Source organism: Delphinus delphis, chromosome 12 (genome assembly GCF_949987515.2).
Source record: "Delphinus delphis chromosome 12, mDelDel1.2, whole genome shotgun sequence".
Classification (NCBI taxonomy): Eukaryota; Metazoa; Chordata; class Mammalia; order Artiodactyla; family Delphinidae; genus Delphinus; species Delphinus delphis.
Genome location: NC_082694.2, coordinates 33,374,028 through 33,446,116, shown reverse-complemented (window position 1 = coordinate 33,446,116; position 72,089 = coordinate 33,374,028). Strand labels below are relative to the sequence as shown.

Here is a 72,089-nt window from a genome sequence, read left to right as displayed (position 1 = left end):
ACCAAATATCCTTAGTATACTCCTGTTTTCAGCTGAAATTGTTCATAGTATCCCTTTTCACTATGAGAGGTGTCCTAGTTTGAGTGTTAAATTAAATGGTCCCTCTACATTTAGAAGGACATGTTCTGTGTGTAAGCAGAAACAGAGGCAAGTTGTGTCTCTGCCCTGACTACAGTGGGTCCAAGATGGCAGCAGCACAAAACCAGCCTCTACTCTGTTCTTCTCCACCTTCCTAGATCAAGTCTGCACAGCCATCTCTCCAGGGGCCCTACACTTTCATGTGCATGGGTAAAGGGGAAGAACGAAATTTTCCAAACACAATTTCAGTAGTAATTAGAATGTGTGGGTATGACCTTTGACGTCTGAGATTACCTTCACTGAATCCCACTACCTACTACTACATCATCCTACTACGTCATCCTACTACTACTTCCTCAACTTGAATGAGTGATTCCCCCCCACCCCACCTGACATCCTGTGGAGATCTAGTCCTAACAGTCACGAGCAACTTTCTCCATGTCACACTGGAAAAGCACAAGTTTTCCCTCCTACAAAACCCAGGGGATACCTGTAAAAGGGGAAGCCCCTCAAAAAGATCAAGATTATCTAATGCTTCTGAGATGTGAAGTCAACCATCCTCGTTTTTTTTTTTTTTTTTTTTTTTTGGCGGTACGCGGGCCTCTCACTGTTGTGGCCTCTCCCGTTGTGAAGCACAGGCTCCGGACGTGCAGGCCCAGCGGCCACGGCTCACAGGTCCAGCCGCTCCACAGCATGTGGGATCTTCATGGACCGGGGAACGAACCTGTGTCCCCTGCATCGGCAGACGGACTCTCAACCACTGCGCCACCAGGGAAGCCCAACCATGCTCATTTTCCAGTGGTATTCTTAGATTATTAAATATAACTCCAGAGAAGAGAAAAGATAAAGTAAAATTTGGAAAACTTTCCATGGAAACATTAAAAAAATATATTGTGGAGAACTAGACAAAAATAAAGGTGTCTTAATTGATTATTTGTAGATTAGCTGTTAACTATTCTTAAAGCATGTGTAAATTGAAGGCTTTCTTCTTGTGATTGTATCAAGTGAACCCTAAGCTTAAAAAGATATCAACACAAATAATCCACTTTTAAATCTTGAAAATTATACAATCTCTTTCTCTGTAAATGAACATTATATTAAGAAAAATTATTTATCATATTAATAGCAAATGTTTTCACAACTTTAAATATGTTCTGTGTAGTCTTAATTAACTTAAGATCTTCAAACACAGGCTAGTTCTTTTGATTTGAATGAAAGAAACAATTTACGGGCTATATAACAGTAATTTTTTTGGCCTTTACCACCAGGAAAACATCTGATTTTCTGGTCTTAAAATAAACTTATTACTGGTTTTCTTACAAGGGTCAAAAAAAAAAATCCAGAAAACATCAGCCTAAACAGAAAAACCATCTCTCCCGACATTGCCTGGAGCAGTAACACAAGTAGGCATGCGTGTGCACGCGCGTGTGTGTAGTATATGTGCGATGTTACTGCTTTTCCTGGAATGTTTTCTCATTCCTCTCTTGCTGATACAGTTTTAATTCTTAAATATTAATGCAGTCAAGGAACTAATCCCTATGGATTATACCTTAAACACAAGGGATGGCTCATAGTGATATTAAGTTGAAATCTACCACTTAGAGACTAAAGAATAATACTGTGGTCAAGTCTAACTACCATGGCATATTACATTTACTCTTTTCTGCTATTGATAGCTGCTTGTATTGGGCTGGATAGTAAAAGAAGGAAGTATTCTACATCCTTTTTATAATGTGGCCATGTCATTGATACCAATGTATAAAATAGATGTCACATACAAAAGAAAGAAAACCAATGTCTCTAAAAAAATCCCGAACAAAATATTAGCACATAGAATCTGTCAGCACATTCCAAGAACAGTACAAGGATATGACTGAGTGGGTTGGATTATTCTAGTACTGCAAGGATGGCTTAGTATGAGGAAACCTAACAATATAAATATAAAATTGAAACCAGAAAAACAAGAGACAAAACTCACATAGTCATTTTCTTAATTAGGCAACAAGCTTACTTGCTGTAAAAACACTCCAAGTAACAGTAGCTTAAACAAAATAAAATTTTACTTCTCTCTACTGAAATAGATTGAGTGTAAACAGTGCAGAAACGATATAGTGGCACCCTAGTGTTGAGAAGTTTATGGACCCCAATTTTGTAACTAAAATTAGAAATTTTATTAATAAACAAAGAAAGGGAGAATAGATATTGGAGGATATCAAGTAGTGTCCACCATAGTCATCTCCATTAATGATGATAATAAAACATTCTTTAAAATCCCAGAAATCCTTGATTTTTTAAAAAATGAGGTAAATAATAGGATAAATATAATAAAAACTATTAGCAGGATATGTAGCTCATTCTAAAGCCCTGAGACATATTCAGCAAAAAACACAAGATAGGATACCCACAATGACCACAGTTATTCAACAGTTCTCTTGCAGTTACTAGACATTACAAATAAAAATACATAAATGAGAGAAATCAAATTTGTAAAGAATGAAAAGAACTTACCAATTGTTTTGGTTATCTATTGATGTATACAACACACACCTAAAAATTATGGACTTAAAATAAAAACATTTATCATCTCTCATGACTATATGGGTTGATTAGGCAGCTTTTTACTCTCTAGAGTAATTAAAAGTCTATTTTAAATCACTTAGTTAACAATTCTAATAAGATTCTAATATTAAATAATCTTTAATTATTTGGAGAAACATTTTCAATATTGGGTAAACCTTATCTGTAGGTCTTTGGAGAATTTTGCTCACAAATTCCCTCTTTAACATGGTTACCTAAAGAAGAACAATATTTAGTTTGTCCTCTTTACCTAATTGATAGATATGTTTCAAACCCATGATTTCTGTGGTTAAGCTTTTAGATTGACTTTTTCAACTTGTTTCACAAAGTAGTATTATGACTCATGCATTTATAGTTCCAGACACAGTGCAGGAGTAGAAGCTTGATCAGGAGCCCAGCATCAGAGAAATGAAAGGTATATAGATGGATAACCAAGGTTGACATGGCAGGAAAAATTTATATGTTCTATATGTAAACATTCATTGGGAAATTTGTGGGCACATTTAAATATTTTCTGTATGTCATATGATACCATTTGAATTGATTATTTGTTGTTATTTTAAGCTTAACTCATCAATTTTAGAGCTTTTTCCAGACACATATTACTGTTCCTATGTTATATCCCATAACTTGCTTAAAGTATTTGGCTCTCTTTGATGTGGAATATACCCAACTTGGAATAAAAAATATGAGAGTTATGTGAGATCTCAATAGTACTTTCCTAAAGTAATCCACCCCTTTCATCAGCAGTATTCTGTCTTCTCTCAAATATAAATACTACATCCAACATTTTAAAAAGAGGCAAATGTGTTTGCAACATTATATAGTTGCCTAGTGTTGAAAGGAACTGTATTATTTCTTGCTATCTCACAAAACAAAGGACAGTAAGTCTACAATAATGATAAACAACATTTTAGGGGGATGGACAAGGGCCAACTCAAGAAAAAATTACTTTCCTGTCTGCCCCACATTTCTCCGTTTTGGAAATTGTCCCTCTTGTATGTCACATGATTCTGGTAGGGTTGTCAATAAGGGGCCACTTCCCTACCCCAAAGTTTGCATGTGACCAAGCAGGGATAACCAGAGCTCCTGTTCTGTGATTGAGATGGAAATTGTGTTGGGGGGGGGGGTCTCCTCCTAGAGGTTGAGATGAAAAGGCATGTAAAAGTAGAAATGTTAGGATCCATTTTTCTTACTATGTAGAGAGAGCTTGGCTGAAGGTGAAGTCAACAGATAGGAACACAGAGAGGAACACAGAGATAGAGATAGAGTGACAGACTGACCACAAGACATCATTTAAGCACTTGGATCAAGCTATACCTAAAGCATGAAAAGACTAAGAGAGTTTACATAATAGGGTAAAATGGTTAATTTCATTAAACTATTTTCAACTATTTTGGAAACAAACCTACTTGCAGAATACAGCTATAAACCTAAAATTTGAAAGACCACATATCAATAGTCCTTATACCGCTTTTTGTATGCCACATTCATTAGAATTAAATTTACGCACCTTATAAAAGCCTACTGTACTGTTTTCTTAGCATTACCATCCTTATAAAATGGTGTTTGTGCAGTTATTTGGATATTTTAAAATATTGTGCCCATATTTTACAAAATTGAGTGGAAAACTGAATGTGCCAATCTTAATAGGTTTAGATAATTCTAAAGTTTGGAAACAAAACCTCTTTTAAAGTTGATTGTTAAATTTTTAGGACTTCAGCTTTCACATGTATTTCTTAGATGATTTATGAGAAAAAAAAATTAAGGGACTAATCATAGGTGGTGTTAAAACAATGAATATAACCCAAACAAGATTATATATAACAAACAAATTACAAAAAAGACACATAAAAAAAATATTTCTAGGGCTTCCCTGGTGGCGCAGTGGTTGAGAGTCCACCTGCCGATGCAGGGGACGCGGGTTCGTGCCCCGGTCCAGGAAGATCCCACATGCCGCGGAGCAGCTAGGCCCGTGAGCCATGGCTGCTGAGCCTGTGCGTCCGGAGCCTGTGCTCCGCAACGGGAGACGCCACAACAGTGAGAGGCCCACGTACCACACAAAAAAAAAAAAAAAAAAAAAAATTTCTAACAGTTACCATACCCTGCTACAACTATCTTGACACTAAAAGAACTTTTTATTTACTCACTGAAAAAAGAAAAGAAGCCAAATTTGATAACATATTGGAGTAGTTGAGAGCAACAAAAACAAAAACCTCCACTGTGAGATAAATAAAAATCTACATATTGAAATGGACTGAATTTGTATAAAGAGGGAATTTATATTACATTGAAGTAAATCAGTGACTACTTTGCTCATAGCAAGAAATTGTAAAGTCAGCATAGATTTGAAAATGAGAGCATAACAAAATATTAATAAATTAAGCAATAATGAAATAAGTCATAATTTAATTTAAAATGTATTTTAAATGATTAGCAATGTCTATATAAACTATTTTTAGCTAAGTAAAAGACTGAAAATGTTTTAAAATTTTAAAGATTTTTTTATATACGTATTAATTAATATTATACAGGTACTTTATTCAACAGAAATAATCTGTTGGTAAAAGCCAATAATTCTATACAACAAAGCTTACAGGTTATTGGTACCTCAAATCATGGCAATAAATTATTTGGAAATTTCTAACATAAAGCAGGTGTCAGTAACCAGTCTTTTTGTGGGAATTTACATTTAAACAAAAGCTAAATTAGGAGGTGATTATTTTAACAAAAATGATCTTTACAAAAAAATAATCCATACAATTCCTATAAATTACAGTCATCCATTATGTACTAGTAATATTATTTGATATTAATTTATATAATCTTTCCAGGAACCATCTATTATATGAAGTTATATAATTAAAACCTTCTAATTAAAATTTTGGTATTGAATTGAAGCACTATAATTTTCAAAATATATTAGAAATAGTAACACATAAACATAAGGCCTCAAATGAACCTACTTCTTTTAGAATCATAGAACCTTGAGTGTATCTTAGATATCTAATATAAACTCTTTGTTTTCATAGTGAATAAACAGATGTCCACAGAAATTTATTTAGGCAATTAGGTAATGACAAGAATAGGAGAAGAACTTGGGTCTCCTAGCTAGTTTAGATGTTAAAATATGGATTTCTGTATCTAGATGTTTGGTGTAGTTTTGGGTCTTGTGAAATATGACACATTTATGCCCAGATTGAGAGCTTCTAATGAGCAAAATCTCTATACTATTGCTCTCTATTCAAAATAAATAAAATTGGCAGTTCTTCCTCTAATATAAAGAAAGTTTTTATCAAACAGATCCTCTCCTTACCCCCCATTAGGTAACAACTAAAAACTCTGGACAAAATTAAAAGTTCAACCACCTACAAGTTCTAAAGAGTTGAGTTGACAAAAGCAGAGAGATTTTAGAGGGAAACTAAGAATTGGAGGCAATAATCTTCAGAAGATGAATTTTCTCTATTTGAGACTTCACTCTGAGGTCAAACACAGTTGTGGCACAGTGAAAAGTGGCTAAAAAAGTCTGCTATTTTCCTGTAGAGAGGAACCAAGGGAAGGAGACAAGGTAAGCATAGGTGCCAGAAAGAGAATATCAGAAAGGAGGGAGCCAGATAGGGCAAATCCAAAATTCTGTGTATAAACTCTGCTCAAATCTCTGGCTGTCCCTGGAACCACACATGTGCTCAGCTGATTGGAAGGAGTGTAAATTGAGACAGACCTGAGCTGCAACCCACCACAGGCAAGGCAGAGGTTGCTGTCTGAGTCTAACCAAACTGGCTGCTAAAACAAAAACATCAAGACTATTCAGAGGAATATAACCAAATTCAGAGTCTCTGCAACATAACCAACACACTTTCTAGGATACAATCCAAAATTATTTGACATATGAAGAGCCAGGAAATGCATCTTAATCTCCAGAGAAAAGATAATCCACAGGGACCAATTGTAAGATGGTCAGTATGTTACCATAATCAAACAAGAGTTTTAAAGTGGCTATTAAAACCATGCTCAATGGGGCTTCCCTGGTGGTGCAGTGGCTTCCCTGGTGGCGCAGTGGTTGAGAGTCCACCTGCCAATGCAGGGGACACGGGTCCATACCCCGCTCCGGGAAGATCCCACATGCTGCGGAGCGGCTAGGCCCATGAGCCATGCATCTGGAGTCTGTGCTCCGCAATGGGAGAGGCCACAACTGTGAGGAGGCCCACGTACCGCAAAAAAAAAAAAACCATGCTCAAATATATAAATGAAAATGTGCTTGCAGTGAATAAAATGATAGGAAAATTAGCAAAGAAATTATTAAAAAAAAAGAAACAAATGGAAATTTTAGAACTAAAAAGTGCAATTTAAAAAATTTATATGATGGATTAAATAGCTACATGAAGATAACAGTAAAAATATTCAGTTAACTTGAAGAGAGATCAATAAAAAATATTCAATCTGAAGAAGAGAGAGGAAAAAAGGTGGAAATAAAGTATAGAGCCTCAAGTACTTGTAGTACAGTATCAAAAGGGTAAATGGAGTTCCAGAAGAAAAAGAGAGAAAGAGGATGAGGAAGAAAAAAATATAAAGAAGTAATGAGCGAAAATTTTCCAAATTTGCTGAAAGACAAAAATTTACTATCCAAGCACCTCAGTGAATCTGAAACAAGATAAATATGAGTAAAATCAAGCCTAGAGATATCATAGTCAAACTGCCAAAGATCAAATTCAAAACACCCCAAGTAAGAACACAAAGTTCTTAATGTTTGTTGATTTTAAAAATAAATAATGCTAAAATATAATTCTGAAAACATTTTGTTGTCTTGAGTTTTTATTACATATTTATGAACAATTTTAGGCAGTGATAGGAAACTTTATTGAAAAAAGTATGCCAATAGAATTGCTGTCAAAAACTGAGGAAAAAATTTTAGTCATGGGTTTACTAAAAGTAACATAATTTTTTTTTTTTTTTTGCGGTACGCGGGCCTCTCACTGTTGTGGCCTCTCCTGTTGCAGAGCACAGGCTCAGGACGCGCAGGCTCAGCGGCCATGGCTCACGGGCCCAGCCACTCTGCGGCATGTGGGATCTTCCCGGACCAGGGCACGAGCCCGTGTCCCCTGCATCGGCAGGCGGACTCTCAACCACTGCACCACCAGGGAAGCCCTAAAAGTAACATAATTATTTAAAATATAAAATCAAGAGTAAAAGTAAATCCATAAAATATTTTAGATAGCATTTTGGAACATGGAAGTTATATTTCAGGCTTTTGAATACAGCCAAATTATTTATATTATTTATTGCATATTTTAATCAAATATATTTAAAAATAGACTCTTGAGCAGGTGAAGATTTGAGAATATTATAGATGTATAAGCAATTTTTTAATTTCTTAACTCTAAATAGAAAAGAGGTTCAGACCAACAGCATGATCTAGTACAAAATTAAGTAGGATGATATTGGGAAGGTCTGGGTTCTAGTACTGATTCTAGCCTTGAATACAACCTTGACTGAGTCACTTAACCTCATTTGAGTCTCAATTTTCTCATATATAAGATGTGGATGTCACATTTTCCATTGTAAATAATAGAATAGTGGTTAAGACAGTGAACATTTGTGCCAGACTGGTTCCAATTCTGGCTCTCTCATGTGTAAGCTATGTGATCTTGAACTAGTTAACCACTTCATGTTTCCTTATGTTTATGTATTTCCTTATCTAAAAAATGTGACAATACCTTCTTCACTGAATTAAATGAAATAATACATGTAAAGTGCATATGCCAGTGCCCAATTAGTGTTAGCAATTAGCTGTTTTAAAAATTGACCCTGCAATGTGAGGTACAAATGAAAGTACTAATTAAGTGAATAATAAATATAATTCCCTTTGTGTATATCAGAACTCTGAGGCAGGAAAATACTAAGGGTGTGCCTAAGAAAACAGAATAAGTCAGTAATGGAAGCAGAAATAATAAAAAAAAAAAGATTTTGTTTCATGTATAGCTGACAATTCACAAAAATAAAATTTAAGACATTAAAAAATCAGTAAATATTTTATCTATTTAATTTTGATTTTAAAATACTTGGAAATAGTTAAGTAACTAGTCGATTGCTTCTACCTGAAATTTTTTTTCTCTACAAACATCTTGTTACAAATAAAAGTAAGCTATACTGCTGCAGCATTCCAACCCTCAAAAATGTATTTTTTTTCTATGCCACTGATAACACAAAAAGTGCAATGGCAGAACTAATTCAAAGATGTAATTATTAACATAAATCTTTTGTGTTTTTAAGTGCACTACCACACATTGTGGAAAAATATCATTGCCAATTGAAATTTAAAGCAGAGGATTAAGAGCTTGAATTATTTGAACAAGCTCATCAATAAAGGATATATTCACAAGTGCTGAAACTGTCTAGAGAGCCTAGAACTATGGTTCTCTTTCTGAACAAACCATTGCCAACTACTAGAAATGACATTTCAACAGTTTTGGTAATAATTACTGCTTAGAGATGTGGAGTTTCTCTTCCCAGGAGTTTAAAGCACTAGTGGCCCCAGGGCTTAAATTTCCTTCTGTGAGTATTGGGATATAGAGGCAATGATTTGCATGTCTCATTATCTTAAAGCTGTAAAATGCATATTAAAATGCATATTTTTCTCTAAATTTAATATACTTTACTCAAATACTTCACATATTTACTAGGTCCCTTATTTCCTTTCCCTGAATGTATTTTAAATACTGCTTAATGAAAACAAAAACAACTATAATGCTAGGGAGTCAGGCAAGTAATTAGGTGGTATTTTTAAGAGTAAGTTTTATTTTTAAATATTCTTAAATGTCTTGTCAAATGAAAACAGCCTATTTTAAACCTCATTTTAATTATTCCTCCCTTAGAATTTTTTATTCCTTGCATGTCTTTTGGGAGATAAAATTAACACTGAACCACAAAGAAATCTGAGGTAACTAAACAGTGTCAAGGAGTTTTGTCCATCTGTTTCACTCTGTCCGACAGAGAGTATTCCCAGACTTGGAGATGTAATAAATGGTCCAGGATACCTTTAGCACTTAAACAATGTTGTCTGTATTTGCATTTAGAATATACTACTAACTTTTTCATACCAAAGAAGGAAATGTTTTCTATTAAACATTTAAAATTTTCATCCTTTTATATAATAGTCTGGTTGTATTGAAAAAAAGTAGAAGGCCTGTCCACCACCATAAACAAATCACAGCAAAAGAATGGATAAATATTAAAAGAATAATAATGGTGACTGTGGAAAATATGAGGTAGAAAATAATTACTGTGGATGCAGCATGAGATCTGGAGTCAACCTGAACTGGTCTTAAAACTGAGTATAGCTCAGGAAGTAAAATTGAGTCCCTATTGTCTCATCTCTGACCTGGGAATAACGCCACCGTGCAGTTGTGACAATTAAATGACATTAAACTTGCAAAGCACATAGCAAAAGTATCTGAAAAATAGTAATTACTCAAATGTTCCCCACTCCTGCCGGTGTACTAAGTCTGCCTTCTGTACCTAGTACATTAATATTTATGATTGATGCTAGTTCCACCAGGTGTGCTCCATCTGGAAGGACTTAACATTGCAAGAGGGTTCAGGGAAGTAAAATAGATGCAAAAATGTTAGAAAATGGAACTATGTATGGGTAACAATTGTGGAGTAAGACTTCTTACTAGAGAAAGGATTAGAGGTAAGGATTTCTTCAATCATCAGGTAGTTATAAAGAGCATCTTCTTTGAAAGCTTCGTATTAGCTGTTAGGAACCTCCAGGATCTCTGAGCATTCCCTTTCTCTAAATGCAGATTGATGACAGTAGTGAGAAAAAGAAATAATCCTTCACTCACCATCAATCAGTTTGGTCCAAATATAAGCTACGTTATCAAGTAAAGAGTTCTAGAGTTCTGCCACTCGGGCTCTCATTATGTGACAAAGAATCACAGTTCAGATAAGCTGTTAATAGACAAAAAAATTTCTCCTCAAAAAGGAAGATTGCGTGGATGCTCTAAAGCAATAGACTCTGGGGCTGTACTCAAAAGAATGAACTGAGCACAACGTCTCTCATATTTGGAAACATGTAACATCAACAACAGAAAGAATAAAAAACATTAGATTTCATTACTGGTACTACCCAAGAGGAGAGGAAGAAAATAAGTATGTAGTTAGAATTTTGCATTTTGACTCATATTCCCATAGCTCACTTCTTAACTCTTCCTTTTTTTTTGTTCTTAAGTGTTCCTTTCCATTGCCAGATTTTCATCAATATTTAGGAACTACTGCAACTATTTCAATACTCCTTAGACAGTAATGCAAAAACCCAAAATTGGCCTGAGACGTTAAAAAACATAAAAATTGACCTAGCAGTTGCTGTTGCTGAAAACAATGCTTCTCAACCCCACAGTAGCCTCTCTAATGTGTTTGATATGTATACTTTAATGTTCTTTTAAATATATATTATGTGCATATATTTTTAATGTTTCCATAAAGTATAATATAATAGATATTTGTCTACTCCCCCCACCTCCTAGAACCATTAATCCTTAATCATATTGCCGAATGGAATTCTGGTCTGTTGCTTCTAATTTTGGGGCATGGTATACTCTGTAGCAGTGGTTCTCAAAATGTGGTCTTCACAGGAATAAAGACACAGACCTACTAGAGAATGGACTTGAGGATATGGGGAGGGGGAAGGGGAAGGTGTGACAAAGCGAGAGAGGCATGGACATATATACACTACCAAACGTAAGGTAGATAGCTAGTGGGAAGCAGCCGCATAGCACAGGGAGATCAGCTCGGTGCTTTGTGACCGCCTGGAGCTTTGGGATAGGGAGGGTGGGAGGGAGGGAGACGCAAGAGGGAAGAGATATGGGAACATACGTATATATATAACTGATTCATTTTGTTGTAAAGCAGAAACTAACACACCATTGTAAAGCAATTATACTCCAATAAAGATGTTAAAAAAAAAATGTGGTCTTCAGATCCCATGGAGTCCTCAAGAGATTTTTTTCAGAGTGTATGTGAAGTCAAAACTGTTTTCATAATAGTAGTAAGACATTATTTCCTTTTTCACTGTGTTTGTATTTACACTAGGGGTTTGAAAGCAAAGGTGGGTAAAACTACTAGCACTGTAGTAAATATCAAAAGAGGAGCCACAAAATGTACTAGTACTCATTGTATTTGTCACTGCCATACACCTGCAGTTAAAGACAAAACAAAAGGCATTTCACTTAATGCCTGCAATGAAGCAATAATTATCAATTTTATCAAATTTCAACTCTTGAGTGTATGCCTTTTTAACATTCTGGGAGACCAAATGGGAAGTATACAAGAAGCCTTGTGGCCACATACCCGTGTGTAATGTTGCCTCAATCAGTGGTACAAACTGGATGAGTTTATTTTTTACAGGGAATACCATTTTCACTTGGATGAATGACAAAGTATGGTTATTCAGATTTAGGTATTTAGCAGACACTGTCTCGAAAAAGAAAAAGGTAGCCTGCTACTTCAAGGAAAACAATGGACATTATTTTTGTTGTCAATGATAAAATTCAAGCTTTCAAACAAAATTTAGGATCTTGGAAAACTTGTTATCAGTCACCATGAGTTTGACAGCTTTTTGACATATGGAAGATACTTCCTGAGATTAGTGGCAATAGTACAGAAAGGTGGTTGTATATGACATGTCAGCATTTTGATGATCAGCATACCTCAGTGAACCAGTGTTTTCCAAGTGACCATTGTGTGATGATATACTACACATGTATAAAAGATCTCTTTAAAGTACAATATAGACCAATTGATTTTAATATACCAGAGTATAGAAAATTAATTGATTTGGCTTCAGATTCTACATCGCAACTAATTTTACTTATTTCCACTTTTTTATTGCAGTAAATTACACATAACTTAAAATCTATCGTCTTAACCATTTTAAGTGGTAAGTTCAGTGGTATAAAATGCATTCGTAATGCTGTGCAGCCAATTAAGGATATGCAGATTATGACCTGAATGAAGAAGACACAAGCCACCCACACAGGGTTGGCAGGCGGCTCACTCAGCATCCCAGCTCCCACTTTTGGGAAGTAAAAATCCCAGGGTCCTTTGACTGAAGGCTCAGTTTCAATACACTCACACAAAGGAAGTAAGGTCACAAGATTTATTACTTACAGATCCCAGAAAAAGGGCGGCAGGGTGCAAAGAGCCAGGGAAAGGGAAGTCCTCTGTCCCCGGTCACGAGTGGGCAGGAGATAAGAGAGCAGGGTAGCAAGCAACGTTACTATAAGGTGGTGGGGGTGGAGGTCACTAACTTTTTGCTGGATCAACTCTAAGTGGTTATTTTAAAAGGTGCCCAGGGGAAAGCAAACTGGGAACTTGTGGTAAGAATTCTAAGCTCAGGTCCTTATCTAAATATCCAGACTCTGGATGTGAGCAGAGTCGTCATACCGTTAAATGACCAGGCAACAACTCAAAATAGCTGTTTTCCCATCATAACTACCAGCCATCTCCAGAACTTTTATCATCTTGTAAAACTGCAACTCTAAACCCATTAAACAATAACTACCCATTCCTTCCTACTCCCAGTCCTTGACAACCACCATTCTACTTTCTGTCTCTATTGTTTTGTTAAAAATTGAAATATAGTTGACGGACCATTTTATGTTAGTTTCAGTTATGTTAGTTACATAATGATTTGACATCTGCATACATTATGATCACAATGATAAGTCTAGTAACCAGGTGTCCCCATACAAACTTACTACAATATTAGTGACCATATTCCTTATGCTGTGTATTACATCCCCGTGACTTATTTATTACATAACTGGAAATTTGTACCTCCTAATCCCCTTCACCTGTTTCACTCACCCCCTCACCCTTCTTTCTCCTGGCAAAGACCTGTTTGTTTTCTGTATCTATGTGCTGTTTTTGTTTGTTTTGGTTTTTATATTGGATGTGGAATCACACATGAGTGAAAAGTTCAATATATTTTTCTCTGTCTGACTTATTTTACTTAGCACAATATTCCACAGATCCATACATGTTGGCCCAAATGGCAAAATTTCATTTTTTGTGGGCTGACTAATATTACATCGTGTGTGTGTGTGCGTATATATATGTGTGTGTGTGTATACACATATATACACACAGTGGAATATATATATATATATATATATATATATATATATATAAATACTCTATATCTATAGAGATACCACATTGTCTTTACCTGTTCATGCATTGATGGGCAGTTAGGTTGCTCCCATATCTAGACTATTGTAAAAAAAATACTGCAGTGAACATTGGAGTGCCTATACTTTTTTGAATTAGTGTTTTCATTTTCTTCCAATAAACACCCAGGAGTGAAATTGCCAAATTGTGTGGTAGTTCTATTTTTCATTTTTTAGGGAATCTCCATACTGTTTTCCATAGTGGCTACACCAATTTACATTCCCACCCATAGTGCATGAGGGTTCCCTTTTCTCCACATCCTTGCCAATATTTGCTATTTGTGGTCTTTTTGATGTCTGCCATTCTGACAGGTGTGAGGTGGTTTTGTGGTTTTGTGGTTTTTGATTTTTTGTGGTTTTGATTTGCGCTTCTCTGATGATTAATGATGTTGAGCATCTTTTCATGTGTCCCTTGGCCATCTATATATCTTCTTTGGAAAAATGTCTACTCAGGTCCTCCACCCATTTTTAAAATCAGGTCCTTTGTTTTTTTGATGTTGAATGTATGAGTTCTTTATATATTTTGGATATTAATCCCTTATCAGATATATTGTTTACAAATATCTTCTCTACTTCAGTAGGCTGACTTTTCATTATGTTGATAGCTTCCTTCACTGTGCAAAAGCTTTTTAGTTTGATGTAGTCCCATTTGTTTACTTTGGTTTTGTTTCCTTTGTTTGCAGAGACATATCAAAAGAATATTGCTAAGACTAATGTCAAAGGGTGTACTGCCTATATTTTCTTTTAGGAGTTCTATTATTTCAGGCCTTACATTTAAGTCTTTAATCCATTTTGAGTTTATTTTTGTATACGGCGTGAGGAAGTAGTCCAGTTTGATTCTTTTGCATGTAGCTGTCCAGTTTTCCCAATACCATTTATTAAAGACATTGTCTTTTCCTCATTGTCTATTCTTACCTCCTTTGTTGTAGATTGACCATATAAGTGTGGGTTTATTTTGGGGTTCTCTGTTCTGTTCCAATGATCTTTGTGTCTGTTTCTGTGTCAGTATCACACTGTTTTGATTACTGTAGCTTTATCGTATAGTTTGCAATCAGGGCTGTCTCTATGATTTTAACTAATCTAAGTATTTCATATAAACGGAATCATACAGTATTTGTCTTTGTGTGACTTGTTTCACTTAGCATAACGATCTTCAGGATCATTCATGTTGAAGCATATGTCAGAATTTCCTTGCTTTTTGAGGCTGGATAATACTCCATTGTATGTATATAGCACATTTTGCTTATCCATTCACCCACTGATGGACACCTGGGTTACTTCCATGTTTTAGCTATTGTGAATAATACTGCTACGAACATGAGTGTACAAATACAACTAATTTTATTTTTAATAAACAGCTTTGAAGTATAATTGGCATACAGTAAATTGCACGTACTTAAATTGTATAATTTAATCAGTTTTGAAGTATAATACATATACAGTCATGACAAGGTCACCAAAATCAAATAGTAAACATATTCATCATCCCCCCAAATTCTCTCTGTAATCCCTTTCATCCATTCTTCTCTGATCTTCTCATCCGCAAGCAATTACTATCTGCTTTCTGCCACAATATGGTAGTTTTCTTTTACTAGAGTTTCATATAAATCATAAAACTGTTTTCTAAATGGTTTTTATCAGTTTACGTTGCCATCAGCAGCATATGAGAGTTCCAGTCTCTCCAGATGTTACCAATACTTGACATAGTCAGTGTTTTTAATTTTAATCGTTCTGATATGTGTATGGTGGTATCTCACTAGAGTTTTAATTTTTATTTCCCTAATGACTGTTGATGATGATTTTTTCATGTGCTTATATGCCATCTGTATATCTTGATGAATTAGCTGTTCAAATCTTTGCTCTCCCCTCCCTTTTTTATTGAGTAGTTTTTTTTAAGGTTGAGTTTTTAGAGTAATTTATATATTCTGGATACAAGTCCTTAATCAGTATGTGATTTGCAAAGACGTTTCTCCTAGTCTGTGGGTTGTCCTTTTTTTTCTTTTTTGATGGTACTTTTTGAAGCACAAAATTTTTAAATTTTGATGTAAATTATCAATTTTTTCTTTGTCATGTGATTTTTGTGCCATATCTAATAAACTATTACCTCAAGGTTTACTCCTATGTTTTCTTCTAAAAGTTTTATAGTTTTAGCTCTTACATTTAGGTCGGTGATCCATTCTGAGTAATTTTTTTATATGGTGTGAGGTAGTAGTCAAATTTAATTCTTTTGCATGTCAATATTCAGTTGTCCTAGCATCATTTGATTATCCTTTCCCCATTAAATAGTATTGGCCCCCTTAATGAAAATATTAAGTGTCTTTTGAAGAGCAGAAGTATCTTAATTTTGATAAATTCCTATTTATCAATTTGTTCTTTTATGGATTGTTTTTGGTGTCATATCTGACACAACTTTGGGTAATCCAAGGTCACACAGTTTCTTCTGTTTTCTTATAGGAGGTTTATAGTTCTAAGTTTTATATTTAGGTTTATGACACATTTTAAACTAATTTTTGTATAGCATGAGGTATGAATTGAAAGTGGGGTTTTTTGGGGCATGTGTTCAATTGTTACAGCATAGTTTATTGAAGATTATTCTGAGTTGCTTTTGTATCTTTATCAAAATTCAATTTTCCACATAAGTGTGAACCTACTTACAAACTATCTATTCTATTTTATTGGTCTATCTGTCTATCGTTAGGCCACTACCACACTGTCTTGATTTCTGTAGCTTTATTTACAAATCTTGAAATCAGGTAATGTGAGTGTTCCAATTTTATTCTTTTACAAGGTCACTTTTGGCAATTCTAGGTCCTTTGCATTTCCATATGAATTTTAAAGTCAGTTTCTACAAAAAAACTGGCTGTTGATATTATGATTGGGATTGTGTTGATATTATAATAGTATGATTGGGATTAATCTATAGCTTACTTTGGGGAGAACTGTCTTCTGAATCATGAATATGGTATATCTCTTCATTTATTTAGGTCTTTAATTTCTTTTAGCCATTTTTGTATAGTTTTCAGTGTACAGGTCTTTCATATCTTTTGTTAGATTTATCCCTAAGTACTTCAGATTTTTAAAAGCATTTGTGAATACTACTTTTAACTTTCAATTTCATTTGTTGCTAGTACATAGAAACGTAATTTACTTTTGCATATTGATGTTATATCCTGTAACTTTGGTAAACATTTCTAGCAGCATTTTTTTTCTGTAGATTACACTGACTTTCTGAGTAGATGATCATATTTTCTGCAAATAAAAAGTTATATATCTTCTTCTCAATCTTGGTGATTTTCATTTCTTTCATTTCTTAATAAGAACCTCCAGTACAACACTGAATAGACATGGTAAAAGGAGACATTTCTTATTCCCACTCTTAGCAGAAAAACATTCAGATTTTCACCATTATCATGTTACTTGTACTTTTTTGTAGCTGCCCTTAATCAGATTGAGTAAATTTCCTTCCAATCTATTCATCATATTATTTTTCTTTTACAGTTGTTAATATAATGAATTTCATTGTTTGCTTTCAAATGCTGAACCAACCCTGCATTCTTGGGGTAAATGCCATTTGGTCATGATGCATCATTCTTTTTACATAATGTTGGATTTGCTTTGCTAAAATTTTGTTTAGAATTTTTGTAATTTTGTTCATTAAATATATTGGTCTTTAGTTTTCTATTATTGTCTTCTTCAAGTTTCAATATTTGGATAATGCTCACCTCACAGAACGAGTTGGGAAACAGTCCATCCTCTTCAGTTCTCCGGAAAAGTTTGTGTAGAATTGGTATTACTTTTGTCCTGAATGTTTGGTAAAATATAGTAGTGAAGCCAACTGGCCTGGAGTTTTCTGAAAGAAAGAAACCTTTCTCTAAGGTTTTAAACTACAATATCAATTTAATAAATATAGAGCTGTTGGGTTATCTATTTCTTCTTAAATGAGCTTTGGTAATTTGTGACTTCTAAGGAATTTGTCCATTTCATCTATGCTGTCAAATCTATTGGCATAAAGTTGTTCATAATATTCCCTTATCATCCTTTTACTATCAGTAGAATCTGCAGTTACATCACCTCTCATTCCTGATATTGGTAATTTGTGTCCTCCCTCTTCTCTGATCAGTTTTACTAAAAATATATCAATTTTATTGATCTTCTCAAAGAACTGATTTTTTAATTTCATTTTTTCTAGTTGTTTTTTATATTTTATTGAATCTGCTTTGGTCTTTATTTCCTTTATTCTGCTTATTTTGGTTTTAATTTTTCTTTTTCTAGCCTCTTAGGCAGGAGGCTGAGGTCACTGATTTGAAACCTTTCTTGTTTTTTTAACATGTTTAGCATCCCCAAGTACTTCTTTAGCAGCATATCATATTGTTATGTTGTTTTCATTTTCATTCATTTCAGAATGTTTTATAATCCACCCCCCTTTTTTAAGTTATTGGGTGATTTAGAGACATGTTGTTTCCAAACATTTGAGGATTTTCTAGGGATCCTTTTGTAATTGACTTATTCTATTAATATCAGAGATACTAATACTTGGACTAGAATACTTTTAAACTGAGACTTATATGGTCCAGAATATGTCATATCCTGATACGTTGTGCATGTGTTCATGAGAATGTATATTCTACTGTTATTGGGTGTGGAGTGTTCCATAAACATTAATCAGGTCAACTTGGTTATAGTTTTGCTTAAGTCTATTCTATTCTTGCCCTTTTTTCTATTGATTCTATCAATTAATGAGGGGGTATTCAAATCTCAGACAGTAATTGTGGATTTATCCATTTCTCCTTGCAGTTCTATCAGTTTCTATTCCATGAGTTTTAAAGCTGTTACTAGGCCCATAAACATTTGGGATAGGTGTGTCCTCTTGATTGATCATTTTATTATTATGACATGACCTCCATCACTGGTAATGTTCTACACAGAGCTACATAGATTTCTTTTGACTAGTGTTAGCATAATAAAAATGTGCCATCTTTTTTACATTTAACCTATTTGTGTCTCTATATTTATTTAAATGTATTTCTTGTAGGGAGCATACAGTGTGTCTTTTTTTTTTAATCCAATCTGACCATCTCTGCCTTTTAATAAGAGTGTTAAGGAAATTTACATTTTACATGATTATTAATATGGTTAGATTTCAGTTTGTCAAAATGCTATTACATTATGCATTGTTCCATGTCTTTTCTACTTTTTCTGCCTTTAGTTGTTTTTTCTTTTTAACTATTCCATTATAATCTTCTGTGTTGACTTCACTTTGTTATTTTAATAATTGCTTTAACGTTTATAGTATACATCTTTAATTTATCACAGTTCACCTTCATGTGATACTATACCACTTCACGTACAGTATAAGAACTATACCACAGTATATAGGCAGTTGATGCTTTGCACATAATGCAGACCATAACAATGACTGTGAATGTTGAAACTCATGGAAAGCAATCTTAATAATCAATTGGAAAATTTACAATTGTCTCATGACCTTCAAAAATGTTTATAAAAAAACTAAAAGCTCTCAGTGTTAGTTGTAAATGTCTACAAAAATTTTAAAAAAAGAAAAAAATTTTTAGTATACTATAATTAAAAGCATAGAAAATGTGTTTGTTTTCTTCCTCTCACATAGGTTATGAGGATGTTTTCTACGCCTTGGTGAATTACTTTACTGCTTCTAAATTTGAATGATTAACTTCTGACGTTTTAAACTTTGTACTTTTAATGTTATAAAATGGCCCTGAGAGTTCCCATAATACAAAGTTGGGATTTTTTGGGTTTTTTTGCCAGCATCACTTCCTCAGGGACATCTTCATTCTTTTAATCATGTTAATTTAAGTTAAGCTTGCCTTCATTCTGTGTTTCTGGCTGCATATCTGGGAACTCCTGAAAGGTGGTAGTGCCAACATTCCCATGAACAGATATTTATTCTATAACTCAATTTACATTTGATTTGAATTTAACTTCCAATATTATTTTTTATTTGCTGCATTTTCATCTTTGTTGGTTAATTTCTTTCAATTATCTATTTTTGTAAAATGTCACATGGGCTATCACTAGGACACAAGGAGGCAAAACTACAAGCATTGCTGATCGCATACGAACCGAATCCCGTGTGTGGTGACAAATCACTAACAGATTTTGAAAGACAGGTCACACATCATGATCCACGTCTGTTATTTAAGTAGTGATATGTGGACTAAGCTAACTGTAAAGTTTGGACTTTTATGAAAGTATTCACAGCAAATATACTGTGTTCACGAAAATTTGAACTGTGTTGTTAGGGAATTGGTGTCATCTAATTGAACCCCATATGTGTCAAAAATGTGCAGAACTAGGGCTGCGTAATCTTTCTTTTATTTTCTCCTGGCCTTTATACTATTGTCATATTTTAATTTTTACACAATAAAAAACCCTCAACACTGTTATTTTTAAGTAATTATCTTTTAAAGAGATTTAAATAAATTTTAAAAATTCTTACATTAACCCATGTGTTTATCACTTCCAGTGTTCATCATTCCTTCATGTAAATCCACATTTTCATCTAATATCATTTTGTCTGCCTGAAAGACTTTAGTATTTCTTGTAGTGAATGCAGTGATGCATTCTTTCAGGCTTTTTATGTCTGAAAACTTAGTCTCATCTTTGCTTTTGAGAGACATTTTGCTAGTTATATAATTCTATATACACTTGAAAAAAATGTTAGTACTTTAAAGGTGTTTCTCCATTGTTCTCAGATTGTTTCTGATGAGAATTCTGATGTTATACTCATCTTTGGTCCTCTGCTCTTTTTCTTCCTTTAGCTGCTGTTATTTTACACTGGTTATGTAGTTTGGTATAGTTTTCTTCATATTTCTTGTGCTTGGGGTTCACTGAATTCTTAGATTTGTGGGTTAATAGTTTTCAAAAGGTTTGAAATTTTTTAGGCCATGATTTACTCTAATACTTTTTATACTCTCCACCCCTCCCTAATGCAGGGACTTTAATCAACCATATACCAGGCTACTTGAAGTTGTTCCACAATTCACTCATGTTTTTTTTTTTTTTCTTTCATTTTGGATAGTTCCTATTGATATGTCAAGTTCACTAATCTTTTCTTCTGCAATGTCTAATTTGCCATTCATCCCATCCAGTGTATTTTTCACCTTGGAAATTATAGTTTTCCTCTCTAGAAGTTTGATTTGGTCTTTTTAATACCCTCCAAAGTTTCTAAACTTTTTGTACATAACAATTTTAACTTTTTAATATTCTTACCTGCTAATTCTAACATCTGTATAAGACCTAGGCTAGTTTCAACTGATTATTCTCCTTCTAATGGGTTGTGTTTTCTTGCTTCTTTGCATGCCTACTGATCTTTAATAGATGACAGCCACTGTGAATTCTATCTCATAGATGTTGGACATTTTTGTATTTCTATAAAAGTATTGCTATAAATACTTTTGACCTTTGTTCTGGGACACAATTATTACTTGAGAATAGTTTGATCCTTTTGAATCTTAGTTTTATGATTTGTTGGGGTGGAGCCAGAGCAGTGCAGTCTAGGGCTAATTAGTCCATACTACTGAGGCAAGTACTACCCAGTAAACAGTGGCTGCTGAGAATAGGCATTGTTACTAGACCCACATGAGCCCTCTAACCCTTTCAGATGGCTCTTTCTCCAGCCTGCTTCCTCACATACACATGCTGATCTGGACTGCGTTTAATTCTCAAAGGGACCGTCTACAGATATCTGGAGTTCTGTGTTCTCTCCTCTCTGGTTCTCTGCCCTGTGACCTCCAGCTATCTTGGTTTTCCTGGACTCTTAGCTCCATTTCCTCAGCTCAAGGAGTCTACTTGGCTCTTCCTCCATTCTGCTTCCTTGCCTCATGACCTGGAAGTTCCCTCAAATCAGTAAGCTGGGAAAACTGTAGGGCTCCATTTGTTTGTTTGCCAATTTTCCTCACTGTCTGAGGCCTAGTGTCTACACTTTTCCGTGTAGTTTGTCTGTTTTTTATTTGGTTGTTTCAGCAGGAAGGAACATGCAGTCCTTATTTTCCATCATGGCTAGAAACAGAAATTACAGCTAACTTTTAAGAAACTACCACTTCTCAATTTTTTGTGTAATATCAAAAGAGAATATCTACAATGACATGAAAAGATTATTTCAGTGTTCCTTTGCCCAACTACGTATCTGTGTGACATGGGACTTTGTTCTTATACTTCAACCATAACAACATATTATAACAAATTAAATGCAGAATACCACTATTTTATATAGTGTGTATCTAACCAGAAACCTTAATTTTATTACCTGGATCAGAGTTTTACTAGAAGCTTGGAGTATGCCATAACATCTTGGCAATTAAGTTTTCCCCAGTAGATTTAAAACCAGAACACCCAGAAGGTACTAAAATAGTGAAGTAAAATGAAGACATTTAAAATAGCTATACATTTTATGAATTTCTCTATTCTTTTGTTTAATAGTTGTGTGACAAAAAAGAAGTGACCTCTGTGTATTCATATAATCAATACCCACCTACCCACTCTCATACACATAAAGTACTGGAGTCATCTGTAATAGCAATCAAGATTGGAAAAAAAATTCCCCTGTGCTATAAAATTAAGCTATAGAATTGTAGTGACTTTTTCGGCATACGTGCTTGAAATGCTACAATTCTTTCTATGCATAGAGATGATTTCCACAAACCACTGGTTTTTATGAATAGTTTCCATGAATGGCAGTGGTTAAGATCATAATATTTGGAATAACACTGCTTGAGTGCAAACTCCAGCTCCAACATCTTTCTAATTGTATGATCTTGAGAAAGTCACTTAATGTGCTTACTTCAGTTTCCCTATTTGTCAAACGGTGGTAAAAAGTGTTATTTACATGGTCTTTAGTTAAATGTGAATTTCTTAAAACTATGCATGGTAAATAAAACATTTAGCAACTGTTATGTAAGTTTAGTAATTATAATTTCTTCTCAATCCTGTTGGCTTTAGCCAATGGACTTTAAAAGTACACACACAGAAATCTACCCCTAATGTTCTCATTTATGAAGTCTAAGGGAAAGCATAAAGACATAAGTTTGTTGTTTTGTTCTTGAGTCCCACAACTGATTCTGATCACTACACCCCAGCAAGAAATGAAAACCATGCTCATACTCTACATAAATTATGACTTATAAGAATCAGTGTTAAATTGTTTCTAGAAACATTTTCCAACCCTAAAGTTCAGGGAATCAGAGTCAAAATGCTTCAAGTCAGGCAAGGCAGACTGCCACCAGAATCTATTTAAATTCATCTGACATTTAACAAGTAACCACTGAATATCAGCACTGGATAGACAGAGATGAGTAAGGTGCCTCTGTTCTCAGGAACTTAAAAATTAGTGATAATAGAGTATAATGATATAAGCCGTGTTTCCCAAGGTGTGGTACATGCATGCATACCACTGTCTGTAATAAGCAATCCAAGTTTTCCTGGGATCAGAATTGACTGTTTGCAGCAAGAAAGAGTAATGATAGGCTCTATTCTGTAGACTTTCCTGCAATAATGGCATTACTATCATCAGTTTATCTGTAGCCAACCTTTAGATTCATGAACAGCAGCAGAGCTTGAGATGGAATAGAACTGCCAGACCTACCAGCTGCTGTCCCTTCCCTGTGTGAAAACAGATTCCCTAGAGATTGAAAACAGCCAAGCTAGACAAACTATCTAAGCAGTCCTCTGTGTTCATTAATGGGCTACTCAACCCCTATTGTTTCCAACAACAGCTAAAAAAGAGGAATCAGACAGGCAACCCGAGGAACCAAGATGGAGGAGTAGAAGAACGTGCTGTCACTCCCTCATGTGAGAACACCAGAATCACAACTAGCTGCTAGACAATCATCAACAGGAAGACACGAACCTGCCAAAACAGATACCCCACATTCAAAGACAAAGGAGAAGCCACAATGAGACAGTAGGGGGGCTCAATCACAGTAAAATCAAATCCCATAACTGCTGGGTGGGTGACTCACAGATTGGAGAACACTTATACCACAGAAGTCCACCCACTGGAGTGAAGGTTCTGTGACGCACGTCAGGCTTCCCAACATGGGGGTCTGGCAACGGGAGGAGGAATTCCTAGAGAATCAGACTTTGAAGCCTAGTGGGAATTGAGTGCAGGACTTTGACAGGACTTGAGGGAAAAGAGACTCCACTCTTGGAGGACACACACAAAGTAGTGTGCACATTGGGACCAGGGGAAGGAGCAGTGACCCCAGGGGAGACTGAACCAGACCTACCTGCTAGTGTTGGAGGGTCTCCTGCAGAGGCGGGGGGTGGCTCTGTCTCACGGTGACTGGCAGCAGAAGTTCTGGGAAGTACTCCTTGGCATGAGCCCTCCCAGAGTCTGCCATTAGCCCCACCAAAGAGCCCAGGTAGGCTCCAGTGTTGGGTTGCCTCAGGCAAAACAACCAACAGAGAGGGAACCCAGCCCCACCCATCAAAGTCAAGCTGATTAAAGTTTTATTGAGCTCTGCCCACGAGAGCAACAGTAAGCTCTACCCACCACCAGTCCCTCCCATCAAGAAACTTACACAAGCCTCTCAGATACCCTCATCTACCAGAGGGCAGACAGCAGAAGCAAGAACTACAATTCTGCAATCTGTGGAACAAAACCACATTCACAGAAAGACAGACAAGATGAAAAGGCAGAGGGCTTTGTACCAGATGAAGGAACAAGATAAAACCCCAGAAAAACAACTAAATGAAGTGGAGATAGGCAACCTTACAGAAAAAGAATTCAGAATAATAAGAGTGAAGATGATCCAGGACCTCAGAAAGAGAATGGAGGCGAAGATCGAGAAGATGCAAGAAATGTTTAACAAAGATCTAGAAGAAATAAAGAACAAAGAAACAAAGATGAAGAATACAATAACTGAGATGAAAACTACACTAGAAGGAATCAACAGCAGAATAACTGAGGCAGAAGAACAGACAAGTGACCTGGAAGACAGAATGATGGAATTCACTGCTGCGGAACAGAATAAAGAAAACAGAATGAAAAGAAATGAAGACGGCCTAAGAGACCTCTGGGACAACATTAAATGCAACAACATTCGCATTATAGGGGTTCCAGAAGGAGAAGAGAGAGAGAAAGGACCAGAGAAAATATTTGAATACATTATAGTCGAAAACTTCCATAACATGGGAAAGGAAATATCCACCCAAGTCCAGAAAGTGCAGCGAGTCCCACACAGGATACACCCAAGGAGAAACATGCCGAGACACACAGTAATCAAATTGGCAAAAATTAAAAACAAAGAAAAATTACTAAAAGCAGCAAGGGAAAAACGAAAAATAACATACAAGGGAACTCCCATAAAGTTAACAACTGATTTCTCAGCAGAAACTTTACAAGCCAGAAAGGAGTGGCATGATATACTTAAAGTGATGAAAGGGAAGAAACTACAACCAAGATTACTCTACCCAGCAAGGATCTCATTCAGATTCCATGGAGAAATCAAAAGCTTTACAGACAAGCAAAAGCTAAGAGAATTCAGCACCACCAAACCAGCTCCACTACAAATGCTAAAGGAACTTCTCTGAATGGGAAATACAAGAGAAGAAAAGGATCTACAAAAACAAATGCAAAACAATTAAGAAAATGGTCATAAGAATATACATATCGATAATTACCTTAAACGTGAATGGATTAAATGCTCCAACCAAAAGACACAGGCTTGCTGAATGGATACAAAATCAAGACCCATATATATGCTGTCTATAAGAGACCCACTTCAGACCTAGGGACACAAACAGACTGAAAGTGAGGGGATGGAAAAAGATATTCCATGCAAATGGAAATCAAAAGAAAGCTGGAGTAGCTATACTCATATGAGATAAAATAGACTTTAAAATAAAGAATGTTACAAGAGACAAGGAAGGACACTACATAATGATCAGGGGATCAATCCAAGAAGAAGATATAACAGTTATAAATATATATGCACCCAACATAGGAGCAGCTCAATACATAAGGTAACTGCTAACAGCTATAAAAGAGGAAATCGACAGTAACACAATAATAGTGGGGGACTTTAACATCTCACTTACACCAATGGACAGATCATCCAAAATGAAAATAAATAAAGAAACAGAAGCTCTAAATGACACAACAGACCAGATACATTTAATTGATTCCTATAGGACATTCCATCCAGAAACAGCAGATTACACTTTCTTCCCAAGTGCGCATGGAACATTCTCTAGGATAGATCACATCTTGGGTCACAAATCAAGCCTCAGTAAACTTAAGAAAATTAAAATCGTAACAAGCATCTTTTCTGACCACAACGCTATGAGATTAGAAATGAATTACAGGGAAAAAAACGTAAAAAACACAAACACATGGAGGCTAAACAATACGTTACTAAACAACCAAGAGATCACTGAAGAAATCAAAGAGGAAATAAAAAAATACCTAGACAAATGACAATGAAAACACGATGATTCAAAACCTATGGGATGCAGCAAAAGCAATTCTAAGAGGGAAGTTTATAGCTATACAAGCCTACCTCAAGAAACAAGAAAAATCTCAAATAAACAATCAAATCTTACACCTAAAGGAACTAGAGAAAGAAGAACAAACAAAACCCAAAGTTAGCAGAAGGAAAGAAATCATAAATATCAGAGAAGAAATAAATGAAATAGAAACAAAGAAAATAGCAAAGATCAATAAAACTAAAAGCTGGTTCTTTGAGAAGATAAGCAAAATTGATAAACCATTAGCAGGACTCATCAAAAAAAGAGGGAGCGGACTGAACTCAATAAAATTAGAAATGAAAAAGGAGAAGTTACAACAGACACCACAGAAACACAAAGTGTCCTAAGAGAGTACTACAAGCAACTCTATGCCAATAAAATGGACAACCGGGAAGAAATGGACAAATTCTTAGAAAGGTATAACCTTCCAAGACTGAAACAAGAAGAAACAGAAAATATGAACAAACCAATCAAAAGTAATGAAACTGAAACTGTGATTAAAAATCTTCCAACAAACAAAAGTCCAGGAACAGATGGCTTCACAGCTGAATTCTATCAAACATTTAGAGAAGAGCTAACACCCATCCTTCTCAAACTCTTCCAAAAAATTACAGAGGAAGAAACACTCCAAAACTCATTCTATGAGGCCACCATCACCCTGATCCCCAAACCATACAAAGATACTACAAAAAAAAGAAAATTATAGACCAATATCACTGATGAACATAGATGCAATAATCCTCAACAAAATACTAGCAAACAGAATCCAACAACACATTAAAAGGATCACACATCATGATCAAGTGGGATTTATCCCAGGGATGCAAGGATTCTTCAATATACAAATCAATCAATGTGATACACCATATTAAGAAACTGAAGAAGAGAAACTGTATCATCTCAATAGATGTAGAAAACGCTTTTAACAAAATTCAACACCCATTTATGATTAAAAAAACTCTCCAGAAAGTGGGCATAGAGGGAACCTACCTCAACATAATAAAGGCCATATACAACAAACCCACAGCAAACATCATTCTCAATGCTGAACAACTGAAAGCATTTCCTCTAAGATCAGGAACAAGGAAAGGATGTCCACTCTCACTACTCTTATTCAACAGTTTTCGAAGTCCTAGCCACAGCAATCAGAGAAGAAAAAGAAATAAAAGGAATACAAATTAGAAAGAAGTAAAACTGTCACTGTTTGCAGATGACATGATACTATACATAGAGAATCCTAAAAATGCCACCAGAAAACTACTAGAGCTAATCAATGAATTTGGTAAAGCTGCAGGATACAAAATTAACGCACAGGAATTTCTTGCATTCCTATACACTAATGATGAAAAATATGAAAGAGAAATTATGGAAACACTCCCATTTACCATTGCAACAAAAAGAATAAAATACCTAGGATAAACCTACCTAGGGAGACAAAAGACCTGTATGCAGAAAACTATAAGACAGTGATGAAAAAAATTAAAGATGATACCAGCAGATGGAGAGATATACCATGTTCTTGGATTGGAAGAATCAATATTGTGAAAATGACTATAGTACCCAAAGCAATCCACAGATTCAATGCAATCCCTATCAAATTACCAATGGCATTTTTTTACAGAACTAGAACAAATCATCTTAAAATCTGTATGGAGACACAAAAGACCCTGAATAGCCAAAGCAGTCTTGAGGGGAAAAAATGGAGCTGGAGGAATCAGACTCCCTGACTTCACACTATATCACAAAGCTACAGTAATCAAGACAATATGGTACTGGCACAAAAACAGAAACACAGATCAATGGAACAAGATAGAAAGCCCAGAGATAAACCCATGCACCTGTGGTCAATTAATCTATGACAAAGAAGGCAAAGATATACAATGGAGAAAAGACAGTCTCTTCAATAGGTGGTGCTGGGAAAACTGGACAGCTACATGTAAAAGGGTGAAAGAAGAACACTCCCTAACACCATACACAAAAATAAACTCAAAATGGATTCGAGACCTAAATGTAAGACTGGACACTATAAAACTCTTAGAGGAAAACACAGGAAGAACACTCTTTGACATAAATCACAGCAATATCTTTTTTGATCTACCTCGTAGAGTAATGGAAATAAAAACAAAAATAAACAAATGGGACCTAATGAAACTTAAAAGCTTTTGCACAGCAAAGAAAACCATAAACAAGACGAAAAGACAACCCTCAGAATGGGATAAATATTTGCAAACGAATCAACGGAGAAAGGATTAATCTCCAAAATATATAAACAGCTCACGCAGCTCAATATTAAAGAAACAAACAACTGAATCCAAAAATGGGCAGAAGACCTAAATAGACATTTCTCCAAAGAAGACATACAGATGGCCAAGAAGCACATGAAAAGCTGCTCAACATCACTAATTATTAGAGAAATGCAAATCAAAACTACAATGAGGTATCACCTCACGCCAGTTAGAATGGGCATCATCAGAAAATCTACAAACAACATATTGCTGGAGAGGGTGTGTAGAAAAGGGAACCCTCTTGCACTGCTGGTGGGAATGTAAACTGATACAGCCACTATGGAGAACAGTATGGTGGTTCCTTAAAAAACTAAAAATAGAATTACCAAATGATCTACCAATCCCACTACTGGGCATATACCCAGAGAAAACCATAATTCAAAAAGACACATGCAAGGCTTCCCTGGTGATGCAGTGGTTGAGAGTCCGCCTGCTGATGCAGGGGACACAGGTTCATGCCCCAGTCCGGGAAGATCCCACATGCCGCGGAGCGGCTAGGCCCGTGAGCCATGGCCGCTGAGCCTGCGCGTCTGGAGCCTGTGCTCCGCAACAGGAGAGGCCACAACAGTGAGAGGCCCCCGTACTGCAAAAAGAAAAAAAAGACACATGCACCCCAATGTTCATTGCAGCACTATTTACAATAGCCAGGTCATGGAAGCAACCTAAATGCCCATCGACAGACGAATGGATGAAGAAGTTGTGGTACATATATACAATGGAATATTACTCAGCCAAGAAAAGGAACGAAATTGAGTCATTTGTTGAGACATGGATGGATCTAGAGACTATCATACAGAGTGAAGTAAGTCAGAAAGAGAAAAACAAATATCGTATATTAACGCGTGTATGTGGAACCTAGAAAAATGGTACAGATGAACCGGTTTGCAGAGCAGAAGTTGAGACACAGATGTAGAGAACAAATGTATGGACACCAAGGAGGGAAAACCGCGGTGGGGTGGGGATGGTGGTGTGCTGAATTGGGTGATTGGGATTGACATGTATACACTGATGTGTATAAAACTGATGACTAGTAAGAACCTGCAGTATAAAAAAACAAACAAAAAAACCCAACTAATACTAAACTTTCTTTCGGTTATTTGTATGGAAATATGTTAATATAAATGTTTCAGACATTACATGAAATTTCTAAAAATCTTGTATGTTCTGGTATAATGTTATAAGTCATAATTCGTTATTACTTTAAAATGTATATCAGAAATAACTAAATTTCCTTGTCAATTGCATTATTATGAACTGTCATCAAATCTTTAACTGTGGTGATTTTTAAGTCTTTTGTCATCTACAGACAGTTCTGGGTGTACTCTGATGCTTTCGCAAAAATGTTCCTATAAAAGGGTTTCATCTTCAAGGAATTCACGGAAAAGACTGACAAGTACAGGTTTCTGGTAACTGACTATACTGCTGAACTGAATGAATAAGTATTTTCAGAACTCTAATGGAAAACTGATGAATTCATAAAAGTGCTAACAAAAGATCAAGATGAAAAAAAATTAATTACATGGGACTGAGTGACCTAATGAGGATGATTATAATTTTTGTGACTTTCTGTTTGAACAAAAGAAAAAAAAAATTCCACAAGGACTCAGAGGCAAAAAATATACAAATCAATTCTCACTGCAAAGTAAAGGAGCTATTACAGTGGAGGATTACTGGACTGAATGTCAATATTATGACATAGTATGAGTGTGTTTAGTGTTTGGTAATTGCAATCATCGTTGCTTTTGTTGTGGTCATCCATTTACAATGCTTGGTGTCAGTTTATTTATCTCTTGTAAAAATAAAATAGTGTGTGTGTGTGAAAAAAAGAAAAAACGGGCAACTCAACAGAAAAGGGCCTATACAAGCAACTCATAATTGAGGAAATTCAGATGGTATATAAACATATGAAAAAGGGCTCTACTTTACTAGTAGTAGGGAAATTGCCAATTAAAACCACAATAAGATGTTAGTACACACCCAACAGATTGTCAAGCATTTTAAAGTGTGATGGAACTGTAAAAGGTGCACATTTATAGGAAACAGCTTGGCATTATCTAATGACATTAAGGATATGTACTCTCTATGACACAGAGGTGCAAATACATGTCTGTCTGAGCCATTCCTCAGGATAGGCTGGCTGCAGTTTAATCCATGCCAGTGCAGGGATTTCCCTAAGTAGTTCAGTTGGTGTATATATCCTGAACCTCAGTAATCTGACCATTGAAAGCCCATTTTTTAACATTCACATGCTAATAACAAGCACTAATTTTGCAACTGCAAAGACATTTTAAATGTTCATTATACAAATTAGCAAAGCCTCAAGTGTTTATCAGAGATAATATAGATGAACAACCAGAGTGAGGCCTTTCCAAACAAATGCTAGCTCACTGTCCTTGCTGTGGGAATTCTCAATTAGAAAACTTGTTGTCCTAGGTGTCAATTAAAATCAACCCACCGATGTTGGTCAAAAGGTACATACTTTCAGTTATGAATAAATTCTGAGAATCTAAAAAAAAAAAAAAAAAGAAGAGGAATCAGGATAGAAAAGGAAACTGTGAAGAGCATGTTCAGGCTCAGATTTGCCGAGCCACTCTTCCACCCCCATCCCTAAGTACTATAAGTCAGCCTTTAAAGAGAAAAGGGGTCATTTTAAAGAAAACTGCTAAGTAAACAGTAGCATAGGCTGTATTGAGAATATGACAAAATTATGGAAGAGATTCAAACAAAGAACTTTTAGAAGTATTACTAGAATACATATACAACTGAATAACATAAGGCATTACAGAACTGTCCAACAAAAGATACAAGAAATAAGTACCACAATGATAAGAGAAAAGAAATCAATTCCAGTAAGGATGGTCAGGTACAATTGTCAAAGCAACTGAAATTTATTGGGCTGAGTCTTAATGATTGGACACAATAGGCTAAAGGCATTCTAGAGAAATCAAGTGGTAGGCAGGGGGGGGCCTAAGCAAAAGTAGAGATATCCAAAGAGTAGTAAGAACACAGTGAAGCCATTTTAGAAAAAGATAAAGATTCTCAGCTCTTCATTTTCTTACACAGAAAAACTACCTATATTTATTTAGATACTTTTTTATATATTCTTAGGCAAATAATAAACATTACCTAGAATATGTTACTCCACTGTATATATGAAAATACAATTTTCAAAATTATGTATCTCTATAGAGCAATACCTTAAAATGCATTTAATTACTTTGATATTATCATAGCTCTAAGATACCTGAATAGTGGTGAACATCCTCATAGGTGTTTCACATTTATAACTCTCGTCAGGTATCCTAAAGCCATTTGGGATAAATAAAGCATTCTTACCGTCCTTATGCCCTCAGCTAAGATTTTTACTTCTGGCTTCGCAAATTCCAAACAAGCAAAATTAAAAAGAGAGTAACAGAGAAGAACAAATTAGCAAAGTCAGTAAATTAATCAAGGGAAAATTACATAGTTATAGGAAAATTGAAAAAGATTCTCATTTTTTATATCCTGGAATGGTTAATTCTTTAATACAAGAAACAATAAGCATTATTATCAGTCGCTTAATGTATTTTAGTTACTTTTTTAAAGTTTTATACTATAAAATAATTAATGCGCCCACAAGTTATTTTATGTACTAATTAATACTCTGAAGCAAATGGTACCATTTGCCTAAGTATCCACTAGAATGAAAGAAATCATTCTAATCCTAGCACAGCTCCAACTTGCCTTCTGACTTTGGGAATAACAGTATTCATTTCTCACCTATACAGTGAAGAAGCTGGGCCAGATGATATCTAAAGTTTCTGACAGTTCTGAATGTTACTGATGGTACACTACTTATATAGCTAATCCACATTCTTCTTTCAAAACTAAACTTCTTAAATCAGCATTTTCCCTAAAAATGGTGGGAAGTTTCCAAAATGTATTACATTTTAGAAAATTTTAAATTCACATGTATTACAAACTAGGAATTGAAAATAGTAGTTTTCTTATGAAGTCCTTTATTTCCTACCAATCATGTCCCTAAGAATATGGAAGTATTAATTAAAATTCAGAAATGTATAAAAACCTTAAGGAACAGTTATTGAAAAAAAGCTATAAAGAAATAATCTCTATTAGTAAGTTGAAGCTTTGTATTAGGAAAAGATTTATTACAGTAAGAGTTAAGTGGATTATCTATTTTTTGATGATCCTCTGCAATCACAGTATTTAAAAATAAAACGACTTTACTCTGTATGATTCTACTACATAACTGCTAACTTTCCTGAATTTCCAAAACTTACATGCAATTACTTTCACATGCATCTCCAAGGAAAGGTTTCACTGACCATTGTAAACACTGATTTATTAAATAAAGTAGAAGTCCATGCTTTATAACTCAGCATTAAATTTCTCATAGAGAAATCAAGAAAAAATATTTCCTATCATAGATAGTTATCAACTGTCTTTGTTACCTCCCAAGTAACATTTCATTAAAGAAATCAAGTTAAGTGGGAGCTGTCTTTCTTTACAGATGATGCCTGTGCTTTGGCCATTCTTCGAACCAGTGCTTCTTGTCTTTTTCTCTGAATTTCTTCAGGAGAATACTTTCTATTTTTCTCTTCTTCCTCTAAAAATGAAACCAAATATAGATATTAGCTTTACAGACTATATAGTTGTTCTGAATAAATTTTAATTTTTACTTTTTTATTACCCAGATTTGCTACATTGGTTTTGTTATTAAACTATACTTTACTAAATATAAGACTACAAGTACAGATACAGTACAGTACAAGGCTCTAGACCAAAATAAAATCAAGCACTGATCAATCTGTTTGATGCACTCTTTTCACAGTGAGATAAAATCCATTTGATTAAAACTTGTACATTTTGACTACCCAGCAAATAATTTTTGTGAACAATGACATCTAATTTATATAACCAATAAATGAATATATTTTAGAAACAAATTAGAATTTTAAATGTTATATAAATTGTAATAGAAAAGGAGTCAAAATATAATGGATTAAATTAGATACCAATACCTCAAAGAGTATATTTTTATACTATAAGATATCCTATGTTAATATTCCTACTCCTACTTTTTTCCCTCTATAGAACTCCAAGATTTTCATTTCAGCTATCCAGGAAAAATATTTTGGAGTAATAGACTGAAATCTATTATGTCAATAAACATGTAACTCACTGTCAGATATTATATTTTTATTCGGAAGATATATTTTCTACAAACATTGGAAAACTATTTCAAGAAGCAGCATATCTGAATAAAATTTTCAATATGAATGTCTTTTAATATATAAAATATGAAGCATTCTGATATATTCTTATTCAACACACTTTAGTGTATACTTCAGATAAGCCTACTATAAAATAAACAATGTTTTAAATTAGATAAATGAAAATGAGAAAGTTCTATTTTAATAACACATCCAATTCTGCCTCTACCAAAATTCTGACTTCTAATAAAATTAATTCCACAGTTAAGTCACTCTGGGCTAAAATATTAGATTATCTATGTAATGCTATAAAAATCAAACTTTAAAATTAGCAAAACTATTTTTTCATTTAAATAATGTTTTAAAATCAAGCCCATCATCCTAATACATATTTAAGTGACCGTGTATTGGTAAAACTGTTTATGTTGTAAAATCTACCTTTCAGAGAAGTAAATAAGAATTTGCAGCACTGTCAGCAGAGAAATATTATTTACACTGACATCTAGACAGAGGTTCAGAATTTAGTGGTTATGACATTTCTCTTGTTAACTAAGGTAGATATTTACTCAAAATATACCATCTTTCCTTCCTCAGTATAGTCAGAAATGAGAGAAGGTGTTCAGGGTAAGGGACACATATCTCAAACTCCCTGGATGATTCTGTTGCCTTTTATTTTCTAAGTCAATTATCTCACAGACTGTAGCTATTTTTTCTTAGAGAATAATACTAAAATGTACTTTAAAATTAGCTTGACTAATTTATCTATTATTTTAGTCTGAAAGCTGAGAAACACAAGAAACTTAGAATATACACACACACAATTTACATTCAGTTGACCATAAATTTGGAAGGAAAATAGGTTAATAGTCCATGATGGCAGAAAAGAACATAGCTCACTAAAACTGGCCTTACAGCTGGTTTTGTGATATTAATAAAGTCTCATTAGGCAAATCTGATTTCAAGAGAGTCATTCATGTCTCCCATCAGCACTTCCTTTAACACAATCTGCAATGAAAATACATAGCAAGGTCTCAAACTATTGCGAGGTACAAAGCAAGAGTGGCTCTTTTTAATCTTAATCCCAAAGCAGGGGTCAGGAAACTTTTTTCTTCTGTAAAAGGCCAGAAAGTATGTTAACCTTTAAAAAGCATGTGATTTCTTGTTGCAATTGTTCAGTTCTGCCCTTGCAGCATGAAAACAGCAATGGACGATGCATATAAGTAAATGATGTGACTGTGTTCAAATAAAACTTTGTTTATGGACAATGAAGTATGAATTCCATATAGTTTTCAAAAGTCATGAAGTATTATACGTCTTTTGATTTTTTTCAACCACTTAAAATGTGAAAGTGGGACTTCCCTGATGGTGCAGTGGTTAAGAATCCGCTTGGCAATGCAACGAACACGGGTTCAATCCCTGGTCTGGGAAGATCCCACATGCTGTGGAGCAACTAAGCCCGTGCGCCACAACTACTGAGCCTACACATGCTGCGGAGCAACTAAGCCCGTGAGCCCCAACTACTGAGCCCACGCACCGCAAGTACTGAAGCCCACGCGCCCTAGAGCCCGTGCGCTGCAACTACTGGGCCTGCGTCCTGCAACTACTGAAGTCTGCACGCCTAGAGCCTGTGCTCTGCAATAACAGAAGCCAACCGCAATGAGAAGCCCGCACACCGCAACTTACAGGAGCCCCTGCTCACCGCAACTAGAGAAAGCCCGCTCGCAGCAATGAAGAACCAATGTGGCCAAAAATAAATAAATAAATAAAATGTGAAATTCATCTTAGTATGCTGGCTGTACAAAAGCAGGCTATATAGGCTGGATTTGGACAGGCCACAGTTAGCCAAGCCAGCTTAAAGCAATGAGGTAGTTAGAAGGGTTTTGTTTCAAAGATATTTCCTGGAGAGCAGCTTGCTATACCAAAGTAAGAGGAAATAGAAACAACAGAAAATATCAACAATGTTAATATTAATTAGAATATTAGGCACTATCAATAAACTTAACAGAAAAATTGTAAAGTAAACTGAAAGGCAGATTATCCATCCATTAAAAAAATGCAGATAAGACAGGAGACAGGAGTTTTGGAAAAACTCAAATATTCCAGAGAGATTTAGTTTTTAATGGAATTACAACTATAAGTAAATAAATTCATGTTGGAAGCATGCTTCAATTAATTATACTTATTTAAACATAAACTTAAATGTTTAAAACTATTATAGACTGACAACAATTTTAAAGCTTCAAAATATCTAGTTTGAGTGACAATGTAGAGAAGTATTCATTGTCAGTGTTGATAAGAATATAAATTGATGCGATTGGGGGGATGATCTGGAGATATCCATCAAAATTTAAAACATTCTGAACCTTACATAAATTTTCAGTAATTAACATACAATCACACAATTGTGTGTAAATTTATGTAGAATATTCACTGGAGGACTGTACTGCTGTTTATAATGCAAAAAACTGCAATCAAACTAAACCTCCATCAACAGAGAAACAGTTAAATAAATTATGGTACATCCATATAATGACATACTATGTAGTCACTCAAAGGACTAAAGCAAATCTATATGTACTAACAGGAAAAGATAGTTACAATGTATTAAGTGAAAGCAAAACCAAGTTGCCAGATAGTGTATACTATATAATTTCCCTGAGGAATGGTTGGAGGAAAGGAGAAATAGAGGACTTACCTTTTTACTTCAAATTAATCTATACTGTTTTCTTTATTTTTATAAAACTACATATTACTGTTACAATGTTTTTTTAAAGGGAAGGATCACTTAAATAGGGAAGTTGTAGCAATAATGCCAACAAAAGCATCATCTAAACAGAAAACAATCATGTTAAAAGAAACTAAAAACTCCCTTAACCATAGAAGCATTGATCTACATAATAAGTAAGAATCCTAATGTTTAGCCCCAAGTGAGGGAGACTGATTAAGGAAATCTATAATTACAAGCTAGCATAGTAAATGCTGTAACAGAAGTTAGCACTGGGTATTGCAGAAACCCAAAGAAAGCGAACCTTAATCATTCTGCGTGGTTAGAAACACACTGGGTTTTAAAGGATAAACAGAAAAGAGCCAGCAGATTTGGCGTAGGCATGTGGGGGCACTAGGTTTCTGGTGAAGTGCCCTGGGCATTAAGAAGCACATGTAGTTATGCCAGAAATATTCCCTTTTAAAAACTACTACAGTATCAGTGAATAACAGACTTTTCACATTATATTGCATGATGTTCATTCAAATACTTATTAAACATCTAACTGGCAGCTGCCGTGGTAGGCCTAGGTATTCACTGATCAGACAGACAGTTATCAATATTTCATTGCAAACTGTGATAAAAGAAATGAAGGAAATAAGAGAGATGACTGAAAATAACAAGGAAAGCATTTATAGACTGCTGAAGGAAGGCATCTGTGAGATAGTAATATCAATACTGAAACTGAGACCTAAGGATAAAAAAGCACCAACTGGACTTCCCTGGTGGCGCAGTGGTTAAGAATCCACCTACCAATGCAGGGGACACGGGTTCAAGCCCTGGTCCAGGAAGATCCCACATACCACGGAGCAACTAAGCCCACGCACCACAGCTACTGAGCCTGTGCTCTAGAGCCCGCAAGCCACAACTACTGAGCCCACACACCACAACTACTGAAGCTCATGTGCCTAGAGCCCATGCTCTGCAACAAGAGAAGCCACCACAATGAGAAGCCCATGCTCCACAACAAAAAGTAGCCCCTGCTTGCCACAACTGGAGAAAGACCGCGTGCAACAATGAAGACCCAATTCAGCCACAAATAAATAAATAAATTTATTTTTTTAAAAAAAAGCACCAGCCAAAGGAGGGGTGGCAGTCACATGCTGGGAAGCAGTGTTAGCTGGGACTAGCAGTCAAAGCTCCTGAACTAGAAAAGAACTTACTCTGTTTGAGGAACTGAAGTACAGCTGGTGTAGCTGAAGCCTAATAGGTAAGGCAAAAAAAGAGGACAGGAAGGTTAAGGAGAGATAATCCAGGGCCTTGTAGATCACAGGGTAAGGTCTGGATTTATTTGAAATATGACGGACAGTGGCTGAAGGTTGTCTTTAAGCAGACAAATGCCATATTTGTTTTTTATTTTTTCTCGTTTTAAAAGATGATTCTGCTCTTTGGAGACTAGAATTGACAGGGAACAGGTAAAAGAACTGCAGTAGTCCAGTCAGGAAACATTGGCTTGCATAAGGGTGATAGCAGGAGACAGTGAGAAAAATGGACAGTTTTCAGATATATTTTTTGAGGTAGAAACAATGGAACCTGATAGAAAGAACTGGGGAAAAGAAGAACTGGAAAGAATCAAAGATCACAGGATGTACTGAGTAAGTAAATAACAACTCTAACCATCATAACTAACAGTTTTATATCAGATGGTATTCTAGCAAAGGCATTTAATTAGAATGCTCTAAATCTTCAAACATTGTTCACCTCAATATTCTGCTACACACAGGAGTAAGATTATTCAAATTTTAAAACAATGAGATATTTAGTGAACAAAGGAATCTTCACACAGTAATACATGAATCTATAAGTAAAATTTTCCAGGTAATAATTCAGAAAACATTCAACACATACTTATCGAGTGCCTACTATACACTAGTCACTGTATTAAATGTTGGCAAAGAATTCGATGCAGTCTTTTCAAAACATAAATCACCCAGTATTTGTATATTCCAGCATCATTATTTTTAAGAATCACTTTAAAACTTCCAGTTAAACATCATAGTTTTTAACTTGTATGTTATGCAAATTCAATAAAACAAATAACTAGTTTGGTTACTTTTCAAAGAAAATTATTTCATACATACCTTTTGAAGTTTGTTTCAAAGATTCAGAAAATTTCCCCAAAGACTGCTGTTGAACAGCCTTCCCACATAATGGGTTGACAGTTTTATTTTTCTGCAAACCCTGTGTGATTTTGGTACCAGAGATACTTCCTGTTATACAATTGTTATTAAACTGAGAAAGAATTTGAGAATTTTTTATCTTTGTAAACATGTACTTAGAAAATCTCACTGCTCTGTTAAGGTCACTCTGAGCTTCATCTGTTACAGTGCTATGCGATAGATGTGGAGTACTCAATTTCTTCTTATTAGCAGCAATTTCTGTACTCATGTGATCTGAACTCACATTCAAACTTGAACTTCCTGTAAGAACCGATTTGGAACTATTCACTTGTTTTGGAACATCAGTGTTATTCCAAGAGACATGTAGATTATTGATCTGACAATTTGAGTTCTTAGAATATATAGTCAAATTTGTCGTGGCACCTAAAAACCCCGGAGAATTTCCACAAATTTCCCTTTTCTCCATCTTCATTGATTTATTTATTTGTAAGCTATCTGTCAATGAAGATGTTTGCACTGAAACGCTGTTCAGATTCAAATGCTCTGATTGCACCAACGGACTTCCTTGTTTAGGTGTAGTAAACACGTTTTTGGCTCCGTGTTTAGAACTATTATTGATCCCAAATACACTTTCTGATGTCTTGCTGTCCACTCTAATGTCTTGCTCCTGAGTTAGTCTTTCAATATCATCACATGCTTGGTATAATAAATCATCATCTACATCATCTGCTTCCCAGGTATTCTCTAAGTGATGACAGGCTTTAACAATTTCATTGGTAAATGATGTATCATTCCAATCATCAAAGAAAGAACGAAGCTTTGATACATTAGTCTGATTTGGGTTACAAACACTGGTTTTATTGCCCAAAGTTGCAGAGCCTAAAGGCTCGACATTAGTAGGTGCCTTCAAAGACTGATTAAAAATGGACTTATTTTTTTGTTCATTAGAACATCCTGGGTTCAAAGTAGACTTTTTTTCAGAAGCATTTACATTAGAAGTAAATTTAATATGAGTATCTTCATTTACTTTTGCCAGATTAGATGCAACTGCACACTCTTGAATTTTGTCTTGAACAACAATTGTATTAAAAGATTTCTCCAATTTCATTTTATTTCCAGTGGATGAGAATTTATTTGGTTTATCATTCGGCTTTGGTGAAAATCTGTATTTTGCAGCATCTGTTAATTCACTGTTCCATGTCTTTGAAGGAAGATCTTGTAAAATTTTTGAATCCCTTAACCTGGTATCTAGACTTGTATTCATTCCCGACTTACTTTTACCATTTTTACTGTTAAAGGTACAAATTTCCTTTTGATCAGTAATCTGGGCTGTTTCAGGGGCAGCGAAAAGTTCAGACATTTCAATATTTTGCATAACAAAAGGTTCATTACTTAGTAAGTTTTCCCAATCATCCTCAAAATCACTGGTTGTAAATGTATCACTGTGCTTATTAAAAGCTCCTGGTTCCTTAGTACAGGAAGTCACATATGATTTTGTCATTCCAGGATTATCTACTTGATGAGAAAGTGATCCTTGGGTTTTATTTGGTAGTTTTTCAGTGACCAGAGTTTCATTAGTAATGATGTTCTCCTCTTTCAAAGCGTTTTTCTTTCCAAAGGTAGTACTACTGGTGCTCAAGAAAGCATCTGACAGATCTTGGCTTAACTGTCCACTACATTTCTGAGTAGAACCATCAAAAATGGCGATAAAGGCTGCTTCAGCATTTTGGTCAAATGGCTTCTGACTGCTGTTTTGATCATTTACCACAAATATCCTGTTTTCTTTCACTGGCTTCTTTATCATAGCATTATCTATTTCAGGAACTATATCATGTAGTAACTGCATCTGTACATTATCTCTGTAATTATTTAAAGTCTCTGCTTCTGAAATCATCTGGATAAGATCATGATTTCTCTTGTTTTGCTCTTGAATCACATCTAGCTCTTCCATATTTTTATCAAATTGCTTAGCCAATTTCATAAGTTCCTCCTCCTGATTTTGTGATTTTAACCTATTAAACAAATATTTTAAAAATTACAACGAAGTAAAGTTCTAAGTCATAAATATTCAGTTATTTAACATATTTTAATGTTAAAATTCAAAAGTTTTAACACATACTGATATTATAATTATTTTAAGTCAAAATTTTACATGTCAAAATTAAGGAAAATAATTTATAACCATTTTGACATATTCACAAAACCAAAACAGAATATTAAAAATACTTACTTCACTGAATGTTAGAAAAACTGCCAAGTTTGAACTTACTTTGTGCAGCTGAGTTTTGCTCTTGATTTTCCTTTTGCTACACTAGGAGTGCAAGGAATAGCAGTTGCACCAATCCACACGCCCAGCATGGAGTCTGTTGTTGGTTTCTCATCCTTTGGCAGAAGGGGAAAAAAAAAAAGAGGTGTAAAAGTACCAAAACCAACCAAACAAAAATCCACTTTAATTATGCTGAATTATTTTCTTAAAGCAATAATTTCTGGTAAGGTGATAGCTACTAAACAAACTCCAAAACAATGAGAAGATGGAGGACAGCACTAACAAGCTGCAAGAAGTGATCTATTTATGTTTCTGGGAATGAAAACACTCAGAATTGGGAATTCCTTATTTTCAAAAAAATTTTGTTTTTAAGAATTTAATTAATTAGGAAATGCATGTTCAATAGTAAGAGCACATCTTTTATCAAAAGAAAACTGAACAACTTATTTCAGTTGTCATAAGATATTCATAAAATAAACATTAGTATCAGAAATAAACCATGTAGCAGGAATCGTTAGTATTATGAATAAAGAGAGATACATATGGAGTTTTTTCTGTATCACCTGATTCTCCAAATTTTCCCTATCCCCATTATAACGCTTATCTAAAGTTGGGACAATCCATGTTGACCTTAATTGACAACACTTAGGTAGAATTAAGACAACTTAGAATTAAATCAGGACCAAGCTAGAGATAAGTGCAAGGTTAGAACTGATGCTATGAATGAGGGATAAGAACAAAAAGTAAGTAGAGAAAGCAGGTAAAGAAGCTTTACCAGTATTAAGGCTAGAAAAAAGCCATTTTAGTCCTGGATCTTTCTGCTATACCCTTCAGTCACTTGATCATGCATAAAATTAGAGAATAAATTTGTGTATTAGTTACAAACCAAACCAATAAATTAAACAAGTTAATCATTTTCTACTCTATTTTTATAGTACCTAGAATGAGCATAAACAAGCAACTATCACACAAATTAAGATAATCTTATCACTAGTTTATAGATTACTTGAAGGCAAGGACTATTCCTGATAGTTCAGCATCTAGCAAAATGCTGAGCATAAAGATGTCAGTTCATGTTTATTCACTAGAAAGTTAGGTGAAAAGATACCTACAACTTGGTATTTCAAAATCCTCGATCAACAAGCAGTTTTCTTAGATGTCCAGTTGAACCTAGTAGATTTTAGCTTTGCAAAATACCCAAGAAAAGCAATAATTTTGATTCTAGATGCAATACATATTTTCCCTTTTGTTTCAACAATCTTGAATTTAGGGAAAAATAACATTCTTAATGATTTAATTATGGATACTTTTTGGTCCATTTACCAAGTAATTTAAAATTCATTCCATTTTTAGAATATAAAAGTACAATAACTTTATACATCTAGTTATATATATACATGGGTCCTATGTGTTTTTTATAGTATTTTTTTATAGTATTTGTAAATGCTATATTTTTAAAATTTCCTCATCAATAATTACAATCCAGGTGCTGTAAAAGGTATCTAAGCACATATCCTAGAGTATACTGTGCAGAGTTGTAAAAATGATGGAAAAATATACACCATCTTCAAAAAACAACATTGTATAAAAAGTATCCCTGAAGAAAGCAAAATGACTGACCAATTAAAAGTGCAAATTTAAAAAAACGTCATCTCTGGAACTATTAAGGTGACTTAAATAATTATTTGAGGAGGATAACTCACCTAAAAATAAACAACATGAATACGTCATTCTGAGAAAATGACAAGTTCTTTAAAAGACCTTGATATTACCAAAGATTTACGTGCTTTAAAAGTGCTCAGTTGAAAATGGTAATATTTAAAAGCAACTAATTTCACTGTACTTTTTCTTATACACAAGTTACCACTTGCATACTGTTGCCATTTCTCTATGTGAGCTATTATTTCCAGCCCACTTAGGTAGAGTCCAATTATTTACTCAACTATCTTTTTATCACTATTGAGGCTGGCCAGCCCAAACACATTTTATTATGCTTCTTTCATGTGAAACCCACAATTAATGAAGATCTATTGTTAACTTATAAAGCAAGTAGTATATGGTATAAAGGCTATTTAACTAATGAACTGTATGTAAAATGCATTTCTATGACATACCAAACATGGAATGTAGAGCTAGTAGCAACAGAGTTGTTTTGACTGTGTTAGCTGTAATTCTGGATGTTTTATAGTTGCTAAGAAAAACTTTATTTCCTGTCTCCTCCACCTGGATGATGGTGATCCTTGCAACCACAGTTTGGCCCAGTGTCATCTATTCTTTATGGTCAACATATAGTCACTATCAAAGGGCATTTCAAGGAAAAATATTAAACTTCCTATGGAAAAGATACTAAGCAAAAAATTGGGTGTTTTCTGGATTTAAATGTTGCTAAATAAGAAAAAGAGAAAGGAAAGAGGTCCAGAACAGAGGTTGACCTAAACTTATACTTCCCTTACACTCAAGCATTACAAGAGCTGAAATAAATTTTTAAATACAGTTCTGTTATAGCAAATAATTTAACTATCATAATTAACTTTAACCTAGCATTTGTAGTGCTCCGTAGTTTACATAAATTTTTATCCAATTCAGTCATCATAATAATCCAAGAAAGAGAGCAATACAAGTAATAATTCTATTTTAATGGCTGAATGAACTACAGTTCTGAGAGTTTAAGGGACTTGCTTAGGGTCATCCAGCATAGGACGCAGACTGAGAACTAACTCCAAATCCAATGTTTTTTCCATTTTTATGTTTCTTGATGATATTATAAGCCAACAAGTATTAAGAAAAGCAGTTTCAATGAGGAAAAGGTGTGCTATAGACAGGAAAAAAAATACCCATCACCAAAAACTTAGAAGTTTAAACTTTTATTGTCTGATTCTACTCTTTTAGTAACTTGAAAAATGATACCATATATTGTTAAATAACATTAAAAACAAAATAAACACAAAGCTCTAGTTAAAAATCATCATTCTAAAAAAGTATATACATATGCTTAGGAAAATATATATTACCAATTTTAAATTATGGTCCTTTTTTCAAAACATGCATTTCAGTGGTAGAATAGGTAAAAATAATCTTTGCTGCTCTGTTTTTAAAAAAGAATTGAATAAGACAAAATATTTTTCACATAAATGAACTATTAAAAAAACTTAGTGGCATATTTTCACTGTTTTAAAATAAACTATAAAATACTGATATTTACCTGAGGAGCAATGCGATTAACAATATGTGAGATTTCATCACTATCTGTGGTGTAAATCCGCTTTTTTCTTCCTTTACCTAAAGAAACAAAGACATTTCTATAAATTAAAAACAAAAAACTAATTTTTAAAAATAGTGGTTACGTCTTAGAACACAATTTTAATTAGCATGGCTTAGATCACTATGCATTCTGACATTACACGCGTATCACAGAAACATGATCACTTAATATTCTCGAAAAACATTTGCTGTATAAAAGTTCCTGATGTGGATATCTGACTGAAATTCTACAGTTAAATCCTAATCATTAATCAAATATTCACCCAGATAAAAATGTTTTAACAAATTACCTAACTGTTTCGTCATTGGAGAATTCTGATCCCAAAAGATATCATTCTGTCCATCTGGATCATTAGGAGAACTGAAGGCAGATGACAATAAATCCATCTGCAGCATTCTCTTTGGTGTTTCATACATTTCTACATAAAATAAGATTAAAATAACAATTGTTGCATTTGAAAGCATTACTTTACTTCATAATACCCCAATGTTAAATACCAGCTTAGACTAAATTTTTTTTATAGTCCAATTATAAATTTCTTTCCCAGAGATGATTATATTACTTTAGCCACAACTGAAATGTTTCACATAAAATCCCTGTAGTACTTCATAAGTTTGACATTGTAAATAGCAAGTATTTTAAGACAATCTAATAGCTCTATAAATGTACAATACTGTATAACCTAGTCATTCCATTCATTACCCCTGGAACTAGGAGGTTTTGGGAAGCACCTGTAATTCACAGATACATTTCAAAAATCAAAAGCATTTCAACAGAAACTTCAGAAAAAGTCTATGTTTAGCTTCTTTTTGCCAACTCTATCCAACTTACACTAATTACTTCAAAAAGCTTTAGTGAGCCATTTCTTGGTTTTGTCTAGTATCACTTTTTTTGTTTATTCTGCAATTGCTCTGTCAAACTAAAAACAAGTAAGGTAATAAAAGCTGTATTTTAAGAACATGCTCTAGGAAAGAGCTCTTATATGAGTTTCAATTCCTACCAGGACTTATTAGAAAAAATTGAACACCAAAAAGTGATCAGAATGAAATACTCAGGGGCCCTCGGTTTCCTACTATGAGGGACATTATACAAAGGAACTTCCGGTTTATTCATAATGAGTTGAGACATCACCAAGGCTTTGAGGATAGAGATAGCTATATATTCCAGACGGCCCCTTCTCTAAGTCAGATCAGGGCAAAAAGTTTAGGGGGAAATAATTCCCGTGGTAATAAGCAGAAGGCACAAGATATTATTTCTCCTCGCTCTGCCACTATTGATACCTGGAGGAGCAGCCTACAAATTAGCCTTCCTCCCTCCAACAGGTAAACCCCACAATCTATTCCTGTGGCAGGGACGACAAGCGGTTGTCACGCCTAACGGGGCAGTGCTCACACTCGGGGATGAAAGCCCTGGGGGGGGGCGGGTCGCGTTAATTTTGGACTCACGAGGGAGAAGCCCAGGGAAAGAAAACACAACTTCAGACTCCACTCCCACCTGCACCCGGGGTTTCCTGGTCACGAGCTGGCCTCTGAAGCTGCGGCGCCGAAGCCCAGGGAGACCCCGCTGCCCACGTCTCACCCTCGGGGTTACTTTTACTGCACGAAGCGGCTACTGGCGGCTGCTCTTGCTGCGGCAGAGGCCGGAGAGGCCTCTCTCCAGCCCCACAGGGCCCTGAACCGCGGGCCGACCTCAGCCGCCTCTTCCCCGTTTGGACCACCGAGCTGCATTCCTCAGTCGCCGCCGCTTTGCGCGGCGTGTTCTTCAGGCCAGGGCTGTCCGCATATTTCCTTCGCCGACTCATTGCGTAGGACGCCCTCCACCAGCCGCTTCTCCTTTCACATTTTGCAACGGGAGGAGTAAAGCAACGGAGCCACGGAACTACAAACCGGACCCCGCGCCAACGGCCGCCGCCATTTTGGCCGGTGGGACGCTCGTAAGAGGCGGGTTCTGATTGGCTGCGTCCGGACGAGGGGCGGGGCGGCCAGGATTCAAGCGGCGCGCTTCGGCAGCCCGCCCAGCGAACCTGCTCTACTCTGCTCGGATTCGTCAGGATAGGAACTGGTTGAAAGGGACAGCCGTCTGGCCACCATAGCTGAGAATGAGAGCATGCGACGTGGAAAGAATCCACTGGCATCTTTGTATTGAGTTTACTCGGATTCAGGTTCTTGTGGGGTTTAATATTTCGAAGAAGAGGAAATACAGATATAGATTAAGAAGGAAGGCATGAAACTTCTTTCATGGAGGATATGTGCATAGAAAATCAAAACATGTAGGAAAAGTTATTAAATTCATAAATTAACGGAGTTGCTGATATGAAGTCAATATTCGAAGATCAATCATGCTTCAATAGATTAATAATAAGTGTAACATTGACTTTTTAAAAAAATATGATTTATAGTAGCATACAAGGTATCAATTAACTAGGAATAGATTTAACCAGATTGCAATACCCCTACAGAGAGAATTATGAAATATTTTTGAAAGAAATCGAAGATCTAATAAATGGAGAATTATACTATGTGCATAGGTTGCAAGACTCAATATTGTTATGATGTGCTTCCCAAATTTATCTATAGATTCAATGCAAATCCATTCAAAATGGCAGTAGGTGTGTGTATCAATGTGTGTAATATGGCAAGTTTATTTTAAAATGAACATGGAAATGCAAAAGCCTAAAAACATCCAAGGAACTCTTGAAGATCTTCTGAAAAACAATAAAGTTGGATCTCTACCAGTTAAGACAGTGTGGCAATGGTGAAAGGATAGACAAATAGATGAAAGAAACAGAATAAATGGCTCAGACACAGATGTCTACATAAGTGTACAGTCGATTAAAACAAAGATGACCCTCCTGAGCAGTGTGAAAAGGACTTTTTGATAATAAATAGTGCTTAGTCAATTTGATATACACATGGAAAAAGAAACTTAATTTCTGCCTCAAACCATATCCTCAAATCAAATGCAAATTGATTATATATTGAATTGTAAAAGATAAAATAACATTCTATAAGATGGTATAAATTGTCTTCATTACAGAAAATGAATTTTAAATGGAACAAAAAGTCACCAACTATAAAGAAAATAATTATAAATGTGACTACATTAAATTCATAACTTAAGAACGTTCTGTCCAAAGACATTAAAGAGAATGAAAGGCAAGGCACAAATTGGGAGAAGATATTTACAATATGCAAAATTAAGGGCCCATATATAAAATATATGAAGAACAGATATAGATCACTAAGGAAATGATTCACCACTGTTAAGAAAAATGGGTCAGTTATAATACTTTAGCAGTCTCTGCAAAAGAAAATCAAAGTGATCAACAAACTTGTGAAGTTTGTTTGCTCAAAACTTGCTCAACCTCATTTGTAATGAGGAAAATGAAAATTAAAACCACAATATGATACTCTTTCACACCCATCAGAATAGCTAAAAATTAAAAAGACTGACAATAGGGGTATCAAGTAAGTAAAACAGTGATGAAACCACAGCCACAGCTAACCCAGAGCCAGAGGCCCCAATCAATGGGAACTGTCACGAAACTGCTGGTGAGGGTATGACTTGGTCCAACAGTTTGGAAAACGGGTTTTGATCTAGCAATTCCACTCCTAGGACTATAACCAATGGAAATTCATGGACTTGTGCATCAAGATACATTTTATAAAAATGCTTTTAGCAGGTAAATTCAAAATTACCCTAAACTGGAAGCCAACCCAATACCATTCAGCAGTAGAGTGGGTAAATATATTGAGCTATATTTGCTCAACAAAATGCTACATAGTAATGAAAATGAAAAACTACAGCTCCTTTCAACAAGGAAAAAAAAATCTCATAAACATAAACTTGAGCAAAAGAAGCCAGACTACCTACTCCTTCCTCTGCAAGAATAGTATATAACTCCATTTACATAAATTCCAATAGGCAAAATTAAACTATATTGTATAGGGATGTAAGCTTAAGTGATAATATTATAAAGAACAATCAAGAAAGTGATTACCATAAAGGCAGGATAATGGTTACTGAAGAGGCAATGATTTGGAGCCAAGAGGGAGGGGGAGTATCTAATGTGTTGGCTTTGTTCATTGTCGTGTTTTAGTTGCTGGTTTTGTGATAATTTATTGAGCAGAACATGTCATTTTGTTTATTTTCCTGTATACATGTTATATTTATCAATATATTTATCAATAAAAATGTTTTAAAATTTTAATGTAAGGAAAAATCTTTGTTTCTACTGAAGAACTGATTTATATTCCTTTTTTGAAATTTACTCTGTTTTTATTCTTTAGTTTGGCTGACAGGAATCCTAGACCTAAATTTGAGGTTCTAGCAATTATGTAAAACATCGTGATCAAATCATTATTTTCTTTTTCCTCAGCACTTGACTTTCTACTAATATTTCTCTTGCCATTGTTGCAGGAGAAGAGGGAGGGAGAGAAAGGTCATGTCCCAGGTCTCAAGCAAGGTCCTGGGAGGGTCCTTTGCGCAGGAAAACATTCAAGAGCCGAAGTAAAATGAAAGCAAATTTATTTAGAGAGATACACATTCCATAGGCAGAATGCAGACCATTTCAGAAAGTGAGAGTGCCCCAAGGTATGGAGGTGGTTAGTTTTTATGGGCTAGGTAATTTCACAGGCTAATGAATGGGAGGAATATTCTAACTATTTGGGGGAAGGAGCATGGATTTCCAGGAATTGGGCCACAGCCCACTTTTTGGCCTTTTATGGTCAGCCTCGGAAATGTCATGGCACCTGTCATGGTGCTGGTGGGGGTGTCCTTTAGCTAATATATTACAATGAGGTTCAAGGTCTACTGTAAGTCAAATCTTCTGCCACCGTGGGCCTAGTTGGGTCTAACCAGTTTTTGTAGTACCCTATGTCATTCTTTTAATGGTTGTGTCCTATCCCCTTCCTTCCTGTCTTCCTTCCTGTCTGATTGTTTTTAATCTACATATTTTAAAACCATTATTTGGTTTTATACATTTATAACTGGATATGACTGCTTGGGAGGTGACATCTCTTAAAATTCAAATTAACTTCTTGAGCCTCTAATTGTCTAAATTAATAGGAATACTGTAATTTTTCTCTGGGATCTCTCCTACCTCTCAACTGACCAAGAATTCCAGAAGCAGAATAAAAGAACTCAAATGTATACTACAGCACTTTCTTAAATAAATGGCATCATAGCCATCTAAGACCGAATTTATCCTAAAAACGTCTAACTCACACTTAGAAAATAGTTAAAAGAGTTTGAAGAATTTAATAATGCTTATAGGAGTAATAACCATGTAGTAATCCTTTAAAGCATATTAATATTGCAAATAAAATAGCAATGAATAATTTCCCCTAACTGTCCAAATTCTGTAGTGCCCAGGTAACCCTTGTAAAAAGGAACAACTTGGGCTCAAAAAACAGACATGTGTTGTTATCTTAGCACCCCCAGGATGGCTGTAATCTGTAATCATTATGTGGTAGGAAACTATCATAAGTTTTAGTTTTAAAGTTACTTAATTCACACAATCTGTTACAGTTCTAAACATAGTTCAAATTAAATGTGCTTCCTGAATATAACTCCTGAAATGAATATGGTACACTTAACTTCTAGATAAAATGTTTTAATAAAAGATAAGTCTTGTAGACATCTGAATGCAATATGATTCAAAATGCCGAAATAACGTTTCTAGGCATTTGAATAACATGTACATATAAGTAACTTTTAGTACAACTAAAAATTTTTAATAAACCAGAGTTAAACTCTGACTTGTTTTACCTGCAGAAATTATCCATAAGGTTAACAGTGATTATTAAGCAAAAATTTGAGACATTGAGAGCCTTTCTAAGGAGCTTTTTTTGGCGTGATTGCCTTGTCACTTATATTATAATGATATTATCTTCCGGATCAATGGCCAATTGTAAGAGTTCTTTGTTTCAAGAAAAAAACAATTATAATCATAATGTCCTATTATGTAGCACACTTTGTGTACAGAGCTCTACGCCAGCTGCAAATCTATCAGGATACAATTGACAGAATCTGAATAGGCAACAAAATGACTAGAGAATTTTTTTAATAGTGTTGTTACTGTGTTTCTTAAATATACCCCAGAATGCACTTGGGTAAGTACTGGGCCCATTTTTCCTCAGCCCTGACCTACTGGCAATTTTTTAAAATTAATTAACTAACTAGTTAATTTTTTCATTGAAGTATAGTTGATTTACAATGTGTTAGTTTCAGTTTTTAGATTCTTTTCCATTATAGGTTATCACAAGATATTGAATATAGTTCCCTGTGCTATACAGTAGTTCCTTGCTGCTGGCAATTGTAATTAAAATCACCTACCATGTCTATCCCTCTTCTGGGGGAGCTACTCCATGGAGAGCTCTGCTGCCCAGGTGATCCCTGATTGGAGTAGAGATGGGCTCTTGACTTTGGGAGCCAATCCATAGGTTGACTCTCCACCTCTGACTGTTACAAAAAGATACACTGAGACAATCATATTTCCTCTTGGAGGTTTGAAGTAAGAATTTGCTAGAGGGCCCTGTGCAAAAACGTGGAGGGGGGGCAGAAACTCTGAGGAAACCTTCTAATAGTGGAACCAAAAGAAGCAGCGTCAGGATCATTGGGATGAATATTTATATATTTCAGATACTGGAAACTGAACAACCATTCAGCTCCAGGGTCCCTAAGACCAGGTGCTATTGTAATTCCAATCATTTCCTTTTCTTTTTCAATGAGAGACCTTACAGTAAACTTCCTTTCCTTGAGCTAGCTAATGCCAGTAAGTCTGTATTCCTTATAAGCACAAAAGCTGAACTAAAACAAAGCTTTGGCTTAAGGGTTATGGTCTAATTGTTTCTCAATTTTTATTAGAAGGCACAAATTGGGAACAGAGAAATACCCGCTGCAGAATGCTTTTATTTTAATTGCTGTTTGCAAGGCGTGATACCAAAACCATTCTTAAGGACAAGAAGGTTGCTATGAACTTTGGCAAAATCATGCTTAATTATAAATGATTTGAGCAGCTTTTTTTAAATAATAAGTTAAAGGAATATTATTTCAAAAAGTTCAAAATAGGATGTAACAGAATCCCATTGAAAGATGGAGTTGGGAGCTAAAATATTTTAGTGATTCATTTGAACCTGAGACAAATTATAGTGGGCACCGGCTGTTGTTTAAAATCATTTTTAAAAAACTTTTCTTGGCTCACTATTTTGTAAATACCTAAAAGTTTAGAAACTATGGACCGTATTTGTTTGTCTTTCCAGCCCGTACTCCAGAATAACCTGTTTTATGTTTCCTCAATTTCCTCACCTCTCAACCTGCCAGTACATTTTCCTTGCTGGCCTCAAACTTTGGATCAGTCATGCCACTAGCTTTCTTAGCTCCTACCCCTGAGTTATTGAGTTTGTTGGAGAGGTTCCCAACTGTGCCACCATGAACCTGTGGTCACCAGGAGCTTTCCATGTCACATGATAAAGTGACAAATCTCATTGATTAGGAGAATGCATCCTTCCCCACTCCAAAATAGAGATTCCAAATTTCTACCTCTTTCTATGAAATAATAGATACCATAAGGGAAATGAAGGGTTTAATTACTAACAATGGGCTTATGAGAAATCTTACATCAAATTTTACAGTGGAATAAATAAGATTTACAACGTTCTAGCAATCACTCTACAGTACTCAACATACTTCCTGAAACCTTCACCACAATCAAGATAATAAACATAACCATCACCCCCCAAAATTTCCTGTGCTCCTTTGTATTACTTTTGTTTGTAGTATATGTTTATATAATTTACCTGTGATTAATGGTTGTGCTTAACAATCAGCTCACAAAATTCATAAAAATTTAATAGCTAGGATGAGTTGGCTATAGCATACCACTGATTTTCTTATGTCTCATGCTCTTTTCTCCAGTTTAAGTAACCTCATTTCCTTCAGCATTTCCTCATCTTACCTATTTTTCAGACCTTTCATCAATTTTAAGCCTCCCAATTCAGTGATTGCACTCAGAATTGGACTCAGAGAGTCCTACACTATATATAGGTTGCAGGTTTAAAAATGAAGCCAAGCTGTAAATGTTACAGGAAAAGAAAGCCTGGGGCAACTTACTACTAAAGTTGCTGGGAAAGGGAGCTTCACTGGAGGAAGGGACCCTTTCTAACTGAGTGACAATGGGGAGTTCAGTCTGGGGATGTTAGGAGAAAGTAGAGCAAGTTACTCAAATCCTGGAGTGGGACATATATTTTGCACACCGTGGTTTCCGCAGGCACCACTTAGCAGTGCCACTAACTGAATTCAACCCCACTGATCATTTCAGGCACCAACTCCCATTGGGCCTGTATCTACCCAGGAATAATGTCTGTGGGTGTCATGGAGGTAATTTAAAAAGATATTTTTCTCTACTGCTTTAAGGGAAACCTTGGGGGAAAGAGTCTGAACAGCCCCAAAATGTCTTATTCAAAGTGAATAACTTTCTCTTCCCTGGCTGTAATGGAATTCAGTCATCATCCACGTGTCTGCGGTTATGATCACCAGGAAGATGGTCTGATTTTAAAGACTGCCCTTGACTCTTCTTCAAGCAGCAGGATTCACATCATTCACTCTGCCACCATAATTTTAAAACACTCCTAAACTGTATCTGAGACTATTACAAATTTCTTTATTTCATGGTAAAAATAAAGTCTTCTTAATATTTTTACTACTGTTAGTAGTGTTTAAGTTAGCCTAGCCAAATGCATGCTTAGGGATGCTTGAAGTGTCCTACATGCAAATGTTACTTTTTGTGAATGGTTATTTATACAGAATCTTCTGATCAGAGCCGAAAATGGCTTTTGATTGTTTAGGAATGAAATTACAGCATTGAAAACGTATTAAAGTTATAAATAACATTTTAGATCAGTTTGAATGTAAATGGGTAGACAAGAAGGTAGTTAAATTGCAAAATCTATATTACAAAACTAACTCTACTCATGTCGATTCAGTTCCCAGTGTAAGAAATTTTTCCTTTCAACAGGGGTTTTCCTGTCTTTCAGACTGCTGGAAAAAATGATTGGTATATTTCATATGAATGTGGCTTTGGTCTAGTATCAATAATCTGGGTAACAGTGTTGGGGAAAAGTGGGCCCTGGAGGTTGTCATCTTATTGGCAAGAAACATATGGAAAACACAGGTACATTTATTCTGCTGTTGAACTATTTTCTTAAGCCTGTTACCATGGCTTCTAAGTACAGCAACAGGCAGGCCCTTTTACCTGCTACTTTTGGCATTTCCAAACCCTCACTGTCCTTTAAATGCTCATTATTTAAAATGTAGTGTGTGGAAGAGCAACTGAGGTATCACCAGGGAGCTTGTTAGAAATGCAGAATCTGTCCCAGACCTGCTGAATCAGAATCTGCATGGTTACAAGATCCCCAGGTCATTCATGATCACAAGAAAGTTTGAGAGGTGATTATGCGCACCTAGTAATTTCCCTAGTAATCATTTTGGTCCACAATGATTAATGTCTCTTCTCTGAATTCCCACCTTACCTTCAGTTTATTCTATATAATTTCTGTTTCTCACTAATTATTGGACATATGCAAATCTCGTTTCCCTGACAAAATTGTGACCTTCTAGACCAGGGGAAATTCTGTAAAAGGTCACATGGTAAATATTTTATGCTTTGCAGGCTGTATACTATCTTAGTTGTATATTCTTTTGGGACTTGTTTACTCTTTGAAAACCATTCTAGGTAGAGAGCCCAGCAAAAGCAAGCCCCAGGCTGTATTTGGTCCATGGGCAGCAGCTTGCCCACCCCTGTCCTAGACGGCAGAGACAGAATTGTATCCTGGGCTCTTGGTACGGTGCTAACTCTTATGGAGTTTTGCAATCAGTCTCTATTATTCAGCCATTTGTTAAAGTTATTTCATATTCCTGTCTGCCTCATGTTCTAAAACATTTTGAGGTAAGGTTTAGGGAAAGTTATGAAGAAGTATCCTAATATCACTAAAAAGATATATTTCATACTTTAGAAAGAAGCTATTAATAAGAATAGGAGATTTCAAATAAACTTTTTTATTTGAGAAACCTACTTTTTCTTTTCTTATTGATGTCAAGACATAAAAAGTAAACCATGAGTCCTCACTTGGCAAAAGAATATAATCATAATCTATAATTTTTCATTAAGACCATACGGGTAAAGAAATGTTGTAAAGAAATAGAATTATCTATTTCTTATAGAATTAATTTTTGAAACCCTCATAATCTGGTACTTTTGGAGGAATAGCTATTTTATTTATCCTATGGTAATTGGTCATTCAGATTTTCTATCTCTTTTCAGGTAATTTTAGGAAAATTCATGAAAAGATAATTGTCTCAAGTGAAATAGTAACAAGGTATTGTGAGGATTATGAAATATGTGGAATTATAATATAATTCAACAATTATATAAGGTATCAAAGGGAGGAACTCTAAGTATACTGTTGTAAGTTTTTTCAATATACACAAGTGAAACCAAGTTATTTAGGTAAAATGTGATGTTAAAGATATATACTGCAAAATCTAGAGTAACAACTAAAAATTAGAAAAGGAAAACTAAGAATCCAATAGTGGAGGTACATTAACATCATTTAAATATTTGGTTAATCCAAAAGAAGGCAAGTAAGAAAAAAAAAGAAACAAAGAATAGATGACACAAATAGTGCACAATTAGCAAGATGTTGTCTTACCTGGTTTTATGGAAGCCATCTCGTTTCATTCTCTGTCAAAGGTGAAGCAGTTTGTGTGTTCTCTCTCTCCTTAGAGGAACTTGTCACTTTTAAAAAAATCTAATCAATTTTTTAATTGAAGTACAGTTGATTTACAACGTTGTGTTAATTTCTACTGTACAGCAAAAGTGATTCAGTTATATATGTATATACATTCTTTTTTTAATATTCTTTTCCATTATGATTTATCATAGGATATTGAATATAGTTCTCTATGCTATATAGTAGGACCTTGTTGTTTATCCATTCTATATATAAAAGCTTACATCTGCTAAGCCCAACTTCCTACTCCATCCCTCCCCAACCCACTTCCTCTTGGCAACCACCAGTCTGTTCTCTGTGTCTGTGATTCTGTTTCTATTTCATAGATAGGTTCATTTGTGTCACATTTTAGATTCCACATATAAGTGATATCATATGGCATTTGTCTTTCTCTTTCTGACTTACTCCACTTAGTATGATAACCTCTAGGTCCATCCATGTTGCTGCAAATGGCATTATTTTGTTCTTTTTTATGGCTAAGTAGTATTTCATTGCATATATGTACCATATCTCCTTTATCCATTCATTATTGATGGACATTTAGGTTGTTTACATGTCTTGGCTATTGTCAATAGTGCTACTATGAACATAGGGGGACGTGAATCTTTTTGAACTATAGTTTTGTCTGGATATATGCTCAGGAGTGGGATTTCTGGATCATATGTTAATTCTATTTTTAGTTTTCTGAGGAACCTCCATACTGTTTTTCATGGTTGCACCAACTTACATTCCCACCAACAGTGTAGGAGGAAGGAGCTTGTCACTTTTTAAAATTCAGTTCCTAGGTTGCCTTGTAACCTCAGTTCTCTAATAGGTTCCGGAAAACAATATATTTTTCTGTCTCTGTTTTATTTTTATTTTTTTAGATTATCCAGCTATATCTCAGTTTTAAGATGAGAAAAACGTTCTCTTGTGACTTCCTATATCTTAAACAGGTGTGGAACTCCTTTTCAGTGGTTTCTGTCTCTTGACTAATGTACCCAAGTTATTTGGTATACAAATTTATAACTATTATATTTTATTTTTGAATTTTACCATATGGTTTTATAAAGTAAAGTTTATCTCATTTAGTGATTTGAAGCCTGAGTTTCATCTTGCATGATATTAAAATTGTGAACTTTGCTTTTTGTTTCTTTGTATTTGCTTGATAAACTTTTACCCAACCTTCTATTTTCCTTTATTTCAGGTGTGTATTTTTTACACAGTATAGAGCTGGGTTTCACTTTATCTTAATGGGTGAGTTAACTTATTTATATTTACTATGATGATAAATATATTTGGTCTTAGTTGTCATACTTTATGTTTCTCTTTTTGTTTTTATACCTGTTAAAAACCTTTCAGATGTAGCCTTTTCCCCTCCCATGTTTATTCATTTTTTTCTGTTAATTAGGAAATTTATATTTTTGTTCTCATGAATACCTTTATAATAAGAACATTTCTTAATCCTCTATTTCCCCATTTCTTTAAATATACCTAAGTTGTTATCATAAGCAATAATAAATTTACTATAGTTCCTTTTTTTTCTTCTCCATTCCTTCACATCTAGCATTCAACTTTTGTTGATTATATTATCTTTCATGTTATTATCCTCTATACATATATTAATGATTTGTTAGCTTTTAGCAATGTGCTTTGATCTGCAGCTATTAAAGAGGAGGAAGTTGGAAAACTCAAATTACTTCTCTCTTTCTTTGCTCCTGCCCTTTCCACCTTTTATTAGTTTTATTATATCTACATTCCTAGGGCACGCAGCATTTATACTCTTTTGTACCTGTAATCCTACATCTTTTTAAATTCTTCAGCATTCATAGAATCAATGCTCAACATCAGCCATTTTTTCTATAGTTTTTCTTATTCTAGTAGATTATTTAGGATGGACCCATGGGAATAATATTTTCTAAGTTCTCAGAGTTTTAGTATTTCCTGTGTTCTTATGCATTGGTTTATTTTTTAAATCATAGTTTGGCTAGGTATAAAATTCTTAGAGTCCCCTTCACCCCCACAACTTTCTTTTCTTAATGATGTTGTAGAATTCCTCTGCAATCTGTAGCATTGAATTTTTATATGGAAAAGTCTGAGACCAGCTTGATCCCACACCCACACCCCATACCTTAAAAGTAACATAAACTTTTTGCCTGGTTACCCAAATACTCTTTCCTTTTTCATTGAAATCCTGTAAATTTGCTAAGATATGTCTTATTTATTATTTTGAGTACATACTGCTTTGAAGAGTGGTTCTTTCACTCTGCGAATCCAAATATTTTATTTCAGAGAAATAGACTTGAACTATATTGTTAATTACGTGTTCTTTTTCACTTTTTTTTTCTTTTAGAAATCTATGCAGATTTGGAGTCAATCTGCCTCTATTCCATTTTACCTCTTTATTTCAATTTTATTTTTCTTACTTTTCTTATATCTGTCTTCTATTTATCTTTATTGTTTTCTGCAATCTTTTATTTATTGTGCTTCCTATTTTGCCTTTATTTTTGTGATGGTTTTGTTATTTTTTTCTTTCACTTTATACGTGAACTTATATTTTCTCTCTTCCTATTGTCTTATGATTTCTTCCTTAAGCTCTTAAATATATCTTTACACTCTTTCCTCATAAAGGGTGTTGCTTGATTGAGCTATTTAAATTTCTGTTGAAAAACTGGTCCCAGTTTATCTGCTACAGTAGAAAAACAAAGCATATACCTAATATGCTTTGTTTTTAAGATATTCTGAATTGTTTCCTCTTGTTTGTTTTCTTTTTTTTCCCCTTGTAGTATATTTCGTAACTCTGGTGATACTTTCTTTTTTCATTACTCATTACTCATCTTTAAAGCAGATGAGTTACTCCAGGATCAATTATTTTTAGGAGTTTTGTGTATGGAAAGTTTCATGGCAATATTCCAGTTTAGCTGGAATTATTATCTTGAGGACCCAGAATTTCGTATATGAGTTTGTCTAGTATTTAATTTTCACAAGTCAATGAGGATAGCCACTATGGAGGTTTTTCACAATGGCAAATCTCTACTATCACTTTCTGTGAGAAAGACTTCTACAAATATAGCTAATTTTTATGATTCCTTGTTTGTTGACATCCTTCTGACTCTCAAAAGTAAACCAGGTCCAGACGAGTTCCTGCCTCCAGCACAGGCATCCTATTTCCATTGTTGCACACAAGGCATTTGGATTTTGCATCTCAGAGAGTGACCCTTATTTTTTTTTAACATTTTTACTGGAGTAAAATTGCTTTACAATGGTGTGTTAGTTTCTGCTGTATAACAAAGTGAATCAGCTATATGTATACATATATCCCCATATCCCTTCCCTCTTGCATCTCCCTCCCACCCTCCCTATCCCACCCCTCTAGGTGAACACAAAGTACTAAGCTGATCTCCCTGTGCTATGGGCTGCTTCCCACTAGCTATCTATTTTACATTTGGTAGTGTCTATATGTCCATGCCACTCTCTCACTTCGTCCCAGCTTACCCTTCCCCCTCCCCACGTCCTCAAGTCCATTCTCTACGTCTGCGTCTTTATCCTGTCCTGCCCCTAGGTTCTTCAGAACGATTTTATTTTATTTTTTTAGATTCCATATATATGTGTTAGCATACAGTATTTGTTTTAATCTTTCTGACTTACTGAGTAACCCTTATTTTTAAAAAGTGTGTTTTGCTGACTCTTTCTGAGATCTGAAGCTACAGTGTTATTTCCCTTGTTCCTTTTGCATACATACTTGCCTGATCTCCCCTCTTATGGGAAGCCTACACTTATTTTTTTAGTTTATTGATTTAGTATTTGTTTTGCAAAAAAGAAGTTTGTATTATTATCTCTTCCTCCATGTTGCTTTGGGTGACTTCCAGGAAGAAAATGGGGAAATTCTAACTTCAGCATCATCTTCATTTTTGATGCCATTCATTTGAGACATTGTATTCAACACCATAGAGGTTACCTCCATTGACTTGTTCCAATTTACAGAGATTATTAAAGCATATTTCAGAAAATACAGTTTTCAAACACATCTGCATTTGAGTTTATGTTTGTTTTTGCCTGTTTAAGAAACTCTGTTATATCTCTGACTTCTCACTATTTAAGTCACAATTGTTTCATCTTAGTTTTCTTAACCAGTCAGATGTTTAGACCTAAAATATATAATAAACGAATTTAGGTAACATGGTAGCTATGTTATTGTAGCCAGTTATATTTCAGCTATTTTTTGGAAAGAACTCTTTGGAGGGTGCAGATTTAAAATCTGTACTTTCATGTATTTTACATCAATATTCTTAGAACTCTACTGGCTCAGATTTCAGTTCATCAGTTCAATGGACAATTAAAGCACCTGCTTTCTGGACCTGTTTTCAGGCTACAGTTTTATTTTGACTGCATTGCCATTTTATGCGGCAATGTTTGGACCATTATATAAACAATTTAGTGCATTTTGTTCCATTTTATAAAATTTTGTGGGAAGAAAAGGAATGAAATTGCTAAACTATGATTTTAGAGGAAATATATAAAGTCCCTTTTTAGAAATTAAGCTTTCTGTAACTTGCAACCAAAAAAATCTGGCCTAACATAAGAGGAAAATGAGACCCAGTTTGACATGAAACCAGGATTAAGGTTAGGATGAAAAATGTATGTTGTAAGTCTGGTTCATTTTCAGCCAATGGGTAGAAATTTGGCTTTTAAGCTTTTTAGCATGAAGGAGATTTTCTGGATTTCTCTTTTTTATATAGTGGCAGGGGAGAAAGTTCTGGGTCAGTTCTGCTTTGGGCTGCTATTAGCACTATTATGCCCTCTATAATTCTACATTATTTCATCTATTAATCAGGAATACCAATGATAATCAGAATTTTATTTTGTCTTCAAATGTTTTAATTTTACCCTCCCTCAGTTTACTTTTAACAGTCATGAACTTTTTATTTGTTAGTCTGATCCATTTATGCTGGACATGCAGAAGAATTCCAGAAATACCCTTGTACCAAGATGTTCAGCAGGCTTAGTTCTGTCTTGATCTCTTTCAGGGCCCATCGGTGCACATTTTATATTGTAAGATGCTGATTAAGTCTGGTGTAGGTCCCTTTACATTTTACTTTACAACAAAAAATGTAAAGGATGTACACCACATTTGAGAATCATTGTCCTAAATTTTAGCCACTGACTTGAATTAGTTAACCTTTTCAGAAGAGCCTTTGCTACCACAGAAGTGTTTTATTTTTAGGAATTAAATGAGCTCACTACTTACATCTTAGGGGATAGGAATTAGAGTGGCAGAAGAACTAAGGTTAACACCATGAAATAAGCAATGGAAAACTGCTGATATTTCTAACCAGGCAGTAAAGAATCTCTTTTCCTTGTGACCTCTCAGTCCACAGAAGCCATGTCTTTGAAATACTCTTTTATATCAGAAAGGCTTTTTACTCCATCCTTTTCAGGATTGTGAACTGTGGTTGGACAAAGGGGGAGGGTAGTGGGGAACCTTTGGAAGCAGAACTGGTAGGGAATTTTAAAACCTCATGGACAATGTGAAAGAGGGAAAGAGTTTTTATTTAATAGATCTTTATTGGAGTATAATTGCTTCACAATACTGTGTTAGTTTCTGTTGTACACCAAAGTGAATCAGCCATGTGCATACATATGTTCCCATATCCCCTCCCTCCTGAGCCTCCCTCCCATCCTCCCTATCCCACCCCTCTAGGTCATTGCAAATCACTGAGCTGATCTCCCTGCGCTATGCTGCTGCTTCCCACTAGCTAACTACTTTACATTTGGTAGTGTATATATGTCCATGCTACTCTCACTTTGCCCTAGCTTCCCCCCAACCCCGTGTCCTCAAGTCCATTCTCTATGTCTACATCTTTATTCCTACCCTACAACTAGGTTCATCAGTACTTTTTTTTTTTTTAGATTCCGTATATGTGCATTAGCATATGGTATTTGTTTTTCTCCTTCTGACTTGCTTTGCCCTGTATGACAGACTCTAGGTCCATCCACCTCACTACAAATAACTCAGTTTCATTTCTTTTTATTTCTGTTTTTGTGCCAGTACCATACTCTCTTGATTACTGTAGCTTTGTGGTATAGTTTGAAGTTGGGGAGTCTGATTCCTCCAACTCCATTTTTTTCCATTGTATATATGTGCCACATCTTCTTTATCCATTCTTCTGTCGATGGACATTTAGATTGGTTCCATGTCCTAGCTATTATAAATAGTGCTGCAGCGAACATTGTGGTGCATGACTCTTTTTGAATTATGGTTTTCTCAGGGTATATGCCCAGTAGTGGGATTCCTGAGTCATATATTACTTCTATTTTTAGTTTTTTAAGGAACCTCTATACTGTTTTCCACAGTGGTTGTATCAATTTACATTCACACCAACAGTGCAGGAGGGTTCCCTTTTCACCACACCCTTTCCAGCATTTATTGTTTCTAGATTTTTTGATAATGTCCATTCTGACTGGCGTGAGGTGATACCTCATTGTAGTTTTGATTTGCATTTCTCTAATGATTAGTGATGTTAAGCATCTTTTTATGTGCCTCTTGGCCATCTGTATGTCTTCTTTGGAGAAATGTCTATTTAGGTCTTCTGCCCATTTTTTTTTTTTTTTTTTGTGGTAAGCGGGCCTCTCACTGTTGTGGCCTCTCCCGTTGCGGAGCACAGGCTCCGGATGCGCAGGCTCATCGGCCATGGCTCACGGGCCTAGCCGCTCTGCAGCATGTGGGATCTTCCCAGACTGGGGCATGAACCCCTATCCCGTGCATCGGCAGGCGGACTCTCAACCACTGCACCACCAGGGAAGCCCTGCCCATTTTTTAATTGGATTGTTTGTTTTTCTGATATTGACATACATGAGCTGTTTGTATATTTTGGAGATTAATCCTTTGTCTGTTGTTTCATTTGCAAATATTTTCTCCCATTCTGAGGGTTGTCTTTTCATCTTGTTTATGGTTTCCTTTGCTGTGCAAAATTTTAAAGTTTAATTAAGTCCCATTGTTTATTTTTGTTTTTATTTCTGTTACTCTAGGAGGTGGGTCAAAAAAGATCTTGCTGTGGTTTATGTCAAACAGTGTTTTTCTTATGTTTTCCTCTAAGAGTTTTATAATATCTGGTTTACATTTAGGTCTTTAATCCATTTTGAGTTTATTTTTGCATATGGTGTTAGGGAGTGTTCTAATTTCCTTCTTTTACATGTAGGTGTCCAGTTTTCCCAGCACCACTTATTGAAGAGGCTGTCTTTTCTCCATTGTATGTTCTTGCCTCCTTTGTCATAAATTAGGTGACCATATGTGTGTGGGTTTATCTCTGGACATTCTATCCTGTTCCGTTGATCTATATTTCTGTTTTTGTGCCAGTACCATACTGTCTTGATTACTGTAGCTTTGTGGTATAGTTTGAAGTTGGGGAGCCTGATTCCTCCAGCTCCGTTTTTTTTTTCTTTCCCTCAAGATTGCTTTGGCTATTCGGGGTCTTTTGTGTTTCCATATGAATTGTAAAATTTTTGGTTCTAATTCTGTGAAAAATGCCATTGGTAGTTTGATAGGGATTTCACTGAATCTGTAGATTGCTTTGGGTAGTACAGTCATTTTCACAATATTGATACTTCCAGTCCAAGAACATGGTATATATCTCCATCTGTTTGTATCATCTTTAATTTCTTTCATCATTGTTTTATAGTTTTCTGAGTGCAAGTCTTTTGCCTCCTTAGGCAGGTTTATTCCTAGGTATTTTATTCTTTTTTGTTGCAGTGGTAAATGGGAGTGTTTCCTTAATTTTTCTGAGGGGAAGAGATTTAAGGACTTCAAATGAAATAGCCGTTTCCTCTCCTGACAGATCCTAAAGAGCTGTATTGAAAGTGATCTTCAAACTATCAATTTTAATTTTGTCTATTGGATATAATTTTATAGCTTGCAGTTGTAGCCATTTCAGTTGATTTTCATGACTCTTGGGCAATTTTTTTAGTTATAGTTAGTGATTTGATCTTTCTATTAGATGGCATAATAATTGTACATTTTGGAAAAGTAATTATGCATATTTCTACTTCTGACTGAGTATGAAGTAAAAACTATATCTCTGAAAGAACTAGATTGACTAATGGGGTTTTGAATACTTAATCAGTGTCCCAATTCTTTTAATGAAGAGAACTGAATAATAGCAAATAAAAAAATAAAATAAAATAAATAATAGCAAATGTTTTGTTTGGCAGAATTATAGGATAATGAACAAAAAAACATCATTCAAAATAGGCTCCTCTTAATCTATTGTCCAAGGCAGGAAGTATCCTAAGCCACTGACTGCCCATTGGAATCACCTGGGAAGCATTTAAATAAATACCAGTGTCCATCTGAGGATATCATCTATGCATCAATATTTTTAAAAAGCTCCTCAGGCAATTTTAATCAGCATCCAGTGTTCAGAACCACTAAGTTATCCTCAGTTAGACTCATTCCAATATTTACTAAGCCAAATACTGCTAAAATTGAGATAGGAATTATGAAACAAAATATATTGAGTCTTAGTTATGGCCCTTAAAGCTTCATTGCACTGGGAGAATTATTTTAAATGAAACAAAAAATTTCAAAAACAGCATTATTAAGAGCCAAGTATGGTAGAGAATTTGTTCTAAAGGTTTTCTGAGAAGAAAGAAATCATAAAGGAGTGGTGATTAGAGAAAACTTCTGGGAGAAGCTAAGACTCAGTCTGTAACCAAGCAGGACCCTATGGGACCTTCCCAGAACAACCCCCCTCCCCCACACATGTCCTCTGCCTGCCTCTTGTTTGTAGAAAAGTTTAGCCTCCTAGGCCTTCCCTGAGTTCCAAAAACCAAATTTAATCAAAGAAGTGAGAAGAGGCTGAAACAAAAGAAAGCAATCAAATAAGACAAAATAATAATAGTTTAGTCATTAAACAAAGCCAAGGACCTTTAGTTTCTCCTCAAGGCCTATGATAATATTCTGAGCCATATCCTTTGAGCTGTTTTGCAGATACTGAAACCCCTACCAGGTAGACGAAGTTAAATGAATGCTGACCATAAGCATGTAGACTCCAGACCGGTTGGAACCAGAAGGTTGCTTATGTTGATTCCCAATTACCTCACCACCAACCAATCAGAAGAATGTCTGTGAGCTGATCATGCATCCTGCAACCCTCTCCATCACCCTATCTTTAAAAAACCTTCCCCTGAAAGGTTTTTTAAAGTTCAGGGAGTTCAGGTCTTTTGAGCATTAACAGCCCAGACTCCTTGTTTTGTGCCTACAGTTAACTCTGCACTTCCCTTCGCCACAATCCAGTACGAGCATATCCAAATGTGGTTCAGTAACAAGTCTGGGCTTCTAAGTGTGATAGCTCTAGTGGATAGCCAGCCTCCAAGATGACTCCCAACAATCCCCACTCCTGGTATTCACATCCTTGTGGCTTTCATATTATTCTCCTTTTTCCCCTCTCACAACTTTGGAGGAAGCCAGTAGTGATGACATGCAAGCAGCTTATGGAGAGGCCTATGTGGGAAGGAATGGAGGCGTTGGCTAACAGACAACAGCCATGTGAATGAGTTTGTAAGTGGATTCTTTAACACCAGCCAAGTCTTGAGATGACTGCAGCATCTGCTGACACCTGGACTGCCACCTGGTGAGAGACCTTGAGACAGAACAGTTCAGGCCAAGAATAGAAAATGAGGCATTGGGAAGAACATAATGAGCAAAGGAATGAAGTGGGACTGAAATGGTATTGCTGCAATATTCTGGCTGGAGACACAGGTATGTTGCCTGTGGGCGTGTGTTGGGGGGCAAAAATTATTGAGGATATTGAAAGATTTACTAAATACTAGATGTGAGAGGATATCAGAAGCCATTGGGCTTTTGTTTTATTTCTCCTCTCAAAATTTTGGAAACATATTTTAAAAAACATAATAATTCAAATGCAGAGGGGAAAATATTTTGTTGTTTGTAAATTAGCAAAAGAAAAATATATGTGTTTTATGTAAAGAAAGATGAGAACCACTCATAAAAAATGTTTTTGTGCAAAGGGTTTGAGTAGAACCGATTTGATATAGGAGGTGAAATGCATCAATCACTAGTAAACACTGAAACTAACAACAAATTTATATACCATAGATCAGTAGCCTGGCCTTTAATCTAAAAACATCTATGTTTTAGAGAGACAACAAAATCCTTTTCTTCACTAAGACTTGCTTTCCAATATTGATTCCAATTGACTTCAAATATATTTACTAAAGGTCATCACATTAACAAACATTAATTGAGTGTCTTATACATTTTTCACACAGCCACTTATTTCCTACAAGCATATACATACTAAATTGAAAGTTCAAGGGCAACAACTTTTAATTTTTTCATGATGTTATGACAGAAGCAGGAAAGAATTTTATGAATGAAAATTCACCTGGTTTAAGTACAGGCTGACAACCTTCTTTTAGCAGTTGGAATGTTTTCCTAAAGAGTTTTGCCTTAGGCAAGTCTCTGCGTTTAGAATAAATCAGATCAAGTTCAATTTTATCAGTGTTTTACTTTTGGCTCACTGTTTATTTTGCAAGTAAAACTCAAAATCAACAGTTGGGTTTAGGGTGAACATTAAGGAAATTGTGCCCACACTGCAGGGTCTGCATGAACCACCCTTGGGGAGTAATTTATTTGCTATTTTCCACATTATTTTGGAAAAGCAGATAGAACATCTTGCCTCCTAAATTAAAAGAATTTTTTCTCCATTTTAAAACAATGCACATTTACTACATAAATTTCTGAAAATCAGAAAAATAGAAGGAATTGTTTTTAATGTACATTGTAATACCACAAGCAGAAGATATCACTATTCTATTCTTTCTTTCCTTCTGACATTGTTTTTCTTATATATATATATATTTGGATGGTATTACATAATTAGGATTATTCAGGATTCACAATTTTTATCCTGTTTTTCCCCCCACTTGGAATTCATCATTTTATTCATTCAACAAATATTCATTGAGCAATACAGCATACATTTGTACTTTAATTTTATACACATAATTTTTAATAGCTGCATAAAATCCCATAAAATACTTTTACCATAGCTTATTTAACCAACTTTCTATTATTGGATGTTAAGTTTCCTATTACTTTTTGACCTGAAAATTTTCTTTTTTTCTTTTGATTCTTAGTTTCTTTTAATTGGAAAAGTAATACATACAAATCATAAATCCAAACAGTAAAAAAGGGTTTATATGACCTCCCGTCCATACCTCCAAATTCCTAGTCTTTCTCTTATTATCTGTTTCACATCTCCTTCTTTCAAAACAGTCTACATATATACAAACTGCCTTTTTTTCCTATACAAATAGAAGCATGCTATATACAATGTTTTCAATGCTTTATACCTTATTTTTCATTTTTATCTCAACTACATGGAATTAGTCCCTTATCTGCAGAAGACTCTTGATATTATAGGGAGAAATGATTAAGTATCATTTACTTAATCAGTTCTCTATTGATATATATGTAGATTATTTACGATTTTTTTCTAGGTCTCTAGCCTATTGCATTGGTTAGTTAGTATGGCTTGAACAATGTTAATTTGTTCCTCACTTTAATAGGGAAGTATCTAGTTATCCAACATTAAGCACGATCCTGGCTTTTGGGTTCAGATAGAAAATCTTGTTAAGGAATTATCCATCTATTATTATATTAATGTTATAAAAATCAAGAATGGATGTATTTTTGGTATCTATGGACATGAATGCAATTTTCTCCATTGATCTATTAATTGGTGGAAGTATACTAAAATTTTTCTTAGAATCAAGTCATCTCTATATTCCTAGGTTTTTAGCCAATATTTAGAGTTCCAGTCATACTGTATATACAATTTGAATCATTTATTTTTACCTTAGCATAACAAAATCTTTTATGATTTTATTTTAAATCCTTTATAAATATTATTTTATTGACTGCATAATTTTCTATCTAGCAGATTCATTATTATTTTCTTCTTTTTCTATTGTTGAGTATTTAATTTTCCATTTCAAGCTATTCTAAACAATGGGGAACAGATTAAACAATTTTCTGACAAATGCAGTATAACTCAGACGTATGCCTCAGTCTTCTAGCCATAAGGGTTTTAACATTTAAATTCAAATAATTTGAGTGTCCATCTCACTGTGGGAAAATCTTGTGTGTACCCCAATGTGTATCTTTGAGGATCACCTGGGACTTGCTTCTAACCATCACATCTACTTCAGATTTTTGGCTTCTGCTGAATTTTGATCTCATTTATCTCTGAATTTTTAAGGAATTTCCCTTTTCTTTCTTTTGTTGACTCAACAAAGATCAGAGCCTTTTTAAAAATTCTCCAAAGCACAATCCAAACAAGGCAGTTTTCAAAATAGTTATGTATAATAGACTTTTATTGTTGATATAGTGAGCACTTACCTTGAGTTATAGTACAATTGATGAGATTAATATTAGACATTCATGTTCTTAAAAGTTCTTTGGCCATTTGTGTTATTGAGAACTAGTCATTTTGTGACTTTTCCTTGAACGTTATTTTCCTCCTTCTCCTTTCACCTCTGTACTGTCCAGAGATGAGATGTCCCTCTCTCGTGCCTGTCCTTAAAAATTGAAAATTCTTCCTATTTATTATGCAGAGCAATTCAATGCTCTCTTTATTTACCCTTATCTCACAACCAGCCACATCCCAAGACCTATCTTCCACAACTGAAATGATCTTTCAATTTTTTTCTTTTTTCTAATCAAAAGACATTTCTCTCCTAAGAAGAATTGCCCCTCCAGATTTTAACCCACTCCCGCAGCCCCATTCCAACCCTCTCCAGGACTGCTGATCAGTTTAGAACATAGTCCTGAGTCTTTAACAGGATGAGCTGGATAATGCTGCACTAGCATTTGTGTGGCATTCCTTCCTGTATTTTTTAAGCCTTGTGATAATGTGGTAATTATCTGCCTTATCTGTTGATGGAAGAATTAGATTGTTGGGATCCTAACATGATGTATCTGTCAGCAGCATTGATTCATCATCACTGAATGCCAAGGTTTTCTCTGATTTGAAAGACTGGAGGATTAATTGATCGGCATCTTTCACCTCCTCCCTCTCCCCAGTTCTTAATTCCCTCTGCATTCTTGCCTATGTTTCTGCTGCCTGTTTTATTCACTAAGAGACGTATCATGGTATAGGGGGTGGGAGTTGGGAAGGTTGGACATAGTGCATTCATTCTTTCCTTTAGGCAGTAATCTAACTTGTAGTTTGTTTAGAAATCTTCTGAGCAGTGCGTAATGGGTTAGGAACTTTTTTCCCCTATTTTGTCCTATAAACCCTCCAGCCAAGCATTCCTCTGTGGCTTCCACTGAGGATAAGCTCAGTTTAGCTGTGAGACATAGAATCCCAAAATCTCAGTGGTTGAAACAGTTCAGGTTCATTTCTTGTTCTTACTATATGTCCATCACACATCAGCAGAGACCTCTTTACTCACCTAGTCTCTTTGACACCCATCTTGATAAAGCCATTCTGTTTTAAACATTGCTCATCCCTGTACCAGAGGGTAAAAGCATGTTTTGCGGATTCCTGAATGGGCAATTCAATGCTCTAGCCCACAAGTGACACATGTCACTCTTCATACAATTCATTGGCCAGAACTAGGTATATGGTCCATCTGACTACAAGGAGGTCAGGAATTACAACCTACCTTGTGCTACCATAGAGGACTAATCTGCCATCACAAGGGACATATGCAAGAGTACCCACTGGAAGGATTAGGCAATGGGAGCAAAGATTAGATACATATGTCAAAATTAAGTCGACTAAAAAAAAAAAAAAGAATGAGATCAACGCCATTTATGTAAAAATACATGCATATAAAATTATATACATTTCCATGGCTTCACCCTTTAGACCTAAGGCTCTGCCCTCTGAGTCATTGTTCCTTTATCTTGAAGGGTAGCACATGTTTGCACCTCAGTAGTTTTATCATTCTGTTTCTTACTTGTAGCACTTGGGAACTCCAGTTAGCCTTACTTAATTTTATTTATCTTTTCTTTGCCCCTTTTGGTCTAAACTGGCAGTGTCTGTGCAACAACTGTCAGTTTTGGTATAACACTTTCAAAACCTTTTTGAGTCTCCCATATGTATTACAAAATTCACACCATTAGACAAAATAGTCTTCCAAATACCTTTTCTGGAATCACCCCATCTCTATCCTCACTTCTACTGACATGGCTGAGGGTATCCATGAGTCACACACACCTAATCACTTCCTCAAAAGCTTCTCCAGCTATACCCTTGGCCTTCTTTCCAGAGCACATTTTCCTAACAGTGAATCTCCTAATTCTGATGTTTTCGCAGTTTGGATAGGCTAAGAGTTTCCAAAATTATCAAGTCCTGGTTCCCTTTTACTTAACAGATTTTCCCTCAGTTTATCTCGTTTCACTCATTTTACTACAAACAACAAGAAGAAACCAGGCTGAACTTTCAACATTTTGCTTGAAAATCTCAGCTAAGCAAGTTCATTTTTCATACAACCTTGTAGAATACAATTCAGCTAGACTTCCTGCCTGCCACGATATAGCAAGAATCCCCTTTCCTTTATTTTCCTTCTGAGCCCTCACCAGCAGCAACTTTAACATTCATAATTCTGCCAGCAATTTCTTTATGACACTACATGGATTCTCTAAAACAATATAGGTTTTCTCTATCATGCTCATCTCTTTCTTCTCAGCCCTCACCAGCAGCATATGTAATACCCATTTTTCTACCAACAGTTTATTTAAGGCAATCTAGGCTTTTTCTGTCATACATCTCAAAATTCTTCCAGCCTCTACTCATTCCTCAATTCCAAAGCTACTTCCACATTTTTATGCGTGTGTTAACAGCAGCATCCCATTCTCGTTACCAAAGCTATATTGGTTTCCTGTGCCTGCTGTAACAGATTACCAGGAACAGAGTGACTTAAAAAAACAGAAATTTATTCTGTACAGTTCTGGAGGCCAGAAGTCCAAAAGCATTTTCACTAGAACCGCAATCAAGATATCTACAGGCTCACGTTCCTGCGAAATCTCTAGGGGAGAATCCATTCCTTGTCTCTTCTAGCTTCTGCTGGCTAGTGGCATTCCTTGGCTTTTGGCTTCATCATTCTAATCTGTCTCTATGGTCACATTGCCTGAATTTCCTTTGGGGAGACATTATTCAGTCTATAACAAACATTTATAGATATACTCATATGATCTTTCATATATAATGGAATCTTTCATATATAATTTCATATAAGAAATTATATTACTCTGTTTCCCAGTGTTCAACCATCCTTGCATTCTGGAAAAAACTCTACATAATAATCACTTTTGGCTTTTGAAGCCTTTACAGTATTCCATTTTATAACTCTTCCATACTTTATTTAACCAAACTTCACTGATAAACATTAAGGTTATTTTCTTTCTGTATTATTTCATTATTATAAAATCCCTACATACGTACACACAATCTTTGTGTACTTGGTCAGTTATTTCATTGGAATATATTCCTAGGAATAAATTGCTGAGGCAAAAGATGTATACATTTAAAATTTTTATTTATCTTATTAAATTGTCCCTAGAAATTTTCCAATTTAAAATCTCATCTCACTTAAGAGAGTTCACTATTTCCCCCACACCCTGCTTAGTTCAGGGTACTAACAGTTGATTATTATGAGAGGCAAAGCATATTATTTTATTATTTCATTTTGCATTGCTATGATTAGTATTTGAAAATCTGTTTTGTCTCTATCACTTTTTCATTTTCTCTCCCAATTATCAATCTTGTTGATTTGCAAGAGCGTCTATATATTAAGATAGTAGCCTTTTATATTAAGATAATAACTTTCTGTATAGGTTTAAACTGTATTTTAGCAATTTGTCATTTTTCTCTCTGTTAATATTGCCTTTGGTTATAGAAAAGTTTAATATTTTTAGGAAATAGAATATGTATCCCTCTCATAAAAGTTTCTGGGTGTAATATTGTTTAAGAAAGGCCTTTCTAACTCCAAGAATATTGGCTATTTCTGTTAATGTGACCTTGCCTGCCATTGCAGAATGGCTTAGGGCATTAAGGTTTCATTTGCTATTTTCTAGATAATTCTGGGCCTTCTCGAGGGTTCTTTTTAATAGAATCCAAGTTTGCCTCTTGAATGCCAAGGCTAGTTAGTGTAGAAATATTCTGAAGAGATGTCCTGATCAACTTTTTACATCAAAAGAGTGTTTCCCAAAAATAAACAAATGGGACCTAATGAAACTTAAAAGCTTTTGCACAGCAAAGGAAACCATAAACAAGACCAAAAGACAACCCTCAGAATGGGAGAAAATATTTGCAAATGAAGCAACTGACAAAGGATTAATCTCCAAAATATACAAGCAGCTCATGCAGCTCAATAACAAAAAAACAAACAACCCAATCCAAAAATGGGCAGAAGACCTAAATAGACATTTCTCCAAAGAAGATATACAGACTGCCAACAAACACATGAAAGAATGCTCAACATCATTAATCATTAGAGAAATGCACATCAAAACTACAATGAGGGTTTCCCTGGTGGCGCAGTGGTTGAGAGTCCGCCTGCTGATGCAGGGGACATGGGTTCGTGCCCCGGTCCGGGAAGATCCCACATGCCGCGGAGCGGCTGGGCCCGTGAGTCATGGCTGCCGAACCTGCGCGTCCAGAGCCTGTGCTCCGCAACGGGAGAGCCACAGCAGTGAGAGGCCCACGTACCGCAAAACAAACAAACAAAAAAACTAGAAACAATAAATGCTGGAGAGGGTGTGGAGAAAAGGGAACACTCTTGCACTGTTGGTGGGACTGTAAATTGATACAGCCACTATGGAGAACAGTATGGAGGTTCCTTAGAAAACTACCATACGACCCAGCAATCCCACTACTGGGCATATACCCTGAGAAAACCATAATTCAAAAAGAGTCATGTACCAAAATGTTCATTGCAGCTCTATTTACAATAGCCAGGGCATGGAAGCAACCTAAGTGTCCATCAACAGATG

At 35.2% G+C, this 72,089-nt stretch overlaps 1 protein-coding gene across 3 annotated transcripts; it reads right to left on the bottom strand.

Moving 5' to 3' along the window:
• Nucleotides 1-30,947: 30,947 nt before the first annotated feature.
• On the bottom strand, nt 30,948-46,210 carry ETAA1 (ETAA1 activator of ATR kinase). 3 transcript variants are annotated; one of them, XM_060026474.1, is made up of 7 exons: nt 45,792-46,210; nt 44,587-44,715; nt 44,238-44,314; nt 41,039-41,151; nt 38,731-40,781; nt 37,813-37,852; nt 30,948-33,278 (listed from the first exon to the last, which is right to left on the bottom strand). In XM_060026474.1, the coding sequence occupies exons 1-7, from the start codon at nt 46,096-46,098 to the stop codon at nt 33,260-33,262; spliced, it is 2,736 nt and encodes a 911-aa protein (XP_059882457.1). In that variant the 5' UTR covers nt 46,099-46,210; the 3' UTR covers nt 30,948-33,259. The 3 variants fall into 3 exon arrangements, with proteins under 3 accessions (XP_059882457.1, XP_059882456.1, XP_059882458.1); XM_060026473.1 differs by lacking the exon at nt 37,813-37,852; XM_060026475.1 differs by lacking the exon at nt 37,813-37,852 and having other exon boundaries at nt 45,876-46,210.
• Nucleotides 46,211-72,089: the final 25,879 nt, after the last annotated feature.

What these genes read in the sequence shown, in the direction of transcription:
- ETAA1 (XM_060026473.1), bottom strand. Translation starts at nt 46,098, where the DNA reads ATGAGTCGGCGAAGGAAATATGCGGACAGCCCTGGCCTGAAGAACACG. An exon ending in TCCAATGACGAAACAGTTAG is followed by an intron (nt 44,315 to 44,586) that starts GTAATTTGTTAA and finishes TTGTTTCTTTAG; the next exon opens with GTAAAGGAAGAAAAAAGCGG. An exon ending in TTAATCGCATTGCTCCTCAG is followed by an intron (nt 41,152 to 44,237) that starts GTAAATATCAGT and finishes CTTCTGCCAAAG; the next exon opens with GATGAGAAACCAACAACAGA.